The following is a 72089-nucleotide window of genomic DNA, read 5'->3' on the forward strand; positions in this document are numbered from 1 at the left end:
AGACAATGTGATTGTTTGGATTTGTTTCCACATTTTGTCTCTCATAGTTGAGGTATACCTATGATGACAATTACAGGCCTCTCTCATCTTTTTAAGTGGGAGAACTTGCACAACTGGTGGCTGACTAAATACTTTTTTGCCCCACTGTATAGTTATAAATCTCCATCTCTGTGATATAGTGCAATATATTTGTCATACACATACCTGCAACAAACAAGCCAACATTAATTATGTTTATAATTTCCCTTATTATAACTTGATGTTTGAATTCAAGTGCACGAATAATAATGTCCAGGCAAAAAAGTGCCCCAGCCAATATAATCAATTTTGGGATATTCGGCTCCATGGGGCACCGGTCAAAATTTAAAGCCCCTGTTGGCAAGAAAGAATACATTAATCACACACACTGTATTAGAAAACTAGCAATATAATTACTTATTTGTAATTGGAAACAAATGAAATATTGCAATTACCTATTATTATCATGGCTGTGCCGAGTGATGAAAATATAGCGACATAGAATCTATCTAAACCTGAAATTGTATGAAATGGCTTGTTAATTGTGAACAGTTATACCACAAAGATAAAAAATGATAAGCAAAATAATAACAGCATCATAATAATCATCAGCAAAACCAGCAATAATTTGGATAACTAATAAAAGTAATTAGCTTATTTAAACCATCATTGTTATTTGTATAGTGTTTCCCAACTAGAAATGATGCACAGTCATAGTCCTTCCCGCTTTCCTGAGGGTCACTTCCATGCTTTTCTTGTTTCTCACCCCAGCGATCTGATCACTTAGGGTGAGGATCTGGAGCCCATTCAGTTGTATTCTGTTAGAATACTGATTAAATTGTCCTGTTTCTGCTTGGTCGTGGCTGCTCATCTGGTAGCCAGTGGGCTGCATGTGGCCCCCAGGACCTTGTTTTGCGGTCCATGAAGAGGACTAGGTAGTCATGCCCTTGTACTGTGCAGAATGAGCGGTCAGACTTCTAGTTCTGTCCTGCTTGTGGGGGGTGCAGTGTAGTGCGGTGGCAGTAAACGTCCGATTGCAGAGAACAGAACTTGTATTAATGCAGTCCAGTAATTCACAACAAAGCCGGCAGGAAGGCACCCCCACCAGGAACACTCATGGCAATATCAGCAATGTGTAGCAGAGCAGATCTAGATGTGCCATAAGCATCTGTCTTGAGTCGTGGAATGCGGCCTCACCGGTCCAAGCCCAAGTGGGGAGGTCTCCAGAAGGATGGTGTATCCCTATCCTCTCCCTACTCAACTGGAACCTCTCCCTGTCACTAATCACTTTCCCTGTCAGATGGGTGACCTGTCCCTACACTACCCACATGTGAAATGCATGCCAAGCCTGGGAGCCAGGGCCTTAAATAGGCTCTGCCTGACCCAAGATGGCTGCTAGAATTACATGGGCCGGCAGCATCCAATCGAATAGCTTACCCAGTGAACCAGGAAACCATAGAGGAACCATGTTCTTCTTGACTTTCTCCCCTCCTGCAATGCTGGTGTGGTTGATCACGACCTGCGGTGGAGAAAGTAGACAGCACTTGCCTACATTATTGTTGGGTAAACTGTTCGGGCCGAGCAAAAGTTTGACCCGAGCACACAGTCAATATGTTGTTAAGGAGCAGGGCCAGGAAGCCAGCCCCTGAGTCCTTAACAACGAATAAGTCATCAGCTGTCAGTGGGTTTTTCCGCTAACAGCTGAAAAAAAAAAAAAAAATTATCGGCAATACAAAATCATAAAAAAAAGGAGTGGGAACCTTGACGCCAATTTTTATTTTTTTTTAAAAAGGCGTGGGGTCCCCCCCAAAATCCATACCATACCGTTATCCTAGCATGCAGCCTGGCAGGTCAGAAAATGGGGGAGAAGCGAGCGCCCCACCTCCTGAACCATACCAGGCCCCATGCCCTCAACATGGGGGGTGGGTGCTCTGCTTCCCCCCACCCCAAAGCACCTTGTCCCCATGTTGATGAGAACAAGGGCCCCTTTCCCACAACCCTGGCCGGTGGTTGTGGGGGTCCGAAAGGGCAGGGGGCTTATCAGAATTTGGAAACCCCCTTAAACAAGGCAGATCCCAGCCCCCCTTATGTGAATGAGTACCCCTAGAAAACTGTCAAAAATAAATCTCTTGCTTGGTATATAGTGCTTGAAGGGATTCATCCACACACACATTTTTTGGTCTTGGATGAAAACTTCTCTAAATCGCTGGGAAAAGGAATTGATTAGGGGCGTATTTTGTACAATTTGTTGTGGTTGGGATGATCTCGGGGAGGGCACTGTGAATTGTCATTGAAGTGGAAAAAACACATAATCATGACATGACAGCGGAATATATGGGCATGTGTTGGATGGGGTTGGTGGACCAATATGCATGGACTTCTTTCTTTTTTGTAAGCCCCATATTGAACGTAAGGCCCAAAAACAATTTAAATTTGTCCAGTGTTAGATGTCGCCACTGGAACATGCGGGCGTAGGAAGAATTGGGGTTGACAGAAATAAATTGGGATGCATACAGATTAGTTTGATCCACCATAGTCTGCAGCAAATCTTGTTGGAGAAATAAACAAATAATAAAATTTAAGATAAGTTTGTAGTGTTGGGCTGCACACCTGGCTGTGCGGTGAAAGGGGGGATGATAGCGGATCCTGAGTTGGCAGGCAACCATAAGGGGTTTGCCAGGGCATCGGGAAGGTAGGACTGGGGCTGGATTCTTTGGGTTGGGCGTGTATTTCCAGTACTTGTACTGGGCTCCTCTTCCTGGGTTCTGGCGCTGCTGGTGGTGGGCAGATCTCTGGCCTGTGTGGCAGTATAGATGGTGGGCCTGATGGCGGTACTGGTACCGATGGTGGTACTGGTAGCCTGTGTGGCGGTACCGATGGCGGTGGGCCTGTGACAGATGGGCTGATTGACGGATGGGCTGATTGGTTCTCTGCCTATCTATCCTGGTTACACAGCGTTCCTTCAGTGTCACCTCTAACTCTGTCTCCTCCTCTCCTTTCCCCCTTTCTGTGGGGGTCCCCCAAGGCTCTGTTCTTGGACCCCTTCTCTTCTCTATCTACACCTCCTCCCTTGGTCACTTGATAACCGCCTACGGCTTCCAATACCACTTATATGCTGATGACACCCAAATCCATCTGTCTACTCCTCACCTCACTCCTTCAGTCTCCTCTCACATTACTAACTTACTAACTGACATATCAGCATGGATGTCGCACCACTTCCTTCAACTAAATCTCTCTAAAACTGAGCTATTAATATTCCCCCCTGCCCGTGCCCCCCTCCATGACTTTCCCATCAAAATCAACAATGCAACCATCAGTCCCTCCCCTCATGCCAGGGTACTCGTTGTAATCCTAGACTCTGACTTGTCATTTCAGCCTCAAATCCAATCGTTGTCAAAAGTTTGTAGAATTCACCTCCGTAACATCTCTAAAATTCGCCCCTTTTTAACAAATGAAACCACCAAGCTCCTCATTCACTTCCTTGTTAGCTCTCACCTTGACTATTGCAACTCCCTTCTCATTGGCCTGCCTCTCCATAGGCCCCTCCCCTCTTCAGTCTATCATGAATGCTGCTGCCAGACTTATCCACCTTACCAACCGCTCAGTGTCTGCCAACCCTCTCCTCCAATCCCTACACTGACCACCACCCCTCTCCTCCAATCCCTACACTGACCACCACCCCTCTCCTCCAATCCCTACATTGACCACCACCCCTCTCCTCCAATCCCTACATTGACCACCACCCCTCTCCTCCAATCCCTACACTGACCACCACCCCTCTCCTCCAATCCCTACATTGGCTCCCAATCACCCAGCAAATTAAATTCAAAATACTAACCACAACATACAAAGCCATTCACAACTCTGCCCCGAGCTACATCACCAATCTTATCTCCAAATATCACAGAAATTGTCCTCTCCGCTCTTCTCAAGACCTCCTACTCTCAAGCTCTCTCGTCTCCTCCTCTCATGCTCGTCTCCAGGATTTCTCCAGAGCCTCCCCCATCCTCTGGAACTCGCTATGTCCACCTGTCCGGCTGTCCCCTACTCTTGCTACCTTCAGGCGATCCCTGAAAACTCATCTCTTCAGGGAAGCCTATTGTATTTTATTGTATTATAACTGTATTGTCTCCCTTCTAGGGGTGCAACGGATCGTTGCCGATCCGTGATCCGTACGGATCACCCTCCGCGGATCGACACACCCGTGATCCGCGGAGCACTCTGCGGCCTCAGCTATAGGAAAGGCCGCGGCTTCGGCCTAGCTCCGGAGCGGTGGCCATCTTGGTACACCCGGAAGCGGCCGCTGTCTCGACAGGAAGTGACGTTCTGTCGCCGCCATCTTGCTACACCCCACACTTCTGCACAGTACAATAATGATAGAGTGAGAAGGGGGCAAGCGGACATCTTGTTACACCCACCGGAGTTTTAGATTTAAAAGCTATTTTCAACACAAAACCGAGCTTATATGCATAAATACTGTATTTATGCATATAAGCTCGGTTTTGTGTTGAAAATAGCTTTTAAATCTAAAACTCCGGTGGGTGTAACAAGATTTGTGTGTTTTTTTTTGTTTTTTTTTTGCTGATCCGAAAATGATCCGATCCATGACTCTGATCCGAGGATCGATCCGATCCGTGAGATTTTTGATCCGTTGCACCCCTACTCCCTTCTATATTGTAAAGCGCTGCGTAAACTGTTGGCGCTATATAAATCCTGTATAATAATAATAATAATTGACGGGTGGGCTGATTGGCTGGGCTGTGTGACAGGTCCTCTTTATTGGGGGGGGGCTGTGTTGTGCGCAGTAAAACCGTAAAAGACAAGACACTGATCTTACTGATCCCTGCTCTCTCCTCACACGATCGGGTCATATGTTGTCTCGAATGAATAGCCTGGTTCTGAGTGCCCAAAATATGACAACTCCCTATTTCATTCAATAATGGGAAAGAAACCTGGGCTATAATTTTACATCAGAGCAAATAAAAAGGGAGATGGGAGCGACACACCATACTTCAATAAGTTCTCATATACAGGAGATGTCTTAAAAGTTCCTGACAAGATGGTATCGTACACCGACTCGATTGGCTCAGATATATCCATCGGCGGAAAATGACACTAAGAGCCCTTTCACACTGCCAGCGCCTGAAAAATGATGGTAAAGCAGCGCTTTACCAGCGTTTTTTGAGCACTAGCGGGGTGCTTTTAACCCCTGCTAGTGGCCGAATAAAGGGTTAAAAGCGCCCACAAATCGCCGCTGCAAAGGCGCTTTGCAGGCGCTTCCTATTGATTTCAATGGGAAGGGGCACTTTAGGAGCGGTGTATTCACCGCTCCTAAAGCGCTGAAAAGAAGCTGCTTGCAGGACTTTTTTTGCCAGCTCAGTGTAAGGAGGAGGTGGGGGGGGGTTTTATTTATTTTTTGTTTCTTTTTTCCTTCTCTGGGAGGCACAGTGGAGAGATGATTGATGTCATTAATGGAAGAGGATAAGTTATAATAGTAAATTAGGCACGGGATGGGCAACACGTAATGGAATCACATAAAGAAGGGTCGATTCAAATGAAAGGTGGAGAGGTATAAAAATGAAATAGTAGGGTGAGATTATATTGAATTAAAACACTAAACATAATAGGACACAAAAATAGTAATTCAAAATTATACACTTTTTTTATTTTTATTTATTTACTTTTTTTGTATTGTTGGGTGTTTGACACACGTAATAGGGCGCTGCAAAGCCCCCTTCTTAATTATACTTTGAATAAAGTTTTGCACAAATTGAGTTTTGGTTATGGGTAGATAAGTGGGCGGGCTTTTTCCTTTTTTTCCTTTCTCTCTTCTGAAGAGGACATGATCAAGGACCCGGTGTGTTTTCTCGGGGTGGAGGGGTTAGTGGGGTGTATGTTAATGAAAAGATTTATATAGATATTTTTGTGCAATGCGTATTTCTATGTTGTATGTTGGAATTTGTCTTAATAAAGGTTAAAAAAAAAAAAAAAATTTTGCCACGGGGGCGTTTGCAGGCGCGGAGTTTGCCACCTCCCTGAAATGAGTTTTTGCAGGTTGGGTTGTCTGTGAATGATATGGGTAAAGATGGCCTCAGCTCCTGTTCTCCACCTGTAGAGAATTCCTCAGATTTTACCCTTTTCAGGGCTTAATCGTAGAGACCTCTACAAGTAGGCCCCGAAAAGGGTGAAAATCATCTGAAGTGTTTTCTACAGGCGGAGAACAGGAACTGAGGCCATCTTTACCCATCTGATTCACATTTATGCAACAGGGAGTCGATGGGGGTTATCTATGAAAGGCAAATCCACTTTGCACTACAAGTGCAAAGTGCACTTGAAATAGCACTGAAAGTGCACTTGGAAGTGCATTCGCTGTAAATCTAAGGGGTAGATCTGAAATGAGGAGAAGCTCTGCTGATTTTATTATCCAATCATGTGCAAGCTAAAATGCTGTTTTTTATTTTCCTTGCATGTCCCCCTCGGATCTACAGCGACTGCACTTCCAAGTGCACTTTCAGTGCAATTTCAAGTGCACTTTGCACTTGTAGTGGAAAGTGGATTTGCCTTTTGTAAAAAAACTCCCAGTGTCTGTGCACAGATGGCCACCATTTTGTTGAAGTCTACATAATTTAAGTATTCACAGTTCAAACTAGGGATGTGTGTGAACCTTTTTTATAAAAAAAAGTAAAATCCTTTTACTATACAGCACAGCATATCCTATAAATGAAATAAAACAGCTGCACTAAAGCTACTTTCACATTGAGCCGCCCGGCCGTTAGTGCTAAAGTGTGCTCTTCTTTGTGGCATTTTTAGCGCATTTTTAGCTTTTCGGCTGCTAGTGGGGGCAGTTTTTACTCAAAAAAAAAAAGGGTAAAAACTCCAGTTCAAAGCGCTTTTCATTGCAATGGGCAGGGCATTTTGGGAGCGCTAAATACATCGCTCCCAACTGCTGCTTGCAGGACTTTTCGCACCACCTCAGTGTGAAAAGACACTGGAATGAATGGGAGGCGGTTTTCAGGCGCTTGGCAGAGGCTATTTCTGCCGCTGTCCTGGAATCCACCGTTGACGACCTCTGCGGAGTGACCCCCACTTCCGCACTGGACAGCTCCCCCTCGGAGCATGAGGAATCTTGGTGATCGTCTGGAGTCCGGAGTGTCGAGGATACGCTGCCCGTAGAAGGCCCCGGCTGTTCACTGCCTCTCCTGCACCTCTGCCCCTCAGGACTGGCATGCCCGGCCATTGCTGTATGACTCCTCTTCACCCGCCCGCTGGTGGGAGGGGCTCTGCTGCTCTTACCTGTAGTGGAATTCTTTTGATTTTACCCGGATTTGGGGATGATGGGGCCTCCAGCCGCTCTGCCAAACTGGCCATCACCTGTATAGCAACTCCTCCCACGCTGAGCTGCCACTCCCGTTGCGACCCCCGCCTGGGAGGTGACCACACTCTCGTGATTCTTCTCGACGGGACGGTGTAGGGCTGTGTCCCTGTCCCGCAGAGCTCCACCACCTCCGACATGGATTTCTCCCAGTGCCCGCACCGGAGCTAGCCTGAGGAGGCTTAGCCGGCTGGGCTGGAGGGTCCGAGTCTGGGCTCCCTGAGTGGCGCTGAGCTCTGAGGGGCTAAAGCGCTCCGGGGGCTTGCCCACCGAGCATGTCTCACCTGCGTACCGGCTGAAGCTGTGGAAGATGTCCCCAGCATGGCTGCGATCTGACTCTGCAGCCAATAGGTCCCCACTGACTCGGCCATAGAGCGGAGCTGCTTTGCCAGATGCCGGGATTCAGACACGACAGAACCGCAGAGGAATGCTTCGCCTTCTTGTGCCCTACCCCGGATGTCCGGTTCCCCTTGTCTCCCTCACTCCTAGCTTTTGAAGTCCCTCCTCCACGCTGGCTGCCCAATCCCCTGCAGCCCCAAGTTGCCTGACAACATATTTTAACCCTGACTTGCCCAGCTTCACTGCGCTCCTCTTCAGGCTAGCCCTACACTAATTTTTAACTTTATTTTTTGCTTCGGGCTATACTGTAGTGTTGATTCTTCACAAAAAACATCATAGGCAGGATCTATCAGGACTAAGGATGAACTTTGGGTTTGAGTTGAACATGAGTTTGACCTGAACCCAGCACGTTCACAATTAGATGAACTAGCTTTCGCCATGCATATGCTCATCAATGTCTTGGACCAGGCGGGGACTGCAGTCATGTGAAAATCCAATATTAAGGCAGTTCCCCGACTAAGATGGTCCATCACACTGTGTGCAGTAAAAGTGCAGCATTCGTCTGAGAAATGGATGTCCCATGTCACCACACACTGCGCCTTCATGTAAGTTGTATTAGGAGGGATACTGCTGAGCCTTTGCCCTCTCCACCAGTCCTGTTATCTCACTCCTAGTAACAGAATCGGGCCCCACCATGCACAAAGTACAAACCTCATACCTGCACTTGTTAACTCCTATAAACTGAAAACCTTCTGTAAAAAAAAATAGTTACTGTATTTATCGGCGTATAACATGCGCCGGCGTATAACACGCACCCCAAGTTTAGGAGGGAATTTTAAGGAAAAAACTTTTAGGAGGGAAGTTTAAGGAAAAAAAAACTTACATTTAAATGCCCATCAATGCAGCCTTATCGTGTCCATCTGCAGCCTTGTCAGTGTCATTGCAGCCTTTTCAGTGTCAGTGCAGCCTTGCCCCAGTGTCCATTGCAGCCTTGTCAGTGCAGCTTTGCCCCAGTGCAGCCTTGTCAGTGCAGCTTTGCCCCAGTGCAGGCTTGTCAGTGCAGCTTTGCCCCAGTGCAGCCTTGTCAGTGCAGCCTTGTCAGTGCAGCCTTGCCCCAGTGGTCAGTGCAGCCTTGCCCCAGTGTCCATTACATGCTTGAACAGATCACCGCCGACATACACAAAGCGTGTCGTTTTAAATATAGCACCGCGGAGTTCGGAGGGACTTGGCAGGGCTGTACGAGCGCCGCCGAGATCACAGTGACTGGGCGGAGCCGAGATACACATAGCCGAGTGTACTCGGCTCTTCTCGTTGCCGCTCCCAGTCACACCCAGTCCCGCCCTATGATGGACATAACACAGGTCCAATGGCGGGACTGGGCGTGACTGTGAGCGGCGCCGAGAAGAGCCGAGTACACTCGGCTATGTGTATCTCGGCTCCGCCCAGTCACTGTGAACTCGGCGGCACTCGTTCAGCTCCGCCGAGTCCCTCCAAACTCCGCGGCCACATATTTAAAACTACACGCTATGTGAATGTCGGCGGCGATCTTTCCGATAGATCCCAATTAGCAGGGATCGGCGTATAACACGCACCCACGATTTTCCCCTGATTTTAAGGGGAAAAAAGTGCGTGTTATACGCCGATAAATACGGTAGTTTTCTTTTGGCATTATCCAAAAACTTGTGGCAAAAACATGTAGTCTTCAAAAGACTCACCATGCCTCCTAAAAAATACCTCGGGGTGTGTAACACAAATGTGAATGTAGATGTAACATAAATGTAAGAGTTAAAAAAAAAAAAGAAAAAAAAAAAGTAGTAGTTATTTTGCAATGCACTCACATAAGACACAGAACAGACAATCACACATGTTGGTGTCCTGTGTAGGCACCCCCTTTGCTTTGTCCTAGGGTTGCTATACAGTTGCTTCAAAAATGCATTCAAGAAAATCAGTTATTGTTTTATAAACATTCTGCTGAATATAGTTACATAGTTAGAATGACACAAGTCCATCTAGTTTATCCATTTGAAAAAAAAATAAAAAATAGAAGACCTCTTTATACCCAATCCTCTACCCACAGTTATTTCAGAGCAGGGCTGGATTTAGCCTTCCTAATGTGGGGTGCAGTAAAGAATGTTTGGGAGGGGGGGGGGGCAGAGGATAGGAGGTCAGCAGGGCAGTGTACAGAGGCTCGGCAGGGTAGAGGATAGGGTCAGCAGTTTGTAGGGCAGTGTACCGGGGGGTCAGCAGGGCAGTGTACAGAGGATCAGCAGGGTAGAGGATAGGGTCAGCAGTTTGTAGGGCAGTGTACAGGAGGTCAGCAGGGCAGTGTACAGAGGGTCGGCAGGGTAGAGGATAGGGTCAGCAGTTTGTAGGGCAGTGTACAGGGGGTCAGCAGGGCAGTGTACAGAGGGTCGGCAGGGTAGAGGATAGTGTCAGCAGTTTGTAGGGCAGTGTACCGGGGGGTCAGCAGGGCAGTGTACAGAGGGTCGGCAGGGTAGAGGATAGGGTCAGCAGTTTGTAGGGCAGTGTACAGGAGGTCAGCAGGGCAGTGTACAGAGGATCAGCAGGGTAGAGGATAGGGTCAGCAGTTTGTAGGGCAGTGTACAGGGGGTCAGCAGGGCAGTGTACAGAGGGTCGGCAGGGTAGAGGATAGGGTCAGCAGTTTGTAGGGCAGAGGATAGGAGGTCAGCAGGGCAGTGTACAGAGGGTCGGCAGGGTAGAGGATAGGGTCAGCAGTTTGTAGGGCAGTGTACAGGGGGTCAGCAGGGCAGTGTACAGAGGGTCGGCAGGGTAGAGGATAGTGTCAGCAGTTTGTAGGGCAGTGTACCGGGGGGTCAGCAGGGCAGTGTACAGAGGATCAGCAGGGTAGAGGATAGTGTCAGCAGTTTGTAGGGCAGTGTACCGGGGGGTTCAGCAGGGCAGTGTATAGGGGGTCGGCAGGGCAGTGTACAGGGGGTCAGCAGGGTAGAAGATCTTGTCAGCAGTTTGTAGGGCAGTGTACAGGGGGTCAGTAGGGCAAAGGATGGAAAGTCAGCAGGGTCTTGTACAGGAATTGGTAGGGCAGTGTACAGGGGATCAGTAGGGCAGATAACTAGGGTTAGCAGAGCCAAGGACAGGGGTCACTACTGGCAGGGCAGACAATGGGGTCATCATTGGCAGGGAGGAGGACTTAGATTTGTTATATTACTAATTTTGTTTCATTGATTTGTTTTGTTTATTTTCTAACAAATTCCAATTTATCAGGACAATTTGAATTCAGATCAGTCGAAAAAAGATCAACTGATTCAAATTCCGTGTGAAGATTAGCCGGTTGTTAAGGAGCAGGTCGGGAAGCCGCCTAAATCTGTCACTGCCCTAGGATGTGATGTCATGTTTTCTGTTTGTCAGATTATATCAACAAATCAATTAATATATCAGAATGACTTACAGGTCTTGACTGCATCGGCAGGCATCGTTTTCTGAAAAAAAAATAGTATTTATGATAAAATAAAATAGTCATACTGTATATGTTATACTTTAAAGTAGAACACTTTTTTATTCCATTTTTTCCCATCTGTGTCTGGTTGGTGGGATTTCCCTTCATTTCCTGTCCTATAGTCAAAACAGGAAGGAAATCCCTACAATTCAAAGGAGATGTCTTGGGGCCACCAGGTCACCAGAACTAGTATTCTCCTCACTGGAGGTACCTTGGATTACGAGCAGAATTCGTTCCAGAACAATGCTTGCAATCCAAAGCACTTGTATATTAAAGCGAGTTTCCCCATAGGAAATAATGGAAACTCGGATAATCCGTTCCAGTGGCACTGCTAGTGTATGCAGTACCGCATCTAACCAGAGGTGGGGGGTGCGCCAGAGACATTCGGAAACACTCGGAGCCGCTCGGATGCATTTGGAGAGGCTCGGAGACACTCGGGAACGGAATGTTTTTAAACTGCTCTGAGTGTCACCGGCGCCCCCGCACCTCTGGCCAAAGGCAGTACTGCACACCCCAGAGGCTTGAATCCTGATAATTTTGCAAGACAACACTCGCAAACCGAGTCAGGATTTTAAAAAAAATAGCTCGTATTGCGAAACTCTCGTAAACCGCGTTACTCGCAATCCGAGGTATTACTGCATTACTTTTCTGGGGATAACTCAAAATGTGGGATTTTCTTTTAGTTTCACTTCCAATGATAATGGTAAACAGGACAAATAGAAGGGTTGAATCTCCCTAACAGAGGCAGAGGTAGCAAAAGTGTAGAAAAAGATTTGCCTTTAGCTCTACTTTAAGTCTGGGTTCACGTTGATGTGAATTCGATGCGGGTTTCTCCACATCCAATTTGCATGACAGGAGACTCTCTATGGAGCCGGTTCACACACCCCCCCGGGGGGGGGCTGTGCTCCGAATTGCAGAAGGGTCCTGTGCATCTTCTGGCTTGTTTCAGGTGATAATTCAGCCAAAGATTTGGATCCGATTCACTCCTGAAATGGCGAACAGAGACGCACCGGACCCCCTGCTGTGAGCCGCGGCGGCAGCTTGTGTGAACCCAACCTAACAGTTTCCAGAGATACTCTCTCTTCTCAGTGGAAAAAAGTATTCATACACTTAGATTTAACAAAATACAAAAAACATTTTTGAATGGAAGAAGAAATGATAGATTATCTGGAGAGAAAAGAGACTGTCGTCACCGGGGGAAACGGCATGTATCTCCCCCGTTGTCTGCTACTTGTCATCCTACCACCATGTGGTACCACGTTCCTACCTTCCTACAGCCGGCTTTGTTCCAGGTTTAGGAGGTAGAAGGCTCGGGTCACACCTATGTGTGGGAATTGCAGTGAAAACACGCTGCTGGGTGAAAATGTGTGGGGGGGCTGCCATTGATTTAGAATGCAGACAACCCAACCTGCAAAAACGCATTTCAGGGAGGTGACGCGCCTGCGCCACACCCCCCCCCCCCCATTAAAGTTTGCAGTTTTTGACATACCTAGGCATTCTCTTATTTTTCTTTTCTTTACTAGTAAATGTTTTGTGAATGAGTTCTGTCTGCTTCAGAGAGAAGGGAGAGTGCAAAACTGGAAGTGCTGGAACATGGAAACTTCAAGTTAAATTTACAATAAAATGTATCATGTCATATTATCTTCTCCTGCCATATCCCCAGCACTCAGCTCTTCACAGAGGAATCTGCTAGGACTGCCATTGTAACATCAAATATTAGAAATCTACTGAAAACTTCTATTTGAAATATACATTAGCAAACAGTGGCATAGCTTGGGGTGTAGAACATGAAGAACAGTCAGCCTCGGGTACAGCAAACTGGGGGTGCTCTAAAATCACATTCCAATTCACCTGCATATATACAAGCAGCCCCCAGTGGCAGGAAGGGAGAAGTGCATGTCTAGAGGGAAGCCAGGGACGCTGTCCATTTTATAACACTGGGAAGGGAAGCGGCAGCGTGTTACCATCTCAGGAACATTCCGCCGCTCGGGCATGCTCTGTCTTTCTGGGTGATTGGCTCAGCCGGGAGATCGTCCGGTGCTCGCGGGCAGGGCCACTGATAAGGTAGTACAGCCAGTCCTCCTGTACTGGGCCCAGACCCCATCAGTTCAAAAGGGGGGCCCGGGCACCCGCTGGGCAGGAGGTCTGACTGTATTGTCTTCTTGCAGGCACTGATCCTTTTCTGCTCTCCCTGCAGCGCTGACAGCCTTTTCTCTTCTTTCCCCCTCCGGCTGCACTGCAGGGGGATTGGTTCTAGCACATGTGCCACTTTCATCTGGTCTGCCCCCCCCGTGTGCCCCTTTCCCCCCCACAGAGCTGCTGGCTTCCCTCCTCTCCTCTCCCGCCGGAAGCTGCTGCAGGCACCCAGGAGTGTTTCAGGATGGAGAGCGGAGTAAGGGGTTGGTAAATATGTCATTTACTTAAATAGAAAAAGAAAAAACTGCGCTAAGAATAGATACACACACAAAACACAATAAAATGATTGGATGGACCAGTCCCAAAAGCAGCAATTAGATGTGAGATGTACACAAATGTAATGGGAAAGAGAATAATTGCGCTAATTGCAGTCCATATAGCCAGTAGCAGGGCGTAGCAGTTCAAGTATTTGTATATACAGTGGAACCTTGGATTGCGAGCATAATCCGTTCAAGGGGGAAGCTCGTAATCCAAAGTACTCGCATAACAAAGCGAGTTTCCCCATTGAAGTCAATGGAAAATAATGAAAATAATTTGTTCTGCATTGACTTCAATGGGATGCAATACTGCATGTGGCCAGAGGCGGGGGGGGGGGGGCGCCGGAGAGCCTCGGAAAAGGCCGAAAAGGCCCGAGGACAGTTCGGCTGACCTCGGCAAACCTCGGAAATACTCTGTTCACTAGCCTTTCCGAGGTTTGCCGAGGTCAGCCGAACTGTCCTCGGGCCTTTCCGTGCATTTCCGATTGCCGCTGTTCGGCTTTGGCGCCCCCTACCTCAGGCCAAAAGCGGTACTGCACACCACTTTTGGCCTGAATCCTGCTCATTTTGCGAGACAACACTTGAGTTAGGATTTTTAGAAATACAGTGCTCGTATTGTGAAACGCTCGTTAACCGCGTTACTAGCAATCCGAGGTTCCACTGTAGATAAAAACTTCAACAAAAGGCACCACACTGGTATGATGACAGATGAGTGTCCCACCACCCTTTCATGACTAAGCCTATTTTTGAAATTTGGTGTTTACAAGTTAAAATCCGTATTTTTTGCTAGAAAATTACTTAGAACCCCCAAACATTATATATATTTTTTTAGAAGAGAGTCTAAAGAATAAAATGGCGATTGTTGCAATATTTTTTATCACACGGTATTTGTGCAGCGGTGTTTTAAACGCAAATTTTTGGAAAAGTGACACTTTCATGAATTTTAAAAAATCCAAACAGTAAAGTTACCCCAATTTTTTTGTATAATGTGAAAGATGATGTTACGCCGAGTAAATAGATACCAAACATGTCACCCTTTATAATTGCACGCACTCGTGGAATGGCGACGAACTACGGTACCTATGAATTTCCATAGGCGACGCTTTAAAAATTTTTTACGGTTACCAGGTTTGAGCTACAGAGGAGGTCTAGGGCTAGAATTATTGCTCTCGCTCTGACGATCGCGGCGATACCTCACCTGTGTGGTTTGAACACCGTTTACATATGCGGGCGCGACTTCCGTATGCGTTTTCTTCGCTGCGCGAGCTCGCGGGGACGGGGGCGCTTTAAAAATTTTTTTTTTTTATTTATTTATTTATTTTATTTATTTTTGTACTTTTATAAATTGTGTTTAAAAATTTTTTTTTTTTTTTTACTTTTATTGCTGTCACAAGCAATGTAAACATCCCTTGTGACAGTAATATGTGGTGACAGGTACTCTTTATGGAGGGATGGGGGGTCTAAAAGACCCCCCATCCCTCCTTTACACTTCAAAGTATTCAGATCGCCGAAAACGGCGATTCTGAATACTGTGTACTTTTTTAAATTCGGCGCCATTGGCAGCCGAGTAAACGGGAAGTGACGTCATGACGTCGCTTCCGCGTTTACAATTAGAAGGCTGGAACGAAGCCGCTCACAGCTTCGTTCCAGCCCGCCCCCAGCCGCCGGAGATTCCCGAATGGACACCGGGCCTCCCGATCGCACGGGAGGCCCGGTAACAGCGGCGGGAGGCGGCGGGAGGGGGGGATGTCCCCTCCCGCTCCTCCGGTATAACAGCCGAGCGGCTTTTAGCCGCATCGGTTGTTATATTCGGGTAGCCGATCGCCCGCTGAAAACAACGGTACCGGGATGATGCCTGCAGCTGCGGGCATCATCCCGGTATAACCCCGGAAAGCCGAGGACGCATATGTGCGTTCGGTCGGCGGGAAGGGGTTAAATAAAAAACATGCTTACCAGATAGCAAGCAAATTTAGGCAGATGACTTTAGCCCAGGCCAGCCCTTTGCTTTCCACGGTCAGAGCTCTGCATACAGGTTGATACGAACCTTCAATTGGATATTATAGATCCGTGGCTCAGTAGATGATATGACAATCAGCCCAAAAAAGAAGGACATGCTATAGACCATAGCGTGATATTGTATGATACACAGAACACCCCAGTGATGATTAGACACAGACAAGTGAACCGCCACCTTACAGAGATCACGCTTACCAGACAGCCCACAGAGATAAACATATGGCTTTAACCCAGCCCAGGCCTTTAATTCCACAGCAGATCCCAAATTGCTAGGAGATGATAGATTCTCGGGCAGTGATATATGATCCGTAACTCCGTAGGTGATAAATCAATAATTAGCCCCCAAAAAAAGGATAAAGCAGACCATAGTGTAATACTGTCTAAACCCGGTTTAACCACTTGCCGACTGGGCCATTGCCGAAAGACGGCAACAGCATGGTCGGCTAGTTCTGGGTGGACGGCCATGGACGTCATTCCAGAATGATGCTCCCGCGCGCCCCCTGGGGCGCGCACTCGGGAACATCCATGACCGCCGGGTCCGGAGGACCCGGCGCATCACGGATTACGGTAAATAGCCGCTGATCGCGGCCGTTTACCACGTGATCGTTACGTCAAATGACGGAGCGATCACATGTAAACAAACCAGCGTCACGTCATGACGCTGGTTCCTCCCTCCCCTCTCTGTACCGATCGGTACAGTGCGGAGGGAGAGGGGAAGAGATGGCAGCGCTGTGGGCTGGATGTTTAGTGCCCACAGCGCTGTTCAATATACATAATGGCATCACTGTGCAATACTCTGCATCACTGTGCAATACTCTGCATCACTGTACAATACTCTGCATCACTGTACAATACTCTGCATCACTGTGCAATACTCTGCATCACTGTACAATACTCTGCATCACTGTACAATACTCTGCATCACTGTGCAATACTCTGCATCACTGTACAATACTCTGCATCACTGTACAATACTCTGCATCACTGTGCAATACTCTGCATCACTGTGCAATACTCTGCATCACTGTACAATACTCTGCATCACTGTGCAATACTCTGCATCACTGTACAATACTCTGCATCACTGTGCAATACTCTGCATCACTGTACAATACTCTGCATCACTGTACAATACTCTGCATCACTGTGCAATACTCTGCATCACTGTACAATACTCTGCATCACTGTGCAATACTCTGCATCACTGTGCAATACTCTGCATCACTGTACAATACTCTGCATCACTGTGCAATACTCTGCATCACTGTACAATACTCTGCATCACTGTGCAATACTCTGCATCACTGTGCAATACTCTGCATCACTGTACAATACTCTGCATCACTGTACAATACTCTGCATCACTGTGCAATACTCTGCATCACTGTACAATACTCTGCATCACTGTGCAATACTCTGCATCACTGTACAATACTCTGCATCACTGTACAATACTCTGCATCACTGTGCAATACTCTGCAACACTGTGCTATACTCTGCAACACTGCAAAACTCTGCCAATACTCACCAATACTCTGCCAATACTCACCAATACTCTGCCAATACTCGCCAATACTCTGCCAATACTCTGCCAATACTCGCCAATACTCTGCCAATACTCGCCAATACTCGCCAATACTCTGCCAATACTCGCCAATACTCTGCCAATACTCGCCAATACTCGCCAATACTCTGCCAATACTCTGCCAATACTCGCCAATACTCTGCCAATACTCTGCCAATACTTCGCCAATACTAGCCAATACTCTGCCAATACTCTGCCAATACTCGCCAATACTCGCCAATACTCTGCCAATACTCGCCAATACTCGCCAATACTCTGCCAATACTCTGCCAATACTCGCCAATACTCTGCCAATACTCTGCCAATACTCGCCAATACTAGCCAATACTCTGCATCACTGCGCTATACTCTGCAAAACTCTGCCAATACTCGGCCAATACTCTGCCAATACTAGCCAATACTCACCAATACTCGCCAATACTCTGCCAATACTCTGCCAATACTCGCCAATACTCGCCAATACTCTGCCAATACTCTGCCAATACTCTGCCAATACTCGCCAATACTCTGCCAATACTCTGCAATAAATTTTAACAGAAACAAGGAATTTTTTTTTTTTTTTTATCGAATTTTCAGTCTTTTTTGATTTATAGCGCAAAAAATAAAAAACCCAGCAGTGATTAAATACCACCAAAAGAAAGCTCTATTTGTGGGAAAAAAAGGACATAAATTTCATAGGGGTGCAGTGTTGTATGACTGAGTAATTGTCATTCAAAGTGTGAGAGCACCGAAAGCTGAAAATTGGTCTGGTTAGGAAGGGGGTTTAAGTGCCCAGTTGTCAAGTGGTTAATTAATCAATTTAAAAGTTTACACTTACATTTAAATGTGTATAAAATTGCATTAACCACTTCAGCCCCGGAAGGTGTTACCCCCTTCCTGACCAGAGCACTTTTTACAATTTGGCACTGCGTCGCTTTAACTGCTAATTGCGCGGTCATGCAATGCTGTACCCAAACAAAATTTGCGTCCTTTTCTTCCAACAAATAGAGCTTTCTTTTGATGGTATTTGATCACCTCTGCGGTTTTTATTTTTTGCGCTATAAATGGAAAAAGACCGAATATTTTGAAAAAAAATGATATTTTCTACTTTTTGTTATAAAAAAAATCCAAGTGGGGGCGTGGCCGAGCGCATGAGGAAGTAGGACGTTCCCCTCTGGCGCTCCCGCACATGCCGGACAATCCGAAGCTCTCAGCACTTCCCAGCACCAGCAATAAGGTCTGTTATGGGGAGGAGAGGTGGGGGAGACAGGCATCATACCCCCGATCCACATCTTGAAGGGGATATTGATCGTTTCTTCACCCGTTTGGGGCAAAATCACTCCGGCCCCCCCCAAGATGGCGCCGGCCCGGAACTCAGGCACACATGCGGCCTCACAGGGAGCTGTGTCTCAGCGCTCCACTCCCCACATGAAGACCAGGCAGCGTCCTCTGTCCCCCCCTGACTCAGAGACCGGCTCGGTCCGCTCTGCATGTCATTCCCCAGACTCTCGCAGATCCTATGGTGGATGGCACATGGAGGCATACATTAAAGCACTCCCAACTAGACATGATTTTGAGGCCCGTGTACAGCGACTGGAGCGCTCATACAAGCAAGAGATTTCAGAACTGCGCAGGGATGTCACTAATAGGATTGCGGAAGTGGACCATAATATGGAGGAGACTACGTCCACACTGCAAACACACAAAACCATTCTACATGAGCACACTCTGCAGATCCAGCAATTGATGTACCATCAAGATGACCAAGAAAACAGGGCCAGACGTAACAACATACGCATACGCGGTCTCCCAGAATCTGTTGAAACCAAAGACCTAGCCCCTGCAGTCATTGCCACGTTTAACGAACTGTTCCAGAAAGACAAAGATGCCCCTTTGGTACTTGATCGTGTCCACAGAGCCCTCGGCCCTAAGAATCCTAACTTGGAACACCCCAGAGATGTTATTTGCAGGGTGCACTTCTATGCGATTAAAGATGCCATTATGGAAGCCGCACGTTCACAAAATGCTATACTCTTCAATGGCACCCCGATCTCTTTGCTTCCGGACATCTCTAAAATGACCCTGGACATGAGACGTGCTCTAAAACCCCTTACAGGTGCCCTCCAAGTGACACAAATTAAATACCGCTGGGGCTTTCCCTTTAACTTGTTCGCATCCCCATGAGGGGAAATCCGTGACATTCCGCACGCTAGGGGATCTCCCCAAGTTCCTCGGGACTTTTGAGCTGCCACAGATCTCCATCCCCGACTGGCCACTTCATGCAGCCACTCCTGGTTTCAAAGCTGCACCAGGATGGCAGAAGCAAACGAAGAAGAACAAACGATCCAAACCGGACTTCTCCACAGCGACGGAGGGATGACCCTTTATTTTTGATACTTGATCATAATTTTCTTTACAGGCCCTAGGCTGGTGAAGACATCCCTGTCTAGACCTTCATCTGGACACTATACTACTGATCCATTTTCTTTCTTATTTTTTTTTCATTACAGGTTTCATGTTATAGTTTTAAAATATCTCATTTAGATGTATGACTTTCTGTGGTATAGGAAACATTCCTAAGATTGACCATTGTTCCCTCCACTTGTCTCATCCCAACCCTCCCCTCCCCCCTACCCCCTTTTAGACCAGAACTGTTTATGTTTCGATACTGGGTAAGAAGCTCTGTACGCTGTTCGAGTTCTAGTGTATCTTGGGAGGATTTATTCCCCCCGAGTATTACATATAGTTATTTATCACTCGTCCAGCAATTCGGAGCCCTAAGCTATTATGTTCATAGTTATATAAAACCTTTTTTCTCTATTGTCGCCCCGCGTGTGCGGGCTCCTCTGTGCATTGACCGTGAACCCCCCACTTAGGATCTTCAGCGCCCATAGCGGTCTTAGCTGATATGTTGTTCACAACACAATTAGTGAGGCTGTTTAGGCCTCGATTACCTATCTCTACTTTTGTGTTGCTTCTCTCATCACTTTTCTTACTATCCTTCTCTCATTCCACCACTAGATGTCCTTCTTCTCCCCTCTTCTTCTCCTCCATGCGTTCCTTTGAGACAGGGAGCCTCCCTTCTGATTATTTTTATCCACCATTTAAATCCGCTTTTGTATGGCTGCACAAACCTCCTTAAAAGTCTCCTCATTAAATTGTAGGGGCCTTAACATTCCAGAGAAGAGACGGCAAATATTATATCACTTTCACAAATTACGGACCCAAATTCTTCTCTTGCAAGAAACCCATTTTAGAACAGACAAAATCCCACAATTTCTCCATAAAAATGACCCCGTTTGGTTTCACAGTACTAACCCCTCAGCAAAATCTAAAGGGGTTTCTATAGCATTCCACGCATCATTTACCCCGACCCTTCTTGATACTTATATTGACCCTCTAGGTAGATATATTTTCGTTAAACTATCATACATGAATGTCATTTATACTATTATTAACGTATACTCTCCAAATCAGGATCAACAACAATTCCTCTCCTCGGTGGTTTCCCGTCTGAAAAGATTCTGCACAACTAACATGATCCTGGGAGGAGATCTCAATGCTGCCTTGATACCTCGTCTTGATTCCTTGACTGGTAAGTCCTCAATCTCTCCATCTTCCCTGACCAAAATGAGAACACTCCTAGCTGACTTATCCCTTGTGGATGTGTGGAGGATGCTTCATCCTAGCACTAAGGACTACACCTATTTTTCCCCCGCACATACCTCTTACAGCAGACTGGACTACCTTTTCATCTCCCAATCCCTACTAGATTTCTCACCCTCCGCTTCTATTGGCCTTACCCTTTGGTCAGATCATGCCCCCATACACATGAACTTGGGGAATATCCCCGCACATAAACGATTCTCTTCTTGGAGACTAAACGATAATCTCTTACTAGACTCAGTATGCTCACAAGATATTGTGCAGACCATTAAACACTTTGTGTCGGATCACGCCCAAGACACCACTAACCCGCTTACGAAATGGGAAGCCCTTAAATGCGTGCTTAGGGGCAAACTTATTCAACATGGGTCCCGATTTAAACGTGCCCGCACTGCGGACACAACACGCCTTCTCACCACCATAGCCATAGCCGCATAAAAAAAAAACCCAGACAGTGCGATTCTCCTAGAACTTGCTAGGAGAGACCTCTTGCTAATTTTTGCGGAGAGGTCTCTAATAGCTCTCGACAAAGGGCGATTTGTCCACTATTCACAAGCCAAAAAATGTGGCAGACATCTAGCGAACACACTTCAACCCCGACAAGCCAGGCGTTCGATCCCGTTTATAAACTCTCCCATTACAGGTAAAATAATGCATAACCCAGGGATAGCTGAAGAATTCCGCCAATATTACTCTACCCTATACAACCTCGCCCCCCGGGTTCCCGTCCCCTATACCTACCTCACAAGACTTGTCCTCATACATCCAGGAGACGGCACTTCCATCCTTCTCCACTTCAGATGTCGAGGACCTTGAGTCCTCCCTATCTGAAACGGAATTCCTAACCGTCATAAAGACTCTTAAAAATGGCAAGAGCCCTGGCCCGGATGGCTTTTCTTCACGCTTTTACAAAATGTTCGCACCTCAACTTTCACCTTTGCTAGCGAGGGCTTTTAATGCCATTAACGAGAACATTGCCCTCTCTTCCTCTATACTCCAAGCCCAAATAGTCGTCATCCCTAAATCTGGTAAAGACCCCTCTCTCTGCCCCAATTATAGACCGATATCCCTCCTGAATATTGATCTAAAGCTATACGCAAAGATCCTTGCAAACCGTTTATCTCCTTTGCTACCGAAAACCATACACAGGGACCAAGTGGGCTTTGTCCCTGGCCGAGAGGCCAGGGACAACACCACCAAGACCATACATAAAATTACATACGCTCAACGCCATAAGATTCCGACTTGCCTTCTCTCCTGTGATGCAGAGAAGGCCTTTGATAGGGTCAGCTGGTCTTTTCTCCAAGCCACTCTTTCCCAATTAGGTTTAGGCCCGAAAATGCTGGCACGCATTATGTCCCTCTACTCTACACCCTCTGCCACAGTTCTAGTGAATGGCGCTCAATCCGAAAAACTCACGATCACTAATGGCACCAGACAGGGCTGCCCCCTTTCCCCCCTCCTGTTCGCCCTGGTAATAGAACACCTGGCCCAAGCCATCAGATCGAATCCTAACATACAGGGCATACAGACTCCCTCCTCCCAATGTAAGCTCTCCTTATACGCAGATGATCTGCTTCTTTATGTAACCCAACCTCATATTAGCATACCCTCCATACTTGCAGAGATAGATAGATTTGGTCGTTTTAGTAATTATAAACTAAACATCTCTAAAACGGAAGCCCTGAACCTTTCTTTGTCGCATTCTACACTCTCCTCCCTCCAATCCAACTTCTCGTTTCAATGGCGTGCAAACTCTATATCATACTTAGGCACGGCCATACCAAAACTCTCTTCAGATATCTATCCCCTGAACTTTGGCCCTCTACTCAAAAAACTTCGACACCGCACGGAGGTTCAGAATGATCTACCATTGTCCTGGGTAGGTCGCATGAACACATTAAAAATGGACATACTCCCCAAGTTGCTTTACCTATTTCAGGCCCTCCCCATGGCGTTTTTTTCGCTCCTTACGATCAATGGCTATTCGATTTGTGTGGAGAGGTAGCCACCTGAGGCTGAAACCTAAACTTCTATGCTCTCCTATCACAAAAGGCGGGTTAGGCATGCCCGATTTTGAGCTGCATCATACATCGGCAGTGATCTCCCGCATCCTCGAGTGGTTTCCCCATCCAATGATCAAAGCCTCCACATCTGTGGAACAAGATCTATCTCCACATGATCTCCGAGCGCTTCTTTCGGGCTATGAGCGGACTTACAAATCACTTTTAACGCTGTCCCCTCTTACCAGAGATGCACTCGCAATCTGGTATCGCAGGAGAGACAGCTACTCATTGTCATCTGAACCAAGCCCCCTCACCCCTCTGTTCGATAACCCAAATTTTCCAGAAAGCAGTTCAACACACACTATAGATAATTACAACAGGGACTCCTGGCCCACAGCACGGCAGTTTGTCGACAACACCTTAGACACCTTTATATCCACCCCATTGGAAGATACTGCCAAAATGACACGGCTCACCCGTGGACATGTGACCTCTTACTGTAAAAAGCTCCACAAATCTAAACAGATTCACAGACTCCTGACCGGGTTCGAACAACTGTGCACATTCTCTGACACCGCTCGACATACCTTATCATTGACGTATCAATTGATCCTAGAACACACCCATGGCACCTTACCTACATACACCACAAAATGGTCAGTGGAGATTGGGAAAGGGATAACTGAGGCAGAATGGAATAAAGCTTTTCTGTTCACACATAAGACATCCATTTCGAGCTACACGCAAGAAAAATACTACAACTTGTTATCAAGGTGGTATCGGGTGTCAACTACCCTCAGGATCATGTTTCCATCTAACTCAGACACATGCTGGAGATGCAAATCAATGAAAGGTACCTACATCCATATCTGGTGGGAAGGTGACGTACTTCTCCCATTTTGGACACAAATCTTCCAGATCTACTCAGAAATTTATGATAAACCACTAATGCCCTCACCCTCCATCGCCCTTCTTTCTATACTTTCCGGCACTGTCAAGTCACAAAAAAATAACCTCCTAAAATTCTTTATCAGTGCTGGACGACATCTAATACCCAGGCACTGGAAAACCACTACGCCTCCCTCTCTAATGGAATGGGTAGGTGAGTTAAATGACATCATGCTCATGGAGGAAATGCAAGCCAAGGCTTTGGACAAACAAGCAAAGTTTTCCTTTGTCTGGAGTATTTGGAGGAATTACTCTACTTCAGATAAACTTAAACAAAGGCTCTCAAGGATGAATTCCACCTAAGAGCTTAAACCTTCTTATCGGTAGGTCTATATGCTCGGGCTATGGGCCTTGTCACGGATGGAGGCTCGCTGTCTCAATACCCCCTTCCCCCTCTTTCTACCCCCCTACTACCTTTCCTATACTCATTTTCTTTCTTTTCTATTCTGTTATTTCCTACTCCTCTTCCCCAGTCTCCTCGGACCAACCTTGGGTGCAATATATTTTAATTCCTTTTTTTTCTCTCTCCCCTCACTGTGTATTTTTCCACTCTCCACTTTTTAGGAGACCTGGAATTTTGTCATTAAAATAATTCTGAAAATTTTGGTTCTTGTTTATCTGCTCAGTTTCCCTGACTTCTGGGTGCAGCGGGTTCCCAACGGGGCGCCCAGAGTTATGGGAGAACAACATTTACATATCAATCAGGCATAGATCTACGAGCCTAACGTTAAGTTTGATTTCTAATGACTTTGGCACATGTTTTCGATTGCACTGTATTTGTTATCTATATGAATCATATTTGTAGACCAGGAGACCTGATGTCAGGCAACTGGCAATGTTTTTCCCTTTTCTTTTATGTTTGACTATCTGTTTAAAAAAATAAAAACTTATTGAACCATAAAAAAAATCAAATAAACTCAATTTTAGTCATACATTTAGGCCAATATGTATTCAGCCACATGTCTTTGGTAAAAAAAATGTCAATAAGCGTATATTTATTGGTTTGCGCAAAAGTTATAGCGTCTACAAACTAGGGTACATTTTCTGGAATTTACACAGCTTTTAGTTTATGACTGCCTATGTCATTTCTTGAGGTGCTAAAATGACAGGGCAGTACAAAACCCCCCCCCAAATGACCCCATTTTGGAAAGTAGACACCCCAAGGAAATTGCTGAGAGGCATGTTGCAGCTCTCATTTGTTTTTGAAAATGAAGAAAGACAATAAAAATGTATTTTTTTTTCTTTTTTCAATTTTCAAAACTTTGTGGCAAAAAGTGAGGTCTGCAAAATACTCACTATACCTCTCAGCAAATAGCTTGGGGTGTCTACTTTCCAAAATGGGGTCATTTGGGGGGGTTTTGTGCCACCTGGGCATTCCATGGCCTCCGAAACTGTGATAGGTAGTGAAGAGTGAAATCAAAAATTTACAGCTTTAGAAAGCCTGAAGGCGGTGATTGGTTTTCGGGGCCCCGTACACGGCTAGGCTCCCAAAAAGTCTCACACATGTGGTATCCCCGTACTCAGGAGAAGCAACAGAATGTATTTTGGGGTGTATTTTCACATATTCCCATGGCATGTTTGAGCAATATATCATTTAGTGACAACTTTGTGCAAAAAAAAAAAAATTTCTTTTTCCCGCAACTTGTGTAACAATATAAAATATTCCATGGACTCGACATGACTCTCAGCAAATAGCTTGGGGTGTCTACTTTCCAAAATGGGGTCATTTGGGGGGGTTTTGAACTGTCCTGGCATTTTATGCACAACATTAAGAAGCTTATGTCACACATCACCCACTCTTCTAACCACTTGAAGACAGACAAAGGCCTTTCTGACACTTTTTGATTACATGAAAAAATTATTTTTTTTTGCAAGAAAATTACTTTGAACCCCCAAACATTATATATTTTTTTAAAGCAAATGCCCTACAGATTAAAATGGTGGGTGTTTAATTTTTTTTTTTCACACAGTATTTGCGCAGCGATTTTTCAAACGCATTTTTTGGGGAAAAAACACACTCTTTTACATTTTAATGCACTAAAACACACTATATTGCCCAAATGTTTGATGAAATAAAAAAGATGATCTTAGGACGAGTACATGGATACCAAACATGACATGCTTTAAAATTGCGCACAAACGTGCAGTGGTGACAAACTAAATACATTTTTAAAAGCCTTTAAAAGCCTTTACAGGTTACCACTTTAGATTTACAGAGGAGGTCTACTGATAAAATTACTGCCCTCGATCTGACCTTCGCGGTGATACCTCACATGCATGGTGCAATTGCTGTTTACATTTGACGCCAAACAGACGATTGCGTCCGCGAGAGCAGGGGGGACAGGGGTGCTTTTTTTTTTTTTTTTTTTTCTTTAATATTTTTTTGCTTTTTTATGTTTTATCTACCTCACCAGCTTGAACTGCACTTATGGGACTCGCCACGTCACCAAGTGTTACTGCAGTGCTGGTTTGACTACGACCAGGGTGTACTAGGGCGCTGGTGCTTGCTAGTTCACCAAAACGCTACCAAAAAAACTGTTAGCGATCGCAGGGATCAGGTCTGACTCTGCGAACGCTGCAGTTATGCGTTAAATGTTTTGTAAGTGACAGTGATCGATCGATACTGCACTTGGGTGGGCTGGGCCGGGCGGAGGGGCAAAACGCAGGTGCTAGCAGGTATCTGGGCTGATCCCGCGAACACTGCGTTTTTGGGAACCCTAAACTGCTGGGGACGCTAGTATAGATCTGATCGGATCAGATATTGATCCGTTCAGATACTATACCACTAAGGGAGGTGTACGGTGTGTGCGTGGGTGTTAGCGGTACTGGCGCTAACCTGACGCTGCCTGGGGCGACACAGACCTTGACTGACCCTAAAACCTAATTTATATCACCGCCGGGGATCAGGGGGCTAAACCTTTATTCGGTAATAAATGGCGGGTGCCCTGACACTATAAAAAATAAACGAACTAACCAGCGTCACCCGCAACAGTTATACGGTGATCAGTGGTGAAAGGGTTAACTAGGGGGCAATCAAGGGGTTAAAACCTTTATAGTATATGGTATATACTATATATAGTATATGGTAGTAGATAGTATATGGGGGTCCCTGACGTTATAAAACGCTGACGGCGAACCTAAATATTTACCTCCCTAACTATCATCACCAGTGACACTAATTAGAAAAATGATCGCTTAGTGACACTGGCGACGGGGGGGGGGTGATCAAGGGGTTAAAACTTTATTGGGGGGGTTAGGGGGGTACCCTAGACCTAAAGGGGGCTAACACTAACTGCCCTACCACACTAACTGTCACAAACTGACACCATGCAGTAATCAGAAAAAAACAAAAAAGTGCTTGATGTCAGTGTGACGGGGGTGGGGGTGATCGGGGGGTGTAAAGTGTGCCTGTTGTGTTTTACTGTGTGTGTTGTGCACTCACATCGATGTCTTCTCTCCTCGGTGCCGGAACGGAAAATACCGATCCGAGGAGAGATGACATAATTTCCTCTGCTGCTGTTTACTATACAGCAGCAGAGGAAGAATCTCATTGGCTAGGAGCGATGGGGGGGCCACGAATGGATGGCCTCCCCTCACCTCTGATCGCCTCGGGCAACGGGGGGTCCGATCGGACCCCCCCGCCCGCGGGAGGCAGATCACGTACCAGGTACGTGATTTTGCCTGCCCGTGTCATTCTGCCGCAGTATATCTGCGTGAGGCAGTCGGCAAGTGGTTAAAGAAACGAAGCCGCCCCCCATTGAGAATGTCATATGTGACGCAACGCGTATGAGGAGGTAACGTGCTGACGTCACCACGCCATCTCGTTGAGCAGGACGGAAGTTTGTATTGTAACCGGCCGGCTTCGTTTTTTTATGTGATTTTATACACGTTTAAATGTAAGTGTAAACATTTAAATTGATTCATTAAACCGGGTTTAGACAGTATTACACTATGGTCTGCTTTATCCTTTTTTTGGGGGCTGATTATTTATTTATCACCTACGGAGTTACGGATCATATATCACTGTCCGAGAATCTATCATCTCCTAGCAATTTGGGATCTGCTGTGGAATTAAAGGCCTGGGCTGAGCTAAAGCCATATGTTTATCTCTGTGGGCTGTCTGGTAAGCGTGATCTCTGTAAGGTGGCGGTTCACTTGTCTGTGTCTAATCATCACTGGGGTGTTCCGTGTATCATACAATATCACGCTATGGTCTATAGCAGTGGTCTCAAAGTACCGCGGGCCGCAAATGGCCCGCGGGTTGGTACTTTGAGACCACTGCTATAGACCATAGAGTAATATTGTATGATACACGGACTGGTTATAAATGGCCCGCAGGCAGGGCCGATCCTGGACAGTTTTGCACCACAGAGGGGAAAGCGCCGAAGAGCTTTGTCTCCATCTTTGTGTCCTCTGTGCTGCACACTGCTTCAGCCCAGAGAGAGAACAGAGCGGAGGAAGGATCCGCCCATCGCCCCGCCCACCTAGGCACTGGTGATCGATCAGAGCCCCAGATCCAGGGTCCTGCTGCCACCTCAGGGCAGGAGATTGTGTCCTTCTCTGGGTACCCTGTGTTGAAGCCAGGAGCTGACTTGAGGAGAGGTGAGTGAGCCATCACACTGAGGCAAGTCCTTAGTGGGGTGACTGTGGTAAAAATCTGTGTGTGGGGGGTATTTGTGCAGTGTGGGGGGCAATGCTGGGTTTAATAATGTGTTTTGCTGACATCAGTGCTGGTTTAATAATTTGTTTTGCTGACATCAGTGCTGGTTTAATAATTTGTTTTGCTGACATGAGTGCTGGTTTAATAATGCGTTTTGTTGACATCAGTGCTGGTTTAATAATGCGTTTTGTTGACATCAGTGCTGGTTTAATAATGTGTTTTGTTGACATCAGTGCTGGTTTAATAATGTGTTTTGTTGACATCAGTGCTGGTTTAATAATGTGTTTTGTTGACATCAGTGCTGGTTCAATAATGTGTTTTGTTGACATCAGTGCTGGTTTAATAATGCGTTTTGTTGACATCAGTGCTGGTTTAATAATGTGTTTTGCTGACATCAGTGCTGGTTTAATAATGTGTTTTGCTGACATCAGTGCTGGTTTAATAATGCGTTTTGCTGACATCAGTGCTGGTTTAATAATGTGTTTTGTTGACATCAGTGTTGGTTTAATAATGTGTTTTGTTGACATCAGTGCTGGTTTAATAATGCGTTTTGTTGACATCAGTGCTGGTTTAATAATTTGTTTTGCTGACATCAGTGCTGGTTTAATAGTGTGTTTTGCTGACATCAGTGCTGGTTTAATAATGCGTTTTGCTGACATCAGTGCTGGTTTAATAATGTGTTTTGTTGACATCAGTGCTGGTTTAATAATGTGTTTTGTTGACATCAGTGCTGGTTTAATAATGTGTTTTGTTGACATCAGTGCTGGTTTAATAATGTGCTTTGTTGACATCAGTGCTGGTTTAATAATGTGTTTTGCTGACATCAGTGCTGGTTTAATAATGCGTTTTGTTGACATCAGTGCTGGTTTAATAATTTGTTTTGCTGACATCAGTGCTGGTTTAATAGTGTGTTTTGCTGACATCAGTGCTGGTTTAATAATGTGTTTTGTTGACATCAGTGCTGGTTTAATAATGTGTTTTGTTGACATCAGTGCTGGTTTAATAATGTGTTTTGTTGACATCAGTGCTGGTTTAATAATTTGTTTTGCTGACATCAGTGCTGGTTTAATAGTGTGTTTTGCTGACATCAGTGCTGGTTTAATAATGTGTTTTGTTGACATCAGTGCTGGTTTAATAATGCGTTTTGCTGACATCAGTGCTGGTTTAATAATGAGTTTTGTTGACATCAGTGCTGGTTTAATAATGCGTTTTGTTGACATCAGTGCTGGTTTAATAATGTGTTTTGTTGACATCAGTGCTGGTTTAATAATGTGTTTTGCTGACATCAGTGCTGGTTTAATAATGTGTTTTGCTGACATCAGTGCTGGTTTAATAATGCGTTTTGTTGACATCAGTGCTGGTTTAATAATGTGTTTTGTTGACATCAGTGCTGGTTTAATAATGTGTTTTGCTGACATCAGTGCTGGTTTAATAATGCGTTTTGTTGACATCAGTGCTGGTTTAATAATGTGTTTTGTTGACATCAGTGCTGGTTTAATAATGTGTTTTGTTGACATCAGTGCTGGTTTAATAATGCGTCTGCTGTTTGGGTCTTAACTGCTAACTCACTTAAAGCAAACTTGGCTCATCTAACACACAGCAAACACTGCCGAGCATCTGGCAGTCAGCAGTGACTAAAACTGTTTATAGTTTATTGTTTTTGAAGTTTGAAAGTTTGCATGCGCCCCCCCCCCCCCCCCCCCATGGGATATGAAAACTTGTCATGTGGCCCTCAGGCAATTTGAGACCCCTGGTCCATATCATTTCTTTTTTTTTTTGGGCTGATTGTCATATCATCTACTGAGCCACGGATCTATAATATCCAATTGAGGGTTCGTATCAACCTGTATGCAGAGCTCTGACCGTAGAAAGCAAAGGCCTGGGCTGGGCTAATGTCATCTGCCCAAATATGCTTGCTATCTGGTAAGCATGTTTTTTATTTAATGGTGGGACACTCATCTGTCATCATACCAGTGTGGTGCCTTTTGTTCTTTTCATCTATATACAAATACTTGAACTGCTACGCCCTGCTACTGGCTATATGGACTGTAATTAGCACAATTATTCTCTTTCCCGTGTAATTTACTGACCCCTTCCATTCCTGAATGAACACAGTGAGCGATTGGTACCAATCACACCTGTGTCCATTCATCGCCGAATAATAGTAAACTGCGTTTACTTCAGTTTGTGAATGAGCAGGAAGACTCAGAGCGCTTCCTATTCATTCATCTGTGCAGTTGAGGCTATAGAGAGAGGAACTGATAAATCTAAAGGGGGCCCTGTCAGATAGCTATGAGTAAGCACTCGTCATGAGTGCGAAACGCGTCAGCGGATCTCTGTACACTTCTGCTGTAGTGTTCTGTATACTTTTGTGATCCAGCTTTTATAATAAAAGCACTTATCATCAGACCGGTGTGCGGATTCCAGATTTCCTCATTTTCCCCGGCCCTGTCAGATAGGCTGTATGGGGCCAGGAGGAGGAGGAGGAGGCCTTTATTAGTGTACCCTCAGTTCTCAGTGCGTCTCAAGTGGAGGACAGTAATAAATGAGGGCAGTGGCGGCTGGTGCTTAAAATTTTTAGGGGGGCGCAAACAAACAGAAAAATTCTGAAAAAAAAAAAACCATCAAATGCAGCCACTGTGCCCCAAATTGTAAAAAGAAGAATTGCGCTAGGTGCAAAAAAATGGTGAAAAATGACAAAAAATGACTATTAGAAAAAATATCCTGCAGCTGGACACTATAACCCCAACATGAGGGCACAAAGAATAAACAATAAAAAATAAGTGCAGCGCTAGATAGGTGCCACAAATAATGAAATAATGAAATGGTGTATAATAAAGTGCAGTAGTGCTGGTCAAATACAATGATAGCAATACAATGATAGCAATATATGCAATAATACCAATATATGCAATCATACTAATAAGGTGCAAGTGATAATGGAATGTCCATTAAAAGCAAAAAAGATGAAAGTTGGTGAATGAAGATATCCATATGGAAATGAAGTGATTGTGAATGAAACTTTTCCACCAGTGCTGCCCGTCACCTGAGGGAAAAAAGATGGAGGCTTACCAGAAAGCCCGCGACCGCCCTTATTCAGGGGGTTCAAAACAGACCAATCAGGAAACACAGGAACACTTTGGGATCTTCTAAACTTCCCTCCAAGGCAGCCGGTCAGTATGAGTAGAAGGCACCTAAACGGCGCGGCGTTCCCAGGAGATCATCCCTATGTTACAAGCTTTCCGATAGGTCCGGCATACAACGGGGGGAGAAAAAAAAAGAGGGGGAGACTCCAATAGTGTAGAACTTCTTTCGGGAGTTTATTTAAAATACTCAAGTGACAAAAACAATCCTCGCAAGGAATAAAAAAAACGGCTCTGCTAGTATCAAAAACAAGACGCGCGTGCGCAATGCGTGCGAGCTTGCCAATTTTTGCACCTGAGGCGGAACTGTTGCGATGTGGATGGATTACATAGAGAGGCCCTAGTCTTAAAATCTAGATTTTTGGAGTAAGGGCTATGATAGTGCAACCTTTGATTCTTTGATTACTGAGGTGGGGAGTAGGGATCGTAAAGATCTTTTGGGTGATAAACCCCCTCAGGTCGAGAATAGAGAGGATTTGGGCCTAGCCTTTCTCACTACCTATTCTAGCCGGCATTGGGCTATAAAGAGAATAACCAAGAGGCATTGGCCAGTAATTAAAAATGATCGTATCCTCGGACCTCTGTTGTCTGACAATCCTCGGGTATTATTTAGGGGGGGCTACTAATTTTAGACATTTTTAAGCACCTAATGTAACCCACTTTTACAACTCTTCAGCATCCCTCACTAAACTGTGCGCTGTAAACGAATTGGATATTTTTTTATTTTTTTTCTCAGCACCTACTGTATATCTGCTGTATTCATTTTTTCACTTCCTCCTCCCTGGCCGCAGCCCATCGCATCATTTCCTGTTTGCAATGCCTTCTGGGAAGGGGCGGCAACTTCCTCTGACACTGCCGTTGCTATGGAAACCTGACCTGAAACCTATTACACTGCTTGTGCTGCACTGAGCATGTGCGAGATCTGCAAGGATGAGATCCAGGAAGAAATACAGTCTGGCTTCAGATGCCCACACTTAAGATGGCCACGGCCTGCTGTAAGTTTATAAAATAACAAACTACTGCTATAAACTAACAAAACAGACCTTAGTTTACAGACTAACTTTACTAGAATACATTAAGCTTGTGTATTATAGGGGGATTTTTATTTAAAAAGTATAATTTTGGCCGGAACACCACCTTAACCGCCTGCCGACTGCCTCACGCACATATACTGCAGCAGAAGGGCTTGTACAGGTAAAATCACGTACCTGTACGTTCCCCTTTAAAAGGCGGTCAGTGGGCGCGTGCGTGGCAAGCTCCGTGAGTCGGGTCGCGAGTCCTGCGGACTCGATCGCCGCGATCGGCTCACGGGGAGGAAGAACGGGGAGATGCTGATGTAAACAGCATCTCCCTGTTCTGCCTAGTGACAGTGTCACTGATCTCTGCTCCCTGTCATCGGAGCAGAGATCAGTGACGTCACACACACAGCCCCTCCCCCTGACAGTTAGTAATCACTCCCTAGTACTGATTTAACCCCTCCCCGCCCCCTAGTGGTTAACTCCTTCACTGCCAGTGTCATTTACACAGGAATTAATGCATTTTTATAGCACTGATTGCTGTATAAATGACAATGGTCCCAAAAATGTGTCAAAAATGTCCGATGTGTCCGCCATAATGTCGCAGTCACGATAAAAATCGCTGATCGCCGCCATTTAAAAAAAGAAAAAAAATTTTTAATAAAAATGCCAAAAAACTATCCCCTATTTTGTAAACGCTATAACTTTTGCACAAACCGATCAATAATCGCTTATTGCGATTTTTTTTTTACCAGAAATATGTAGAAGAATACGTATCGGTCTAAACTGAGGAAAAAAATCGTTTTTTTATATATTTTTGGGGGATATTTATTATAGCAAAAAGTAAAAAATAATGCGTTTTTTCCAAAATTGACGCTATAGGGGAACTCTTGGATATATATAACCCTTTCATGACTAAGCCTATTTTTGAAATTTGGTGTTTACAAGTTAAAATCTGTATTGTTTGCTAGAAAATTACTTAGAGCCCCCAAACATTATATATATATATTTTTTTAGCAGAGAATCTAGAGAATAAAATGGAGATTGTTGCAATATTTTATATCACACGGTATTTGTGTAGCGGTGTTCTAAACGCAAATTCTTGGAAAAGGGACAATTTCATGAATTTTAAAAAATCCAAACAGTAAAGTTACCCCAATTTTTTTGTATAATGTGAATGATGATGTTACGCCGAGTAAATAGATACCAAACATGTCACGCTTTATAACTGCACGCACTTGTGGAATGGCGACAAACTACGGTACCTAAGAATTTCCATAGGCGACGCTTTTTTTTTTGTTAGAGTTACAGAGGAGGTCTAGTGCTAGAATTATTGCTCTCGCTCTGACGATCGCGGCGATACCTCACATGTGTGATTTGAACACCGTTTACATATGCGGGCGCGACTTCCGTATGCGTTTTCTTTGCTGTGCGAGCTCACGAGGATGGGGGCACTTTAAAAATTTTTATTTTTTTTATTATTTATTTGATTTCTTTTTAAATGTATAAATTGTGTTTAAAAAAAAAAAAAAAATTTTGATCACTTTTATTGCTGTCACAAGGAATGTAAACATCCCTTGTGACAGTAATAGGTGGTGACAGGTCCTCTTTATGGAGGGATTGGGGGTCTAAAAGACCCCCCGATCCCTCCTTTCCACTTCAAAGTATTCAGATCGCCGAAAACGGCGATTCTGAATACTGTGTATTTTTTTAATACTGGCACCATTGGCAGCCGAGTAAACGGGAAGTGACGTTGTGACGTCGCTTCCGTGTTTACTATTAGGAGGCTGGAACCAAGCCGCTCACGGCTTGGTTCCAGTCCGCCCCCAGCCACCGGAGGCAGCCGATGGAACAGAGGCCCCGTAAGAGCGCCCCCTCCCGCTCCTCCGGTATAACAGCCGAGCAGCTTTTAGCCGCATCGATTGTTATATCTGGATAGCCGATCGCCCGCTCTAAACAACGGTACCGGGATGAAGCCTGCAGCTGCGGGCATCATCCCGGTATAACCCCCGAAAGCCGAGGCCGCACATCTGCGCACGCCCGGTGGGAAGGGGTTAAGATTGTCTTTTTTTGTTAAATTTAAGCTTATTGCGTATAAAGAGCTTCGCTTTTAGCAATTACGTTTTTTTTTTTTTTAGAAACCTTCCCATATTTCATGGGTCGCATTTTTATTTTATATTTTTATTTTTTGGTCTAAATAGTTGACATTTATTTTTAATGTATGCGTTTCACATATATGTTTAATACGTGATTGTTTAACATATATCATTTTGTGTTTAATTAGTTTAGTAGACATCCACAAGATGGCAGTGTTCATTACCACTTTCCACTATTACCTCTTTAGGTGTATTCTGAGCAGTGTTATATCTGGGGGGGGAGTTAAAGTGGTGTTCCGGCTGAAATGATACTTTTTAAATAAAAATCCCCCTATAATACACAAGCTTAATGTATTCTAGTAAAGTTAGTCTGTAAACTAAGGTCTGTTTTGTTAGTTTATAGCAGTAGTTTGTTATTTTATAAACTTACAGCAGGCCGTGGCCATTTTAAGTGTGGGCATCTGAAGCCAGACTGTATTTCTTCCTGGATCTCACCCTTGCAGATCTCGCACATGCTCAGTGCAGCACAAGCAGTGTAATAGGTTTCAGGTCAGGTTTCCGTAGCAACGGCAGTGTCAGAGGAAGTTGCTGCCCCTTCCCAGAAGGCATTGCAAACAGGAAATGATGCGATGGGCCACGGCCAGGGAGGAGGAAGTGAAAAATGAATACAGCAGATATATAGTAGGTGCTGAGAAAAAAATTTAAAAATATCCAATTTGTTTACAGCGCACAGTTTAGTGAGGGATGCTGAAGAGTTGTAAAAGTGGGTGGAAATCCACTTTAAAAATTCCTTTAACTGAATCAGTTTACCTTTAGCTCTGACCATTAAGGCCATCTGTGATTTGACCAATAGGCTCTGAGTGTCATTTTAGTTACCAATGGCTGCGCTTTTTGCTTCTGCCGTTTGCTTATATAAATCGCATTGCGCGTGCGTGCTTGCGTACCCCTGATGACGTCAGTTGTGACGAAACGGTCGTAACAAGGGTCGCCACGCATTGTGCACGCACGTCTTGTTTTTGATACTAGCAGAGCCGTTTTTTTTATTCCTTGCGAGGATTGTTTTTGTCACTTGAGTATTTTAAATAAACTCCCGAAAGAAGTTCTACACTATTGGAGTCTCCCCCTCTTTTTTTTTCTCCCCCCGTTGTATGCCGGACCTATCGGAAAGCTTGTAACATAGGGATGATCTCCTGGGAACGCCGCGCTGTTTAGGTGCCTTCTACTCATACTGACCGGCTGCCTTGGAGGGAAGTTTAGAAGATCCCAAAGTGTTCCTGTGTTTCCTGATTGGTCTGTTTTGAACCCCCTGAATAAGGGCGGTCGCGGGCTTTCTGGTAAGCCTCCATCTTTTTTCCCTCAGGTGACGGGCAGCACTGGTGGAAAAGTTTCATTCACAATCACTTCATTTCCATATGGATATCTTCATTCACCAACTTTCATCTTTTTTAATGGACATTCTATTATCATTGTGCCCCAAATGTTGCCACTGTGCCGCCCGTCCGCCATTTTACCTTTTCTCCGGTGGGCAGCGGGTGACCGGCGGCAAGCGGTGTCCTCCATGCCTTCCCCCGCCCCCCCCACCTGATGTCTTCTCCCGCCAGCTCCTCCTCCCGATTGGATGCCTGATAGGTGGTGCAATCACAGCGCCTGTCGCTTCAGCCAATCAGATGACAGGTAACACAGACCTGGCGCACCTGATTGGCTGAGAGGTGGTTCAATGTTAGGAAAAGCGAATTCCTTCGCTTTCCTAACCTACAGCTGAGTGAGAAGTGAACGCACAGCGTTGCGTTCGCTTCTCACATTTTTTTTTTGGACACCTATTAGAGCCAATGGCTCTAATCAGGCGCTTCCAAAAAAAACCAAACCCCCCCCCCCTGGCTGTAATTCAGGTGCCCGAAAAGGGGGCCGGACACCTGAATAGGGGGTGTCAGCAGCGACCATACCCCGAAAATAAGACCTAGCGTGATTGTCGGTGATGGCTGCAATATAAGCCCCACCCCCCAAATAAGCCCTACCCTGAAAATAAGACCTACAAGGACTTTAACTAGGGCTTATTTGGGGGGGCGGGGCTTATATTGCAGCCATCACCGACAATCACGCTAGGTCTTATTTTCGGGTAGATAGATTAATGCAATACATAATTAGAGCTGTGCCAGGAGGGGCGGCGCCAGGAGAGAGGGGGGGCGCCAGGAGAGGGGGAGGGGCGGTGCCAGGAGAGAGGGGGGGCGCCAGGAGAGGGGGAGGGGCGGCGCCAGGAGAGAGGGGGGGCCAGGAGAGGGGGAGGGGCGGCGCCAGGAGAGAGGGGGGGCCAGGAGAGGGGGAGGGGCGGCGTCAGGAGAGAGGGGGGGCGCCAGGAGAGGGGGAGGGGCGGCGCCAGGAGAGAGGGGGGGCCAGGAGAGGGGAGGCGGCGCCAGGAGAGGGGAGGCGGCGCCAGGAGAGAGGGGGCGCCAGGAGAGGGGGAGGGGCGGCGCCAGGAGAGAGGGGGGGCCAGGAGAGAGGGGGGGCGCCAGGAGAGGGGAGGCGGCGCCAGGAGAGAGGGGGGGCGCCAGGAGAGGGGGAGGGGCGGCGCCAGGAGAGAGGGGGGCGCCAGGAGAGGGGGAGGGGCGGCGCCAGGAGAGGGGAGGCGGCGCCAGGAGAGGGGAGGCGGCGCCAGGAGAGGGGGAGGGGCGGCGCCAGGAGAGAGGGGGGCGCCAGGAGAGGGGGAGGGGCAGCACTCCGGCGCCCTTTAGGGACACACCGCCACCAATCGAGGGTGAGAAGTGGGGGATGGGGAGACTTCATGGGGAGACTACCCTTTAGGGTTGGGCCCCGACTTGCTCCAATCAGGATTAATTTTCCTCACCTTCTGATGTTGGTTCTGTCGGACAATGTCCTCAGAACGTCTGACTCTGTCAGAGTCTCTCTCTCCTCTCTCTCTTCTATCCGTCTTCTCTCTCTCCTCTCTCTCTTCTCTCTCCTCTCTCCGTCTTCTCTCCTCTCTCGCTCTTCTCTCCGTCTTCTCTCCTCACTCTCTCTCTCGGTGGGCGGAACCGGAGCAAAGCGCGGGGGAAAAGCTTCGTTCTGAGAGAATGTGACGTCGCCCTAGCAACCAGTTTGCCAAACTTTATTAGGGTGTGTGTTATCATTATCATTATCATACAGGGACACTGAAAGGTGGGGGGGGCGTTTCCTGGTGGACGGGGGCGTTTCCTGGTGGACGGGGGCGTTGTCAGCGAGAGAAGCCAGCACTATAGTGAACCTGCAGAGCTGGGAGAGGAGGAGCTGGGAGAGGAGGAGCTTGGTGACTGACTGCTCTACTGTAGAAGTCGCCACTCCCCCCTCAGCTGTAGACACACACACGCGATCCCGGGGACACAAGACCGCCCCCTCTTCCAGCGTCCCGCCCCTCTCCTCCCTCCTCCAATCAATCTCCTAGCAGCATAGGGGAGAGAACGTATCACAGCATTCCTTCTCTTCCCTCTGGTACTGCAAGGCACTATGGGAGTTGTAGTCCAGAGGGGCGAGATTGGAGCTACAGAGTGAATGACCACCAGCACAAGAAGTGATGTGAGTTTGTATGCTGGAGGCGAACATAGAAAGTCATTTATCTCCTTCACTGGGGAGCACTGAGAGTAAAGGGGAACTCCGATGTGAAGGGTAATGTATGCAGACCCCAATGTAAAGGGGAACTCCGATGTGAAGGGTAATGTATGCAGACCCCAATGTAAAGGGGAACTCCGATGTGAAGGGTAATTCTGCAGACCCCAATGTAAAGGGGAACTCCGATGTGAAGGGTAATTCTGGAGACCCCAATGTAAAGGGGAACTCCGATGTGAAGGGTAATTCTGGAGACCCCAATGTAAAGGGGAACTCCGATGTGAAGGGTAATTCTGCAGATCCCAATGTAAAGGGGAACTCCGATGTGAAGGGTAATTCTGCAGACCCCAATATAAAGGGGAACTCCGATGTGAAGGGTAATGTATGCAGACCCCAATGTAAAGGGGAACTCCAATGTGAAGGGTAATTCTGCAGACCCCAATGTAAAGGGGAACTCCGATGTGAAGGGTAATGTATGCAGACCCCAATGTAAAGGGGAACTCCGATGTGAAGGGTAATTCTGGAGACCCCAATGTAAAGGGGAACTCTGATGTAAAGGGTAATTCTGCAGATCCCAATGTAAAGGGGAACTCCGATGTGAAGGGTAATTCTGCAGACTCCAATATAAAGGGGAACTCCGATGTGAAGGGTAATTCTGCAGACCCCAATGTAAAGGGGAACTCCGATGTGAAGGGTAATGTATGCAGACCCCAATGTAAAGGGGAACTCCGATGTGAAGGGTAATTCTGCAGACCCCAATGTAAAGGGGAACTCTGATGTAAAGGGTAATTCTGCAGACCCCAATGTAAAGGGGAACTCCGATGTGAAGGGTAATTCTGCAGACCCCAATGTAAAGGGGAACTCTGATGTAAAGGGTAATTCTGCAGACCCCAATGTAAAGGGGAACTCCGATGTGAAGGGTAATTCTGCAGACCCCAATGTAAAGGGGAACTCTGATGTAAAGGGTAATTCTGCAGACCCCAATGTAAAGGGGAACTCTGATGTAAAGGGTAATTCTGCAGATCCCAATGTAAAGGGGAACTCCGATGTGAAGGGTAATTCTGCAGACCCCAATGTAAAGGGGAACTCCGATGTGAAGGGTAATTCTGCAGATCCCAATGTAAAGGGGAACTCCAATGTGAAGGGTAATTCTGGAGACCCCAATGTAAAGGGGAACTCCGATGTGAAGGGTAATTCTGGAGACCCCAATGTAAAGGGGAACTCCGATGTGCAGGGTAATTCTGCAGACCCCAATGTAAAGGGGAACTCCGATGTGAAGGGTAATGCTGCAGACCCCAATGTAAAGGGAAACTCCAATGTAAAGGGTAATGCTGCAGACCCCAATGTAAAGGGAAACTCCGATGTAAAGGGTAATGTATGCAGAGAAAGAGAGAACAAAGAAGAAGTAAAAAGAATGAGGGGGGAGGGTAGAGGAAGGTAGGAGGGATAAGAGAGTCAATCCAGTGCTATGCACGTCTGCAGCGGCTCTTCTTCCCTCTCCCCGATCTCACAGGTTTGGTTTAGAGCATTGGAAGCCATTGGCTCCAGCTGCTGAAAAGCTGTGAGCATAGCCTGGGGGGCAGGGCCTAGTCTCACTGTCATTGTGTCATTGTCAATTAAGCTTTTCATATTAATGTAACAATTTAAAAGAGACAGCGCACCAAACCAGCTATGGTGACATTTCTTTGGGTGTTGATGTATTTAAACACATTTTAGAGTGTTGCTTTCTCTGGGAGTCACAATTCTTTTCACTGTGTCATTTAATAGTCACCAAGTGCAGAAGTTTTTTAATCGACAAAGACAGTGAGGCTCTACAGCTTTAATGAAAAATGTGTAATAGCTGCGCTTAGGACAAAGGGTAAGGTATGCAGCCCCCCTAAAGGAGCTTCCCTAAGGATTCTCCACTAAACACTTAAAATTTATTCATAATGGGGTATGGTGCTTCCTGTAGGATTCTATGGGATGGTGAAGGGGGAGCGGTGGTGCTGAGAGAGAAGGAACATGCCTGCAGGACTGAAGCTGACTCAGGAGCGATTATGAATATACTCTAACCATCAATACGGAGAGCGGAGACTACCCTGGACACCTTATACGATCGCGGCAGTGAGGGGATCGTGGTGGAGATAATCCTATGCTGTTTGCCCCTTTTGGGGTTGCTGGATCTGGTGAGTGGGGACCCTTGAGGGGGAGCACAATAATCACTAAGATCATCTGAAAGCACCCCAGTCACGGTTTTTCTTGAAGAGTTTTTGAACACTATTTTTTCTTGAAGAAATTTTGAACACTGTTTTTTGCAGAGATTCACCAACTTATGGACTATGTTCACTAATTACAATTTATTTGTATATTTGTAAATAGGCAGAGATGCACTTTTATGTTTTTGTTTAATGCCAAGCCACTATACTATATATGGTGTTTTTTCTCTGAAATTTCATCACAACTTTAGGTGTTTAATTTTCACCTTTTATATTTATTGTGTTCACATTTTATGAATTTTATGATTTTGCATAATTCTATTGCCAATATTTTTGGTGGTACCGTGGACCACCACTAGGGGTTATGGTGGGTTTATAAATTCCACTTAGACATTTGGTTTAGTTCACACTAGGACACAAAGGGATAACAAACCCCCCCCACCTCCCCCTTCACCATCCCATAGAATCCTACAGGAAGCGCCATACCCCATTATGAATAAATTTTAACTGTACAGCTTTAAAGTCACTTTAAGAAGCAAGAGATTTTAAAATTGAGAATTTTACAATTATATTGGAGAGTAGAGAAAGGCTTAAAGTGACACTATAGGTTCGATTTTTTTTTTTTTAAATAACAAACATGTCATACTTACCTCCACTGTGCACAGTGTGGCCCCCGAATGTCGTTTTTTGGGGTCCCTCGGCTCCTCCCCGCATCAGATAACCCCCTCTGGGAAGCGCGCTCACAAGTCCAGCATTCGGAATCCATAGATGCAAAATGTAGGACTCAGCCCCGCCCCCCCGTCATTGGGATTCGATTGACAGCAGTGGGAGCCAATGGCTGCGCTGCTATCGATCTGTCCAATGAAGAGCCAAGAACCCCCGGGCAAAGATCCAGCACGTTCTCGATGCGGGACTTTCGAGGGCTCAGTTAAGTAAAACGGGGGAGCTGGGGGGGGGGGGGAGCGGTAATTGTCAGATGTTTTTTCACCTTAATGCAAGAAAAAACAGAAGGGTTTACATCCCCTTTAATACTGAAGTATAGATTGTAAAGGGGCAGAAAAACACTTCTTCTGAATAGAGCAGATCCTCCAGCCCTGGATAACAGGAAAGAATTCCCTATATATTTTGTGAGGGGAATGTGTGGGAATAAAAAAAATAATATAAAATTCAGTGAAAACTTGATATCTTTTCCTAGTTAAGGGGAATGTTTCATTACAGGATTTAATAGTATCTCCTGTTCTTGGGGTGAAGCTAGAAGACCCCTGATGTCTCCATTGAGAGGACCTTGTCACTACTGTCACCTAAGGGGCTTGTCATTACATACATAATATACATGCTTAGGAGACATGTTAATACATAAACCTATGTCTATTTCCCAAAGACAACCTCTGGATATGACGCTGAGCACGTGACCTCAACTTCTTTGGTGGACCATGGCGAGGCCTGTTCTGAGTGGAACCTGTCCTGTTATACCGCTGTATGGTCTTGGCCACCGTGCTGCAGCTCAGTTTCAGGGTCTTGGCAATATTCTTATAGCCTAGGCCATCTTTATGTAGATCAACAATTCTTTTTTTCAGATCCTCAGAGAGTTCTTTGCCATGAGGTGCCATGTTGAACTTCCAGTGACCAGTATGAGAGAGTGAGAGCGATAACACCAAATTTAACACACCGGCTCCCCATTCACACCTGAGACCTTGTAACACTAACGAGTCACATGACACCGGGGAGGGAAAATGGCTAATTGGGCCCAATTTGGAGATTTTCACTGAGGGGTGTACTGACTTTTGTTGCCAGCGGTTTAGACATTAATGGCTGTGTGTTGAGTTATTTTGAGGGGACAGCAAATTTACACTGTTATACAAGCTGTACACTCACTACTTTACATTGTAGACAAGTGTCATTTCTTCAGTGTTGTCACATGAAAAGATAGAAGAAAAGATTTACACAAATGTGAGGGGTGTATTTACTTTTGTGAGATACTGTATACTTCCTTACTGGACTGGAGAAACAGAGCCCATATATATACTTCCTATAGAGACCTCCATATTGGACTGGAAAACAGAGCAGGGGTCAGCAATCTAAGGCACACGGGCCATGGCGGCATGAGAAGCCATTTTGAGTGGAACTTGGAAGATTGATAGTCACCTGTCTACAAATTTTTTATTAGGATTTAATAAAAAAATGTTGTCTAGTTCACAGTATAGTGAGTTTACCAGATTACAAATGTAAGAATTAAAAACAACCATACGGCACGCTACGGTTCACTTGGCATGCCGGCTGTCTAATGTCAGTACAGTAAACTGACACTTCTCATCTTTTTATGAAAAAATTTGCTGGAGGAATGTCACAAACATTTGGCCAGTCGCAAAGGCGTAACCAGAACCGTCAGGGCCCCCGATGCAAGAAAACATGAAGGGTCTGAGCCAGGGGCCCTTCCCACTGACCCTGGGGCCCTTTACTGAGTTCCCCCTTACATCAGAGTCCACAGAGTTCTCCCTTACATCAGAGTTCCCCCTTACATCAGAGTCCACAGAGTTCTCCCTTACATCAGAGTTCCCTGAGTTCCCCCTTACATCAGAGTCCACAGAGTTCTCCCTTACATCAGAGTTCCCTGAGTTCCCCCTTACATCAGAGTCCACAGAGTTCTCCCTTACAACAGAGTTCCCCCTTACATCAGAGTCCACAGAGTTCCCCCTTACATCAGAGTTCCCTGAGTTCCCCCTTACATCAGAGTCCACAGAGTTCTCCCTTACAACAGAGTTCCCCCTTACATCAGAGTCCACAGAGTTCCCCCTTACATCAGAGTTCCCTGAGTTCCCCCTTACATCAGAGTTCACAGAGTTCCCCCTTACATCAGAGTCCACAGAGTTCTCTCTTACATCAGAGTTCACAGAGTTCCCCCTTACATCAGAGTTCCCCCTTACATCAGAGTTCCCAGCACTCTCAGAGCCTCCTGAATGAGGGCTTCCCCTTTACAGTGCAAGGGGGAATTCTGCGGACCCTGAAATAAAGGGGAATGCTGTGGACTCTGGTGTAAAGGGAAACTCTGATGTAAAAGTTCTCCAGAACCCCCCCTTACATCAGAGTTTGCAGAGTTCCTCTTTACCAAAGATTACTCCTGCACTGTAAGGGTGACTCTGCTGACTCTGATATAAGTGGGATGCTGGGAACTTTGATGTGGGGGGAGCTCAGGTTACCAGAGACCCCATTTATATCATAATTCCCCTTTACAGAGTGAATACACTACAGTAAAGGGGTTCACTGATGTAAGAGGGGACTCTTATTTCGGGGGGCCCCACTTACCTTAGGTTCTTCCCTTACCCCCCCCAGAGTGACTGACTGGCCTCCAGACTCTGTGTGACTCTGTGTATGGCGCTTGGAGACTTTCCCATAACTTTTAAGGCGAATGCAAGGGGAGGGGGGAGAGAGGAGACCTGGGGCCCGCTACAGTGGAAAAACACCAGGGCCCGGTCGCAAGTGAGACTTTTGCAACGCTGGTAGTTCCGCTACTGGCCAGTCATAATGAATTCTGACCGTATTTTGCTTAATACAGTGATTTCCTGTGATCGCCAGCCTCGTCTAACAGGCGGTATTTTTCCTGAAATGCCTCAATCATAAAAACATCTCATTGGGGCCCCTAGATGGAGCTGACGATCAGAGGAAATCACCGTAATAAGCAAAATACGATCAGAATTTGTGACGACTGAGCGAATGCTTACAACATTCATCTAGCATTTTTTACAAGTAGACCCATTCCGCCTCTTTCACATAGTCTTCGAGACCCGTATACTATGGAGGTTTTTTTTTCCAGCATCTCTTGACTCCAGGCAGCCCCATTCAATTCCATTAGGACACAGGGCTCCTTGGACACAGCCTTTCCGCTTAATGTGACACCCCTTATTGCAATAACAATTGGCTACACTTAGGTATGAAAAATACAGAAAGAGGGACTTGAGGCCTCTTGAGGCCAGGGACTTTTAGGGTGCTCAATAGGCAAATGAAAAATTGCAAGATAAAAAATATATATTTTATTAGTAAATCTTTAAAAAAGAGACACGAAGCAACACAATATTAAATATTTACAGAATATTTCTAATAAAGATATGATACAGAGCTTAATACCACTTTCTCGACATGTTTCGCTTTCTAAAGCTTCTTCAGGAGATATAATGTGGCATCTGATCAACTATAAAATGAAAAATAAACAATAAATACTCATGTCTAAGGTATACATAGCAACCATTATTTATTGTTTATTGTTTATTTTTCATTTTATAGTTGATCAGATGCCACATTATATCTCCTGAAGAAGCTTTAGAAAGCGAAACATGTTGAGAAAGTGGTATTAAGCTCTGTATCATATCGTCCCCAATGTGTTTCCCTCCACCCCCTCCAGAGCTTAGTCTTGGGGATCATCTGGGGTGCCAAGGTTTGCCATCACTGGTCTAGGGCCTTCATGGTACACGGGCCTCAGCGCCCAAGTGAATGAGGTCTTCATGTGAAAAGGGTTGCTGATTCTTGGTCTGAAGACTTCCATGCTGGACCCAGGGATGACAGTGGATTTATGCACAGGAGGAAGTGGGGGCTCAATCACATCAGAACACATGGGGAAATACGCTGACCTCTGCTACAGACATTTTTAGAGTCTCCATCCTGATTGGCAAAATGCTGTTTGGCACACCCAGAATGCAGCGTGCAGGAGCAGGAACACACTATATGGAAGAACCATGGATTTTCCCCTGTCCGTGCGTTCTTTCTCAGCTGGAAAATACAGGACAACACATCCAGAGCAATGGGGCCCCAGGCACCCTCTCATTCAGGGGCTCCGCAGGCTATGAGAAGTATGGCAGCTCCTTCCAGTAACCAGAGGGGTGCGCCACCTCTTAGGTGCACCTCCATATAGTAGAAGGGGGGAGATGTGACTGGTGGAACCTCCTACCTGCACAGCCAGTACCTTATAGATGAAAACATTCCACCTGTATAATTAGTATTTTCTCATCCGCCTGTAACTGAAAACTGTCAACATGGAATATGAAATAAATCTTTATCTGCTATTCAAGTTACAGTGGAGGACGCCTCTGCTGGGAGGCAGCTGTGGGAAGCACTGATGTCTCCGGCAATGGGATTGGTTAATGCTGCAAAGCACGCACAGAAGGCTTCTCATGCGGTTTCGTATGATTAAGGGTGGAGTGGGATAAGTGCTTGCAATGCCCACACCCCCACTTAGATTGTAGAAGCGCAGGGGGAGGGACTTGGTGGCATTTTGTAGGTTTTCAGCAGCAGTTTTTGATCTAATACGGCACAACAGGCTGGTAGAGCGACTGAGGAAGCTTGTCGCACTTGCGCCTGGTGCGCAGTTGTTCGTTCAGCCTGTTGCGCACCTCGCTGTGATCGCATTTGCGCAGACTGAAGTGGCGTTCCACGATCGTCATCACGCGCTGCTTGACGTTCAGCGGGATCCCCTTCCTGCCTCGCAAGCCGTCTAGGTTGACACGGTTCACCCAGCTCTTATAGATGTCGAAGGGGACGAGGGCGCGGAAGACGAGAGCCGCAAACCTGCCCGGCTTCCCGGCGCTGCGGGCCAACAGCGTCCACTCCTTCTCCGTGCTGAGCGGGTGCATGGCGATGTTGGGTAGACGCTCTCCGGTCTGCAGGGAAGCGTACTGGGGGAATCTGTAAAAGGGAAACTCGGGGGAGGGGCTTGTCTCCGGCTCCTCCTCTCGTTTGATGGTGGTCGTGGGTAACATATCGTCTTCCAGGTCAGGAGAATTCCTGTACAACCAGGAAAGGTTATCGTGTCTCTGATCGGAGACTGTGTCTAGAGGGGATCTGTAGGCACACTGTAAACTGCTTTCCGGGGAGGCCCGGGCCGATTCTGTACACTGCCGCTCCTCGGAGGCCTGGTTCCACAACGAACAGCGATTCTGGGCCACAGTAGCAGTAGGCCGCGGAGCGCCAACACTGGGCGAAGCATTGGCAGCACAGATGGCGCCCATCATTTCCTTCAGCTCCTTCATTTCTTGTATCAGGTGGTCCATCGCGGCTCTCATACAATCCCTCTCGTGCTGAGCACGGGCCGCGCTTTTGCGGCACCGCCTCAACTCCCGCAATACCTGCTGCTGGATCCGACCCGGCCTTGTGTTCTGCCGCCATAAAGAAGAAAAACAGCAAGAATTAGACTTGCAGGGGTAACATTCAAATGACAACAAGAGAAACTGAAATATAAATATGGTTCAAAAGGAACAAAACACTTTGGGATTCATTTTTTCTTTAAATGGCCATATTTGCCAGCCATGTTTCTTCAGAACATATGTAGGATTATCTTCCTTTTAGACTTGCTGATTGGGGGTCTAACAGAAAACATGGGAACCAATAGGTTCCAAACCCGAGCAAATCAATGACCAAAAAACAAATAAACTACAATAAAGAGCTGCGTGTTGTAAAAGTGTAAAAAAAACACCTTTAAGGTGAAAAACAAAGGAACCGCGCTCTATCATAAATTACATATCATAAATCACCATAGTGAATAAATAAATACATCTTCACTTGAATTATGAAAAATACATAAAAATTGTGAAGTCCATGTATAGATCCCACACGTGAATAATGTCCTCAGTGAGTATAGAAAAGGTTCCTCACACCCGCATGCAGACACACTATGCACTCACCAGACTCAGTTGAGCCCTATTACAGGGAGTCAAATTGCGCATATGGGAAAATCCAAGATGTCACACATAAGGTCACAGGAATGAATCCAAACCGCTGCCGTCATCCATTCAATATATATCTATCTATATATATATAGATAGATATATATATCTATAGATATATAGATATATATCTATAGATATAAAGAGAGAGAGAGAGAGAGAGAGAGAATATCCACTTTTGCCATATAGAGAGGGAGAGGAAAGAACACTTTTATGGTGCAGTAATTCAAATCATTTATTTAAACAAGAAGGTTATTCTGCACTTACATCAAAGAAGACCGGGATCAGCATGTATTGTATAGGAAATGGGGGGGGGTGGGGGGTGGTAAACCCTGAAGACGTCAGACATAGGCTGACAAATGGCGTTGGGTGGTGTTTGAGATACGTCATTTCTGGTCAGCTGGAAAGCAGGTAGAACGCAAACCTGGGATTCCTATAACAATACATCTACTGTATGAGTGGCAAGGATGTGGAATTCCCTTCCACAGGCGGTGGTCTCAGCGGCGAGCATCGATAATTTAAAAAAACTATTAGATAAGCGCCTGAACGACCGCAACATACAGGGATATACAATGTAATACTGACACATAATCACACACATAGGTTGGACTTGATGGACTTGTGTCTTTTTTCAACCTCATCTCCTATGTAACTATGTAACTATGTAACATGCTGATCCCGGTCTTCTTTGACGTAAGTGCAATACAACTTTCTTTTTTAAATAAATGATTTAAATTACTGCACCATGAGAGTGTTCTTTCCTCTCCCTCTCTATATGGCAAAACTAGAGCCTTGAATACGCAATCTATATATATATATTGAATGGATGACGGCAGCGGTTTGGATTCATTCCTGTGACCTCATGTATGACATCTTGGATTTTCCCATGTGTGTAATTTGACTCCCTGTAATAGGGGTCGATTAAGTCTGGTGAGTGCATAGTGTGTCTGCATGTGGGTGGAGAGGAACCTTTCCTATACTCACTGAGGACGTTATTCACGTTCCGCTGATTGGGGTCTGCCTGACAATAGGCCCTCTGATGATTGCTAGCAAGAAATCATGTGATCTAGGCTGCCTAGACTGGGTGCTATTTTCCAGCTTCCAATTAGTAAATGGACATCCCTTAGCATGATGCCCTGTAAAATCCCCCTTTGAGAGCTGGCAAGTGATGCTCTGCCATGGTGGCCTTCAATCCCCACAGCTTTGATCCCCTCTGAACCAATTGGTGCGGTTGTTGTTTTTCTAGGTAAATCTATTGGTAAAGGTGATATTGACATGAAATGTTCCCCACACATCGGTAACAACCCATGCAATCCATACATACAAAGACACCAAAACAAATACGTTCAGAAATGAAGTTCTGTGTAATAAAATGGAAAGACACAGGGAACAAGTATTGAACACGTGAAGAAAGGGAAGTGCAAAAAGGCATTAAAAGCCAAGACACCAGTTGAAGTCTATCAGTAATTAGAAAAACAATCCTGGTTCAGTCTCAATTGATTGCCTATAAAAAGTCTCTCGTTACCAAGGTGTCACAGAAGAAACATCTCCTGATGTGTAAAAGCAAAGACCTCTCTCAAGACCTTCACAACCTTATTGTTGCAAAACATACTGATGGCATTGGTTACAGAAGGATTTCTAAACTTCTGAATGTTCCAGTGAGCACTGTTGGGGCCATAACCTGGAACTGGAAAGAACATCATTTCACTAAAAACCGGCCATGACTAGGTTCTCCTCACAAGATTCCTAACAGAGGAGTGAAAATAATTATCAGAAGAGTTGTCCAAGAGCCAAGGACCACTTGTGGAGAACTTCATAAAGACCTGGAATTATTAGCAGGTACACAAAAAGTAATGCACTCACCCGCCATGGCCTGTATTCACGCTCACCACACAAGACTCCATTGCTGAAGACAAAGCATGTTGAAGCTCGCTTAAAAGTTTGTTGCACAACATGCTTTGTTTTCAGCAATGGAGTGTTGCGTGGGAGAATATAGTCTGGTCAGATGAGACCAAAATGGAACTCTTATGGATGCCATAATACACCCCATGTTTGGAGGTCACATCACCCCAAAAGACACCCCCATACCAACAGTGAGGTTTGGAGGTGGGAACATCATGGTGTGGGTGGGGCTGTGTGGGCGGGGCTGTGTGGGCGGAGCTGTTTTTTAGCATACGGTACTGGCAAACATCATATCTTTGAAGGAAGCATGAATGGAAAGACGGACCAAGACATTCTTTATAAAAGTCGGCTGCCCTCTACCAGGATGATGAAGATGAGACGAGGGAGGACATTTCAGAAAGACAATCATCCCAAACACAAAGCCAAGGAAACTCTCCATTGGTTATAAAGAAAGAAAATAGAGCTGCTAGAATGGACCAGCCAATCACCTGACTTGAATCCAATAGAAAATCTATGGAAAGAACTAAAGGTCAGAGTTCATAGAAGAGGACCATGGAACCTTCGAGATTTGAAGACTGTTTGTGTGGAACAATAGTCCAAAATCACACCTGAGGAATGCATGCGACTCATTTCTCCATACAGGAGGAGTCTGGAAGCCGTCATCACCAACAAAGGATTTTGTACCAAATATTAAATACATTTCAGTTTAGTGGGTTCAATACTTTTTCCCCGTGTCCTTCCATTTTATTACACAGAACTTCATTTCTGAATGTATTTGTTTTGGTGTCTTTGTATGTATGGATTGCATGGGTTGTTACCAACATGTGGGGAACATTTCATGTCAGTAGCACCTTTACCAATAGATTTACCTAGAAAAACGTGACGTGTTCAATACTTCTTTTACCCGCTGTATATCCGCTGTGACACATGCAGGCCGGAGGCTTCATTGACAAAACTTTAGCATGAAGATGAACAATGCCCACCACTGACTTCAGGATTCAGTGTTCATCAGAGGTGGCCTCAGATTCATACTCACCTTCTCCAGTAAGAAATTAAAGGCTGGGTTCACCTTTTGTAAAAAAAAAATGATGTAATAAAATAAATAATGAAATGAAATGAGTAATGAAATAAATGCACACGATTTTGTAGGTTAAAAATGTGCATTTATTACAGTGCCTTGAAAAAGTATTCATACCCCTTGACATTTTCCAAATTTTTGTCATGTTAAAACCAAAAACGTAAATGTGTTTTATTGGGATTTTATGTGATAGACCAACACAAAGTGGCACATAATTGTGAAGTGGAAGGAAAATGATAAATGGTTTTCAAATAAATATATGAAAAGCGTGGGGGGGCAATTGTATTTAGCCCCCTTTACTCTGATACCCCTAACTAAAATCTAGTGGAACCAATTGCCTTCAGAAGTCACCTAATTAGTAAATAGAGTCCACCTGTGTGTCATTTAATCTCAGTATAAATACAGCTGTTCTGTGAAGCCCTCAGAGGTTTGTTAGAGATCTTTAGTGAACAAACAGCATCATGAAAGCCAAGGAACACACCAGACAGGTCAGGGATAAAGTTGTGGAGAAGTATAAAGCAGGGTTAGGTTATAAAAAAAAAATCTCCCAAGCTTTGAGCATCTCACGGAGCTCTGTTCAATCCATCATCTGAAAATGGAAAGAGTATGGCACAACTGCAAACCTACCAAGACATGGCCGTCCACCTAAACTGACCGGCCGGGCAAGGAGAGCATTCATCAGAGAAGCAGCCAAGAGGTCCATGGTAACTCTGGAGGAGCTGCAGAGATCCACAGCTCAGGTGGGAGAATCTGTCCACAGGACAACTATTAGTCGTGTTCCCCACAAATCTGACCTTAAGACCCCTTTCACACTAGAGGTGTCTTTCAGGCGCTTTAGCGCTGAAAAATGCCTCATATGCATTCTGTGTGAAAGCCCGAGGGCTCTCACATGGGGGCGCTGCGCTGGCAGGACGTCAAAAAAAGTCCTGCAAGCAGCATCTTTGAGGTACTTTAGGAGCGATGTATACACCGCTCCTAAAGCTTCCCTGTCCATTGAAATCAATGGGCAGCGCCGCTAAAGTGCCTGCAAAGCGCCTCGGCAGCTCCTCCGCCGCTAGCAGGGGTTAAAAGTGCCCTGCTAGTGGCCAAAAAGCGCCTCTAAAACAACAGCAAAGCGCTGCTAAAACTAACTTTAACTAACTAACTTTACCACCAATGCCCTCGTGCTGTCAGTGGGAAAGGGCTCTTATGGAAGAGTGACAAGAAGAAAGACATTGGTGAAAGAAATCCATAAGAAGTCCTGTTTGTAGTTTGTGAGAAGCCATGTGGAGGACACAGCAATCATGTGGAAGAAGGTGATCTGGTCATATGAGACCAAAATTCAACTTTTTGGCCTAAAAGCAAAATGCTATGTGTGGGGGAAAACTAACACTGCACATCACCCTGAACACACCATCCCCACCGTGAAACATGGTGGTGGCAGCATCATGTGGTGGGGATGCTTTTCTTCAGCAGGGACAGGGAAGCTGGTCAGAGTTGATGGGAAGATGGATAGAGACAAATACAGGACAATCTTAGAAGAAAACCTGTTAAGAGTCTGCAAAAGACTTGAGACTGGGGCGGAGGTTCACCTTCCAGCAAGCAGGACAACGACCTGAAACATACAGCCAGAGCTACAATGGAATGGTTTAGATCAAAGCATATTCATGTGTTAGAATGGCCCAGTCACAGTCCAGACTAGGGATGAGCCGAACACCCCCCGGTTCGGTTCGCACCAGAACCCGCGAACGGACCGAAAGTTCGCACGAACGTTAGAACCCCATTGACGTCTATGGGACTCGAACGTTCGAAATCAAAAGTGCTCATTTTAAAGGCTAATTTGCATGGTATTGTCCTAAAAAGGGTTTGGGGACCCGGGTCCTACCCCAGGGGACATGTATCAATGCAAAAAAAACTTTTAAAAACGGCCGTTTTTTCGGGAGCAGTGATTTTAATGATGCTTAAAGTAAAAAAAAAAAGTGAAATATTCCTTTAAATATCGTACCTGGGGGGTGTCTATAGTATGCCTGTAAAGTGACGCGTGTTTCCCATGTTTAGAACAGTCCCTGCACCAAATGTCATTTTAAAGGAAAAAATCTCATTTAAAACTGCTTGCGGGTTTAATGTCATGTCGGGTCATGGCAATATGGATGAAAATCAGTGAGACAAACGGCATGGGTACCCCCCAGTCCATTACCAGGCCCTTTGGGTCTTGTATGGATATTAAGGGGAACCCCGCACCCAAATTAAAATAAGGAAAGGTGTGGGGCCACCAGGCCCTATATACTCTGAACAGCAGTATACAGGCGGTGCAAACAAGACAGGGACTGTAGGTTTGTTGTTAAGTAGAATCTCTTTGTAATTTTGAACGGGTACATTTTTAACGTGTTTAGCTCCAGCCAAAAAATCTTTTTTAAGCTTTTTGGAAAACATAGGGAAGGGTTATCACCCCTGTGACATTTGTTTTGCTGTCTTTCCTCCTCTTCAGAAGATTTCACCTCACTTTTTTGTCCCAATGAAAAATGTTTTTTGAAAATTTGGGTTTTTTTGTGGAACAAGGATTGGAAAGCATCAGTGGAAAGGAGAAATTGTTTTCCCATATTAACTCTTACAGGAGAGAATTTCCCTTCCTAGGGGTAGATTTCATCTCACTTCCTGTTGTCTCCTTCCGTTTGCAAGTAGGAGTCGTTTGTAAGTTAGATGTTTGAAAGTAGGGTCCTGCCCTATATACTCAGCAGAAATTTGGGCCTTAGGTGTTGCTGTGGCCACAACACTGTAAGCCCTCACTGGGCCCTGCTGTGAAATATTAGATCAAGAATTGTAATTACATGCCCCTGTTGAACAGGAGCTGAAAAATTAGGCCTTAGGCACTGGTGCTGGTGCAACAACACTGCAACCCCTCACAGACACTCTAGTTGGAACGCAGGAACGAGCCCTGCTGCAAAGTATTGCTTCAAAAATTGTAATTACACGCCCCTGTTAGACAGGGGCAGAAAAATTGGGCCTTAGGCACTGGTGCCACAACACTGCAACCCCTCACAGGCACTCTAGTTGGAACGCAGGAACGAGCCCTGCTGCAAAGTATTGCATCAAAAATTGTAATTACACGCCCCTGTTAGACAGGGGCAGAAAAATTGGGCCTTAGGCACTGGTGCTGGTGCCACAACACTGCAACCCCTCACAGACACTCTAGTTGGAACGCGCCCTGCTGCAAAGTATTGCATCAAAAATTGTAATTACACGCCCCTGTTAGACAGGGGCAGAAAAATTGGGCCTTAGGCACTGGTGCTGGTGCCACAACACTGCAACCCCTCACAGACACTCTAGTTGGAATGCAGGAACGAGCCCTGCTGCAAAGTATTACATCAAAAATTGTAATTACACGCCCCTGTTAAACAGGGGCTGAAAAATTGGGCCTTAGGCACTGGTGGTGGCGCCCAGAACCAAAAATGTTCTTACAAGCTATCAGCGTGATCATTGAGGAGGAAGAGGATAATCACTCAGGGATAGTCACTCAGCATCAGCATAGGCAGTCTTTGAAGGGATCTGAGATTTCAAAAAAAATTATTCGGTTACATCAGCATCAGGTGCTTGGTAGCTGGTGGTGATCCAAGACTCATTCATTTTTATGAAGGTCAGCCGATCGACCGAGTCGGTGGACAGACGCACCCTGTGATCGGTTACCACGCCTCCAGCAGCACTGAATGTGCGTTCCGAAAGAACGCTGGATGCAGGACAGGCCAGTAGCTCAATTGCATACTGTGCAAGCTCTGGCCAGTGATCCATCCTCAAGACCCAGTAACCCAGAGGATTTTCGGTGGGAAAGGTGTCCAAGTCTGATCTTGCCCCTAGGTATTCCTGCACCATGTAAAACAGACGCTGGCGATGGTTGCTGGAACCGATCATACCTTGGGGCTGCGGACCAAAAAATTGTCTGAACGCATCGGTCAGACGGCCACCTTCTCCACCGCTCCTTCTTTGACTGACCGAAGCCTCAGCAACACGTTGTCCAGAAACAGGAGTTTGTAACCTCCCAGTCTCTGGGAACACGTTGCACAGACCTTTCTGCAAGGCCTCCCGAAGATGTTTCATCCTCTGCTCCCTCTGCGATGGCAAGATAAGGTCCGCAACCTTACCCTTGTAACGTGGATCAAGGAGGGTTGCCAGCCAGTATTGGTCCTTCTCCTTGATACCACGAATACGAGGATCCTTACGCAGGCTTTGCAGGATCAGGGAGGCCATGCAGCGTAGGTTTGCTGAGGCATTCGGTCCGGAGTCCTCTGGGTCACTAAGAACGACATGGTCCGCAGCCACCTCCTCCCAGCCACGTACAAGTCCATGTGTTTCTTGGGACTGATCCCTTAAAGACTGCTGCTGATGCTGAGTGCCAGGCTCCACCTCCATACTGACACAATCTTCCTCCTCCTCCTCCTCCTCTTCCTCCTCGTCCTCTTCCTGTGTGATCGGCGGGCATGCAGGAACACTGTCTGGATAAAGGGGGCCTTGAGAGCTAAGGAAGTCCTCCTCTTCCTGCCTCTGTTCTGCCTCAAGTGCCCTGTCCATTATTCCACGCAGCGTGTGCTCCAACAGGTGGACAAGGGGGACAGTGTCACTGATGCATGCACTGTCACTGCTCACCATCCTCGTGGCCTCCTCGAATGGTGACAGGACAGTGCATGCATCCCTGATCATGGCCCACTGGCGTGGGGAAAAAAAACCAAGCTCCCCTGACCCTGTCCTGGTGCCATAGTCGCACAGGTACTCATTGATGGCCCTCTGCTGCGTGTGCAGCCGCTGCAGCATGGCCAACGTTGAGTTCCACCTGGTGGGCATGTCACAGATTAGGCGGTTCTTGGGCAGGTTAAACTCCTTTTGGAGGTCCGTCAGCCGAGCACTGGCATTATATGACCGGCGGAAATGCACACAGACTTTCCTGGCCTGCCTCAGGACATCCTGTAAGCCCGGGTACCTGTCCAAGAACCGCTGCACCACCAAGTTAAGGACGTGAGCCAAACAGGGCACATGGGTCATTTGTCCCTGTCGGAGGGCAGAGAGGAGGTTGGTGCCATTGTCGCAAACCACCATTCCTGCCTTAAGTTGGCGTGGCGTCAACCACCTCTGAACCTGCCCCTGCAGAGCTGACAGAACCTCTGCCCCAGTGTGGCTCCTGTCCCCCAAGCACACCAGCTCAAGCACCGCATGGCATCTTTTGGCCTGCGTACTTGCGTAGCCCCTTGAACGCCTACGGAGCACCGCTAGTTCCGAGGAAGAGGCCATGGAGGAAGAAGAAGAGGAGGGGGTGGAGGAGAGAGGTGTGTCACAATCAGCATTTTGGAGGCGTGGTGGCGGAACAACCTCCAACACTACTGCACCTTGTCCTGCATCCTTCCCAGCTGCCAGCAGAGTCACCCAATGCGCCGTGAAACTTAGGTAACGTCCCTGTCCATGCCTGCTGGACCATGAGTCAGCGGTAATATGCACCTTACCGCTGACCGCCCTGTCCAGCGAGGCATGGACATTGCCTTCCACATGCCGGTAGAGAGCCGGAATCGCCTTCCGTGAGAAAAAGTGGCATTTGGGTACCTGCCACTGAGGAACCGCACATTCCACAAACTCACGGAAGGGGGCAGAGTCTACCAACTGAAAAGGCAGCAGTTGAAGTGCTAGCAATTTTGCCAAGCTAGCATTCAACCGCTGGGCATGTGGATGGCTGGGAGCAAACTTCTTTCGGCGGTGCAGCAGCTGGGGCAGGGAAATTTGCCTGGTACAATCTGACGTCGGTGTACCAAAAGCAGATTGCCCACAAGTACTTGGCTGTGACACACCTAATTCTACACCTTCATTCCTCTCACTGCAGGTCTCAGAGAGGACTGAAGGTCTAGTGGGGTTGGAAATCTCAGCTGATGAGGAGCAAGGAGAGATCCTCTTTGTTCTTTGGTGTGGGTCTTTTAGATACGCTTGCCAACGAACTGCATGGCAGGTCAACATATGTCTGGTCAAGCATGTGGTACCCAAGCGGGAGATGTTTTGGCCACGCGAGATACGCTTGAGACATATGTTGCAAATAGCAGCGGTGCGATCTGATGCACTCGTCTCAAAAAAGGCCCACACCAAAGAACTTTTTGAATAATGCGCAGAGACTGCAGCGCCCTGCACATGTGGAGCTTTGGGGTGTGATGCAGTCAATGTGCTGCCCTTAGGCTGGCCCCTGGAGGGCATCCTGCCTCGTTGGTGATGTGCCGCCGCCTCCTCCTCCTCCTCCTCCTCCTCCTCCTCCTCTCTCCTATCAGGCACCCACGTTGAGTCAGTGACCTCATCATCCCCTCCCTCCTCATCACTGGAGCAAACCTGGCAGTATGCTGCAGCAGGGGGAGCATGACTGCCAGATTGCTGTCCTTCTTGGGCACCCCCTCTGTCCGTGCTCATGCTACTGCCTTCATCGAGCTCAGTATCGTCATCAGAGCCTTCCAAACGCTGGGCATCCTCCTGGAGCATGTACCCAACACTGTGGTCAAACAGTTCGAGGGAATCCTCATGAGGACATGGTGGAGCTAGGGAAGGAGTCACTGATGACATTGAGCTGAGGGAAGAGGCCGCTGCTTTGCCAGACAAAGCACCCTGGGCATGGGTGAGAGAGGATGAGGAGGATGAGGACGGCTTGGTCATCCACTCGACCAAGTCTTCCGCATGTTGCGGCTCAACACGGCCAGCTGCCGAAAAAAAGGCCAAGCGTGTCCCATGGCCACGTGCTGATGAGGATGCACCGTCTCCACGACCAGCACTAGACACAGAGCCTGCTTGCCCTCTCTTATTGGCTTGTGACTGTCTGCCTCTCCTTCTTGGCCTTCCAGACATACTAATGGCCTGTAGCTGCACTAAGCTGGGATAGAACACCTGTAATTTTCTTCAGGTAGCTTTATATACTGTAACCAGACAAGCCTGCCTGTCAGTAGGAAGATAACAGGAACGGATCTAGCTGAACACTGTGAGCAGGACGCACTGTACTAAATGTAAATAGTCTAGCTGCCTGACCGTGGTACTAATAGGATCAAATAGAACACCTGTAATTTTCTTCAGGTAGCTTTATATACTGTAACCAGACAAGCCTGCCTGTCAGTAGGAAGATAACAGGAACGGATCTAGCTGAACACTGTGAGCAGGACGCACTGTACTAAATGTAAATAGTCTAGCTGCCTGAACGTGGTACTAATAGGATCAAATAGAACACCTGTAATTTTCTTCAGGTAGCTTTATATACTGTAACCAGACAAGCCTGCCTGTCAGTAGGAAGATAACAGGAACGGATCTAGCTGAACACTGTGAGCAGGACGCACTGCACTAAATGTAAATAGTCTAGAAGATAACAGGAACGGATCTAGCTGAACACTGTGAGCAGGACGCACTGCACTAAATGTAAATAGCAGGAACGGCTCTAGCTGAACACTGTGAGCAGGACGCACTGCACTAAATGTAAATAGCAGGAACGGATCTAGCTGAACACAGTGAGCAGGACGCACTGCACTAAATGTAAATAGCAGGAACGGATCTAGCTGAACACTGTGAGCAGGACGCACTGCACTAAATGTAAATAGCAGGAACGGATCTAGCTGAACACTGTGAGCAGGACGCACTGTACTAAATGTAAATAGTCTAGCTGCCTGACTAATAGGATCAAATAGAACACCTGTAATTTTCTTCAGGTAGCTTTATATACTGTAACCAGACAAGCCTGCCTGTCAGTAGGAAGATAACAGGAACGGATCTAGCTGAACACTGTGAGCAGGACGCACTGCACTAAATGTAAATAGCAGGAACGGATCTAGCTGAACACTGTGAGCAGGACGCACTGCACTAAATGTAAATTGCAGGAACGGATCTAGCTGAACACTGTGAGCAGGACGCACTGCACTGCAAAGCCACCCTGGCTTTGGCCAATTACAGCTCTCTCTACTGACGGCGCTGTGATTGGCCAAGCATGCGGGTCATAGTGCATGCTTGGCCAATCATCAGCCAGCAATGCACTGCGATGCCGCAGTGAATTATGGGCCGTGACGCGCCACACGAATTTAGCGCGAACGGCCCATAAAGTTCGGAATTCGGCGAACGGGCGAACAGCCGATGTTCGAGTCGAACATGGGTTCGACTCGAACACGAAGCTCATCCCTAGTCCAGACCTAAATCCAATTGAGAATCTGTGGTAAGACTTGAAAATTGCTGATCACAGACGCTCTCCATCCAATCTGACAGAACTTGAGATATTCTGCAAAGAAGAATGGGCAGAAATGTCACTCTCTAGATGTACAAAGCTGGTAGAGACATCCCCAAAAAGACTTGCAGCTGTAATTGCAGAGAAAGGCGGTTCTACAAAGTATTGACACTTTGTGTTGGTCAATCACATAAAATCCCAATAAAATACATTTACGTTTTTGGTAGTAAGATGACAAATGTAGAAAATTTCAAGGGGTATGAATACTTTTTCAAGGCACTGCATTTTTTTTTACACTGCAGCCTGCAAAACATTGCACCAAAAAAAAACCAAAAAAAAAAAAACAGATTCCATAGATTGTTATAAAATTTAGCAAACAGGTAATTGTTCTGCTTCTTTGATGTGCGCTTATGAATCTCTGGTAGGTGGCACTGATTGGCAGAACTGATGGGCACTATTAGGTGGCATTGGTGGGCACTGGTAGGTGGCACTGGTTAGCGGCAGTGGCGGTCACTGTGTGGGTCCAGTTTACACAAGCCGGTAATCGGCTTATTTTTTTTCTCCTCATACTATTAGCGTGGGGAAGAAAAAAAAGGAAATGATCAATAGCTCCACCCCCTCCATTCATAGACACTGTAGCACGGTTTTTATGAATGGTGGAGCTGGGCAGAAAGGGGCGGGGATAGTCAGGCTTTCCTAAAGAGACACTGTGACAACACTTTATTTTGTATTAACCTTCAACGCAAAGGAAGATTAGGTCAGCGGGGGTGTGGGGAGGGAGAAGGAGAATTACAGTTGTGCTCATAAGTTTACATACCCTTGCAGAATTTATGGGTGGAGAGCACTGGGAGAGAGGCGGAGGGCACAGGGGGAGGTGGAGAGCACTGGGGGGAGGTGGAAAGCCCAGGGGGAGGTGGAGAGCACAGGAGGGAGGTGGAGAGCCCAGGGGGGAGTTGAAGAGCCCAGGGGGGAGTTGAAGAGCCCAAGGGGGAGGTGGAGAGCCCAAGGGGGAGGTGGAGAGCCCAAGGGGAGGTAGTGAGAACAAGGGGAAGGTGGAGAGCCAGAGGGGAGGTGGAGAGCCCAGGGGGAGGTGGAGAGCCCAGGTGGGTGGTGGAGAGCCCAGGGGGAGGTAGTGAGAACAAGGGGGAGGTAGTGAGAACAAGGGGGAGGTGGAAAGCACTGGGGGAGAGGCGGAAGGCACAGGGGGAGGGGGAGGTGGAGAGCACTGTGGGAGAGGCGGAGGGCACAGGGGGAGGTGGAGAGCACAGGGAGAGGTGGAGAGCACAGGGGGGGAAGTGGAGAGCACAGGGGGGAGGTGGAGAGCACAGGGGGGAGGTGGAGAGCACAGGGGGAGGTGGAGAGCGCAAAAGGGAGGTGGTGAGAACAAGGGGGAGGTGGTAAGAAAAAGGGGGAGGTGGTGAGAACAAGGGGGAGGTGGTGAGAACAAGGGGGAGTTAGTGAGAACAAGGGGGAGGTAGTGAGAACAAGGGGGAGGTGGAGAGCACTGGGGGAGAGGCGGAGGGCACAGGGGGAGGTGGAGAGCACTGGGGGAGAGGCGGAGGGCACAGGGGGTGGTGGAGAGCACTGGGGGGACGTGGAGAGCACTGGGGTGAGGTGGAGAGCACTAGGGGGATGTGGAGAGCACTAGGGGGAGGTGGAGAGCCCAGGGGGAGGTGGAAAGCCCAGGGGGAGGTGGAGAGCCCAGGGGGAGGTGAAGAGCACAGTGGGGAGGTGGAGAGCACAGGGGGAGGTGAAGAGCACAAGGGGAGGTAGTGAGAACAAGGGGGAGGTAGTGAGAACAAGGGGGAGGTGGTGAGAACAAGGGGGAGGTGGTGAGAACAACGGGGAGGTGGAAAGCACTGGGGGAGAGGCGGAGGGAAGAGGGGGAGGTGGAGAGCACTGGGGGAGAGGAGGAGGGCACAGGGGGAGGTGGATAGCACTGGGGGAGGTGGAAAGCCCAGGGGGAGGTGGAAAGCCCAAGGGGGAGGTAGAGAGCCCAAGGGGGAGGTGGAGAGCCCAAGGGGAGGTAGTGAGAACAAGGGGAAGGTGGAGAGCCCAGGGGGGAGATGGAGAGCCCAGGGGGGAGATGGAGAGCCCATGGGGGAGATGGAGAGCCCAGGGGGAGGTAGTGAGAACAAGGGGGAGGTGGAGAGCACTGGGGGAGAGGCGGAGGGCACAGGGCGAAGGTGGAGAGCACTGGGGGAGGTGGAAAGCCCAGGGGGAGGTGGAGAGCCCAAAGGGGAGGTGGAGAGCCCAAGGGGGAGGTGGAGAGCCCAGGGGGGAGATGGAGAGCCCAGGGGGGAGATGGAGAGCCCAGGGGGGAGTTTTAGAACCCATGGGGGAGTTTGAGAGCCCAGGGGGGAGTTTGAGAGCCCAGGGGGAGTTTGAGAGCCCAGGGGGAGTTTGAGAGCCCATGGGGAGTTTGAGAGCCCATGGGGGAGTTGGAGAGCCCAGCGGGGAGATAGTGAGAACAAGGGGGAGGTGGAGAGCACTGGGGGAGAGGCGGAGGGCACAGGGGGTGGTGGAGAGCACTGGGGGAGAGGCGGAGGGCACAGGGGGAGGTGGAGAGCACTGGGGGAGGTGGAAAGCCCAGGGGGAGGTGGAAAGCCCAAGGGGGAGGTGGAGAGCCCAAGGGGGAGTTGGAGAGCCCAAGGGGAGGTAGTGAGAACAAGGGGAAGGTGGAGAGCCCATGGGGGAGATGGAGAGCCCATGGGGGAGATGGAGAGCCCATGGGGGAGATGGAGAGCCCATGAGGGAGTTCAAGAGCCCATGGGGGAGTTCAAGAACCCATGGGGGAGTTCAAGAGCGAATGGGGGAGTTCAAGACCTCATGGGGAGTTCGAGAGCCCAGGGGGGGGGGGGGTAGTGAGAACAAGGGGGAGGTAGTGAGAACAAGGGGGAGATGGAGAGCACTGGGGGAGAGGCAGAGGGCACAGGGGGAGGTGGAGAGCACTTGGGGTGAGGCGGAGGGCACAGGGGGAGGTTGAAAGCCCAGGGGGAGGTGGAAAGCCCAGGGGGAGGTGGAAAGCCCAAGGGGGAGATGGAGAGCCCAAGGGGGAGGTGGAGAGCCCAAGGGGGAGGTAGTGAGAACAAGGGGAAGGTGGAGAGCCCAGGGGGGACATGGAGAGCCCATGGGGGAGATGGAGAGCCCATGGGGGAGATGGAGAACCCATGGGGGAGATGGAGAGCCCATGGGGGAGATGGAGAGCCCATGGGGGAGTTTGAGAGCCCATGGGGGAGATGGAGAGCCCATGGGGGAGTTTGAGAGCCCATGGGGGAGTTGGAGAGCCCAGGGGGGAGTTGGAGAGCACTGTGGGGAGGGTGAAAAGCCCAGGGGGAGGTGTAAAGTCCAGGGATAGATGGAGAGCCCAGGGGGGAGGTGGAGAGCCCAGTGGGGAGTTGGAGAGCCCAGGGAGGAGTTGGAGAGCCCAGGGGGAGGTAGTGAGAACAAGGGGGAGGTAGTGAGAACAAGGGGGAGGTGGAGAGCACTGGGGGAGAGGCGGAGGGCACAGGGAGAGATGGAGAGCACTGGGGGGAGGTGGAAAGCCCAGGGGGAGGTGGAGAGCACAGGAGGGAGGTGGAGAGCCAAGGGGGGAGATGGAGAGCCCAAGGGGGAGTTGAAGAGCCCAGGGGGAAGGTGGAGAGCCCAAGGGGGAGGTGGAGAGCCCAGGGGGGAGGTGGAGAGCCCAGGGGGGAGGTAGTGAGAACAAGGGGGAGGTAGTGAGAACAAGGGGGAGGTAGTGAGAACAAGGGGGAGGTGGTGAGAACAAGGGGAAGGTGGAGAGCCCAGGGGGGAGTTGGAGAGCACTGTGGGGAGGGTGAAAAGCCCAGGGGGAGGTGTATAGTCCAGGGATAGATGGAGAGCCCAGGGGGAGGTGGAGAGCCCAGTGGGGAGTTGGAGAGCCCAGGGGGGAGGTGGAGAGCACAGGAGGGAGGTGGAGAGCCCAGGGGGGAGGTGGAGAGCCCAGGGGGGAGGTGGAGAGCCCAGGGGGAGGTAGTGAGAACAAGGGGGAGGTAGTGAGAACAAGGGGGAGGTGGAGAGCACTGGGGGAGAGGCGGAGGGCACAGGGAGAGATGGAGAGCACTGGGGGGAGGTGGAAAGCCCAGGGGGAGGTGGAGAGCACAGGAGGGAGGTGGAGAGCCCAGGGGGGAGGTGGAGAGCCCAGGGGGGAGTTGAAGAGCCCAGGGGGAAGGTGGAGAGCCCAAGGGGGAGGTGGAGAGCCCAAGGGGGAGGTGGAGAGCCCAAGGGCAGGTAGTGAGAACAAGGGGAAGGTGGAGAGCCCAGGGGGGAGGTGGAGAGCCCAGGGGGAGGTGGAGAGCCCCGGGGGAGGTGGAGAGCCCAGGGGGGAGGTGGAGAGCCCATGGGGAGGTAGTGAGAACAAGGGGGAGGTAGTGAGAACAAGGAGGAGGTGGAGAGCACTGGGGGAGAGGCGGAGGGCACAGGGGGAGGTGGAGAGCACTGGGGGAGAGGCGGAGGGAGCAGGGGGGGGTGGAGAGCACAGGGGGGGAGGTGGAGAGCACAGGGGGGAGGTGGAGAGCGCAAGGGGGAAGTAGTGAGAACAAGGGGGAGATGGTGAGAACAAGGGGGAGGTGGTGAGAACAAGGGGGAGGTGGAGAGAACAAGGGGAAGGTGGAGAGCACTGGGGGAGAGGCGAAGGGCACAGGGGGAGGTGGAGAGCACTGGGGGAGAGGCGGAGGGCACAGGGGGAGGTGGAGAGCACTGGGGGAGAGGCGGAGGGCACAGGGGGAGGTGGAGAGCACTGGGGGAGAGGTGGAGGGCACAGGGGGTGGTGGAGAGCACTGGGGGGAGGTGGAGAGCACTGGGGGGAGGTGGAGAGCACTGGGGGGAGGTGGAGAACCCAGGGGGAGGTGGAAAGCCCAGGAGGTGGAAAGCCCAGGGGGAGGTGGAGAGCCCAGGGGGAGGTGGAGAGCACAGGGGGGAGGTGGAGAGCACAGGGGGGAGGTGGAGAGCACAGGGGGGAGGTGGAGAGCGCAGGGGGGAGGTGGAGAGCCCAAGGGGAGGTAGTGAGAACAAGGGGAAGGTGGAGAGCCCAGGGGGGAGGTGGAGAGCCCAGGGGAAGGTGGAGAGCCCAGGGGGGAGGTGGAGAGCCCAGGGGGAGGTAGTGAGAACAAGGGGGAGGTAGTGAGAACAAGGAGGAGGTGGAGAGCACTGGGGGAGAGGCGGAGGGCACAGGGGGAAGGTGGAGAGCACTGGGGGAGTTGGAAAGCCCAAGGTGGAGGTAGAGAGCCCAAGGGGGAGGTGGAGAGCCCAAGGGGAGGTAGTGAGAACAAGGGGAAGGTGGAGAGCCCAGGGGGGAGATGGAGAGCCCAGGGGAGATGATGGAGAGCCCATGGGGGAGATGGAGAGCCCAGGGGGAAGTAGTGAGAACAAGGGGGAGGTGGAGAGCACTGGGGGAGAGGCGGAGGGCACAGGGGGAAGGTGGAGAGCACTGGGGGAGTTGGAAAGCCCAGGGGGAGGTGGAGAGCCCAAAGGGGAGGTGGAGAGCCCAAGGGGGAGGTGGAGAGCCCAGGGGGGAGATGGAGAGCCCAGGGGGGAGTTTGAGAGCCCATGGGGGAGTTTGAGAACCCATGGGGGAGTTTGAGAGCCCATGGGGGAGTTTGAGAGCCCAGGGGGGAGTTTGAGAGCCCATGGGGGAGTTGGAGAGCCCAGCGGGGAGTTGGAGAGCCCAGCGGGGAGGTAGTGAGAACAAGGGGGAGGTGGAGAGCACTGGGGGAGAGGCGGAGGGCACAGGGGGTTGTGGAGAGCAATGGGGGAGAGTCGGAGGGCACAGGGGGAGGTGGAGAGCACTGGGGGAGGTGGAAAGCCCAGGGGGAGGTGGAAAGCCCAAGGGGGAGGTGGAGAGCCCAAGGGGGAGTTGGAGAGCCCAAGGGGAGCTAGTGAGAACAAGGGGAAGGTGGAGAGCCCATGGGGGAGATGGAGAGCCCATGGGGGAGATGGAGAGCCCATGGGGGAGATGGAGAGCTCATGGGGGAGTTTGAGAGCCCATGGGGGAGTTGGAGAGCCCTGGGGGGAGTTGGAGAGCCCAGGGGGGAGTTGGAGAGCACTGTGGGGAGGGTGAAAAGCCCAGGGGGAGGTGTAAAGTCCAGGGATAGATGGAAAGCCCAGGGGGGAGGTGGAGAGCCCAGTGGGGAGTTGGAGAGCCCAGGGGGGAGTTGGAGAGCCCAGGGGGAGGTAGTGAGAACAAGGGGGAGGTAGTGAGAACAAAGGGGAGGTGGAGAGCACTGGGGGAGAGGCTGAGGGCACAGGGAGAGATGGAGAGCACTGGGGGGAGGTGGAAAGCCCAGGGGGAGGTGGAGAGCACAGGAGGGAGGTGGAGAGCCCAGGGGGGAGGTGGAGAGCCCAGGGGGGAGGTGGAGAACCCAAGGGGGAGTTGAAGAGCCCAGGGGGAAGGTGGAGAGCCCAAGGGGGAGGTGGAGAGCCCAGGGGGGAGGTGGAGAGCCCAGGGGGGAGGTAGTGAGAACAAGGGGGAGGTAGTGAGAACAAGGGGGAGGTGGTGAGAACAAGGGGAAGGTGGAGAGCCCAGGGGGGAGTTGAAGAGCCCAGGGGGAAGGTGGAGAGCCCAAGGGGGAGGTGGAGAGCCCAAGGGGGAGGTGGAGAGCCCAAGGGGAGGTAGTGAGAACAAGGGGAAGGTGGAGAGCCCAGGGGGAGAGGCGGAGGGCACAGGGGGAGGTGGATAGCACTGGGGGAGGTGGAAAGCCCAGGGGAAGGTAAAAAGCCCAAGGGGGAGGTAGAGAGCCCAAGGGGGAGGTGGAGAGCCCAAGGGGAGGTAGTGAGAACAAGGGGAAGGTGGAGAGCCCAAGGGGGAGGTGGAGAGCCCAAGGGGGAGGTAGTGAGAACAAGGCGGAGGTGGTGAGAGCAAGGGAGAGGTGGTGAGAACAAGGGGGAGGTGGAAAGCACTGGGGGAGAGGCGGAGGGAAGAGGGGGAGGTAGAGAGCACTGGGGGAAAGGTGGAGGGCACAGGGCAGGTGGAGAGCACAGGAGGGAGGTGGAGAGCCCAGGGGGGAGTTGGAGAGCCCAGGGGGGAGGTGGAGAGCCCAAGGGGGAGTTGAAGAGCCCAGGGGGAAGGTGGAGAGCCCAAGGGGGAGGTGGAGAGCCCAGGGGGGAGGTGGAGAGCCCAGGGGGGAGGTAGTGAGAACAAGGGGGAGGTAGTGAGAACAAGGGGGAGGTGGTGAGAACAAGGGGAAGGTGGAGAGCCCAGGGGGGAGTTGGAGAGCACTGTGGGGAGGGTGAAAAGCCCAGGGGGAGGTGTAAAGTCCAGGGATAGATGGAGAGCCCAGGGGGGAGGTGGAGAGCCCAGTGGGGAGTTGGAGAGCCCAGGGGGGAGGTGGAGAGCACAGGAGGGAGGTGGAGAGCCCAGGGGGAGGTGGAGAGCCCAGGGGGAGGTAGTGAGAACAAGGGGGAGGTAGTGAGAACAAGGGGGAGGTGGAGAGCACTGGGGGAGAGGCGGAGGGCACAGGGAGAGATGGAGAGCACTGGGGGGAGGTGGAAAGCCCAGGGGGAGGTGGAGAGCACAGGAGGGAGGTGGAGAGCCCAGGGGGGAAGTGGAGAGCCCAGGGTGGAGTTGAAGAGCCCAGGGGGAAGGTGGAGAGCCCAAGGGGGAGGTGAAGAGCCCAAGGGCAGGTAGTGAGAACAAGGGGAAGGTGGAGAGCCCAGGGGGAGGTGGAGAGCCCAGGGGGGAGGTGGAGAGCCCAGGGGGGAGGTGGAGAGCACTGGGGGAGAGTCGAAGGGCACAGGGGGAGGTGGAGAGCACTGGGGGAGAGGCGGAGGGCACAGGGGGTGGTGGAGAGCACTGGGGGGAGGTGGAGAGCACTGGGGGGAGGTGGAGAGCCCAGGGGGAGGTTGAAAGCCCAGGGGGAGGTGGAAAGCCCAGGGGGAGGTGGAGAGCCCAGGGGGAGGTGGAGAGCACAGGGGGGAGGTGGAGAGCGCAGGGGGGAGGTGGAGAGCGCAGGGGGGAGGTGGAGAGCGCAAGGGGAGGTGGAGAGCACAAGGGTAGGTAGTGAGAACAAGGGGGAGGTAGTGAGAACAAGGCGGAGGTGGTGAGAGCAAGGGAGAGGTGGTGAGAACAAGGGGGAGGTGGAAAGCACTGGGGGAGAGGCGGAGGGAAGAGGGGGAGGTAGAGAGCACTGGGGGAAAGGTGGAGGGCACAGGGGGAGGTGGATAGCACTGTGGGGAGGGTGAAAAGCCCAGGGGGAGGAGTAAAGTACAGGGATAGATGGAGAGCCCAGGGGGGAGGTGGAGAGCCCAGGGGGGGGAGTTGGAGAGCCCAGGGGGGAGTTGGAGAGCCCAGGGGGGAGTTGGTGAGAACAAGGGGGAGGTGGTGAGAACAAGGGGGAGGCGGAGAGCACTGGGGGAGAGGCGGAGAGCACTGGGGGAGAGGCGGAGGGCACAGGGGGAAGTGGAGAGCACTGGGAGGAGGTGGAAAGCCCAGGGGGAGGATGAAAGCCCAAGGGGGAGGTGGAGAGCCCAAGGGGGAGGTGGAGAGCCCAAGGGGGAGGTAGTGAGAACAAGGGGGAGGTAGTGAGAACAAGGGGGAGGTGGAGAGCACTGGGGGAGAGGCTGAGGGCACAGGGGGAGGTGGAGAGCACTGGGGGAGAGGCGGAGGGCACAGGGGGTGGTGGAGAGCATTGGGGGGAGGTGGAGAGCACTGGGGGGAGGTCGAAAGCCCAGGGAGAGGTGGAGAGCCCAGGGGGAGGTGAAGGGCACCGGGGGGGAGGTGGAGAGCACAGGGGGGAGGTGGAGAGCGCAAGGGGGAGGTGGAGAGCGCAAGGGGGAGGTGGAGAGCACTGGGGGAGAGGCGGAGAGCACTGGGGGAGAGGCGGAGAGCACTTGGGTAGAGGCGGAGGGCACAGGGGGAGGTGGAGAGCACTGGGGGGAGGTGGAAAGCCCAGGGGGAGGTGGAGAGCACAAGGGGGAGGTGGAGAGCCCAAGGGGGAGGTGGAGAGCCCAAGGGGGAGATGGAGAGCCCATGGGGGAGTTTGAGAGCCCAGGGGGGAGTTGGAGAGCCCAGGGGGAGGTGGAGAGCACAGGAGGGAGGTGGAGACCCCAGGGGGAGGTGGAGAGCCCAGGGGGGAGTTAAAGAGCCCAGGGAGAAGGTGGAGAGCCCAAGGGGGAGGTGGAGAGCCCAAGGGGGAGGTGGAGAGCCCAAGGGGAGGTAGTGAGCCCAAGGGGAGGTAGTGAGCCCAAGGGGAGGTAGTGAGAACAAGGGGAAGGTGGAGAGCACAGGGGGGAGGTGGAGAGCCCAGGGGGGAGGTGGAGAGCCCAGGGGGAGGTAGTGAGAACAAGGGGGAGGTAGTGAGAACAAGGGGGAGGTAGTGAGCACTGGGGGAGAGGCAGAGAGCACTGGGGGAGAGGCGGAGAGCACTGGGGGAGAGGGGTAGAGCACTGGGGGAGAGGCAGAGGGCACAGGGGGAGGTGGAGAGCACTGGGCGGAGCTGGAAAGCCCAGGGCGGAGGTGCAGAGCCCAAGGGGGAGTTGGAGAGCCCAAGGGGAGGTAGTGAGAACAAGGGGAAGGTGGAGAACCCATGGGGGAGATGGAGAGCCCATGGGGGAGATGGAGAGCCCATGGGGGAGATGGAGAGCCCATGAGGGAGTTCAAGAGCCCATGGGGGAGTTCAAGAGCCCATGGGGGAGTTCAAGAGCGAATGGGGGAGTTCAAGAGCCCATGGGGAGTTCGAGAGCCCGGGGGGGGGGAGTGAGAACAAGGGGGAGGTAGTGAGAACAAGGGGGAGGTGGAGAGCACTGGGGGAGAGGCGGAGGGCACAGGGGGAGGTGGAGAGCACTTGGGGTGAGGCGGAGGGCACAGGGGGAGGTCGAAAGCCCAGGGGGAGGTGGAAAGCCCAGGGGGAGGTGGAAAGCCCAAGAGGGAGATGGAGAGCCCAAGGGGGAGGTGGAGAGCCCAAGGGGGAGGTAGTGAGAACAAGGGGAAGGTGGAGAGCCCAGGGGGGAGATGGAGAGCCCATGGGGGAGATGGAGAGCCCATGGAGGAGATGGAGAACCCATGGGGGAGATGGAGAGCCCATGGGGGAGATGGAGAGCCCATGGTGGAGTTTGAGAGCCCATGGGGGAGATGGAGAGCCCATGGGGGAGTTTGAGAGCCCATGGGGGAGTTGGAGAGCCCAGGGGGGAGTTGGAGAGCACTGTGGGGAGGGTGAAAAGCCCAGGGGGAGGTGTAAAGTCCAGGGATAGATGGAGAGCCCAGGGGGGAGGTGGAGAGCCCAGTGGGGAGTTGGAGAGCCCAGGGAGGAGTTGGAGAGCCCAGGGGGAGGTAGTGAGAACAAGGGGGAGGTAGTGAGAACAAGGGGGAGGTGGAGAGCACTGGGGGAGAGGCGGAGGGCACAGGGAGAGATGGAGAGCACTGGGGGGAGGTGGAAAGCCCAGGGGGAGGTGGAGAGCACAGGAGGGAGGTGGAGAGCCAAGGGGGGAGGTGGAGAGCCCAAGGGGGAGTTGAAGAGCCCAGGGGGAAGGTGGAGAGCCCAAGGGGGAGGTGGAGAGCCCAGGGGGGAGGTGGAGAGCCCAGGGGGGAGGTAGTGAGAACAAGGGGGAGGTAGTGAGAACAAGGGGGAGGTAGTGAGAACAAGGGGGAGGTGGTGAGAACAAGGGGAAGGTGGAGAGCCCAGGGGGGAGTTGGAGAGCACTGTGGGGAGGGTGAAAAGCCCAGGGGGAGGTGTAAAGTCCAGGGATAGATGGAGAGCCCAGGGGGGAGGTGGAGAGCCCAGTGGGGAGTTGGAGAGCCCAGGGGGGAGGTGGAGAGCACAGGAGGGAGGTGGAGAGCCCAGGGGGGAGGTGGAGAGCCCAGGGGGGAGGTGGAGAGCCCAGGGGGAGGTAGTGAGAACAAGGGGGAGGTGGAGAGCACTGGGGGAGAGGCGGAGGGCACAGGGAGAGATGGAGAGCACTGGGGGGAGGTGGAAAGCCCAGGGGGAGGTGGAGAGCACAGGAGGGAGGTGGAGAGCCCAGGGGGGAGTTGAAGAGCCCAGGGGGAAGGTGGAGAGCCCAAGGGGGAGGTGGAGAGCCCAAGGGGGAGGTGGAGAGCCCAAGGGCAGGTAGTGAGAACAAGGGGAAGGTGGAGAGCCCAGGGGGGAGGTGGAGAGCCCAGGGGGAGGTGGAGAGCCCAGGGGGGAGTTGGAGAGCCCAGGGGGGAGGTGGAGAGCCCAGGGGGAGGTAGTGAGAACAAGGGGGAGGTAGTGAGAACAAGGAGGAGGTGGAGAGCACTGGGGGAGAGGCGGAGGGCACAGGGGGAGGTGGAGAGCACTGGGGGAGAGGCGGAGGGAGCAGGGGGAGGTGGAGAGCACAGGGGGGGAGGTGGAGAGCACAGGGTGGAGGTAGAGAGCGCAAGGGGGAAGTAGTGAGAACAAGGGGGAGATGGTGAGAACAAGGGGGAGGTGGTGAGAACAAGGGGGAGGTGGAGAGAACAAGGGGAAGGTGGAGAGCACTGGGGGAGAGGCGAAGGGCACAGGGGGAGGTGGAGAGCACTGGGGGAGAGGCGGAGGGCACAGGGGGAGGTGGAGAGCACTGGGGGAGAGGCGGAGGGCACAGGGGGAGGTGGAGAGCACTGGGGGAGAGGTGGAGGGCACAGGGGGTGGTGGAGAGCACTGGGGGGAGGTGGAGAGCACTGGGGGGAGGTGGAGAGCCCAGGGGGAGGTGGAAAGGCCATGAGGTGGAAAGCCCAGGGGGAGGTGGAGAGCCCAGGGGGAGGTGGAGAGCACAGGGGGGAGGTGGAGAGCACAGGGGGGAGGTGGAGAGCGCAGGGGGAGGTGGAGAGCACAGGGGGGAGGTGGAGAGCACAGGGGGGAGGTGGAGAGCGCAGGGGGGAGGTGGAGAGCCCAAGGGGAGGTAGTGAGAACAAGGGGAAGGTGGAGAGCCCAGGGGGGAGGTGGAGAGCCCAGGGGGAGGTGGAGAGCCCAGGGGGAGGTGGAGAGCCCAGGGGGAGGTGGAGAGCCCAGGGGGAGGTAGTGAGAACAAGGGGAAGGTAGTGAGAACAAGGAGGAGGTGGAGAGCACTGGGGGAGAGGCGGAGGGCACAGGGGGAGGTGGATAGCACTGGGGGAGGTGGAAAGCCCAGGGGGAGGTGGAAAGCCCAAGGGGGAGGTAGAGAGCCCAAGGGGGAGGTGGAGAGCCCAAGGGGAGGTAGTGAGAACAAGGGGAAGGTGGAGAGCCCAGGGGGGAGATGGAGAGCCCAGGGGGGAAATGGAGAGCCCATGGGGGAGATGGAGAGCCCAGGGGGAAGTAGTGAGAACAAGGGGGAGGTGGAGAGCACTGGGGGAGAGGCGGAGGGCACAGGGGGAAGGTGGAGAGCACTGGGGGGGTTGGAAAGCCCAGGGGGAGGTGGAGAGCCCAAAGGGGAGGTGGAGAGCCCAAGGGGGAGGTGGAGAGCCCAGGGGGGAGATGGAGAGCCCAGGGGGGAGATGGAGAGCCCAGGGGGGAGTTTGAGAGCCCATGGGGGAGTTTGAGAACCCATGGGGGAGTTTGAGAACCCATGGGGGAGTTTGAGAGCCCATGGGGGAGTTTGAGAGCCCAGGGGGGAGTTTGAGAGCCCATGAGGGAGTTGGAGAGCCCAACGGGGAGTTGGAGAGCCCAGCGGGGAGGTAGTGAGAACAAGGGGGAGGTGGAGAGCACTGGGGGAGAGGCGGAGGGCACAGGGGGTGGTGGAGAGCAATGGGGGAGAGTCGGAGGGCACAGGGGGAGGTGGAGAGCACTGGGGGAGGTGGAAAGCCCAGGGGGAGGTGGAAAGCCCAAGGGGGAGGTGGAGAGCCCAAGGGGGAGGTGGAGAGCCCAAGGGGGAGTTGGAGAGCCCAAGGGGAGCTAGTGAGAACAAGGGGAAGGTGGAGAGCCCATGGGGGGGATGGAGAGCCCATGGGGGAGATGGAGAGCCCATGGGGGAGATGGAGAGCTCATGGGGGAGTTTGAGAGCCCATGGGGGAGTTGGAGAACCCAGGGGGGAGTTGGAGAGCACTGTGGGGAGGGTGAAAAGCCCAGGGGGAGATGTAAAGTCCAGGGATAGATGGAAAGCCCAGGGGGGAGGTGGAGAGCCCAGTGGGGAGTTGGGGAGCCCAGGGGGGAGTTGGAGAGCCCAGGGGGAGGTAGTGAGAACAAGGGGGAGGTAGTGAGAACAAGGGGGAGGTGGAGAGCACTGGGGGAGAGGCTGAGGGCACAGGGAGAGATGGAGAGCACTGGGGGGAGGTGGAAAGCCCAGGGGGAGGTGGAGAGCACAGGAGGGAGGTGGAGAGCCCAGGGGGGAGGTGGAGAGCCCAGGGGGGAGGTGGAGAACCCAAGGGGGAGTTGAAGAGCCCAGGGGGAAGGTGGAGAGCCCAAGGGGGAGGTGGAGAGACCAGGGGGGAGGTGGAGAGCCCAGGGGGGAGGTAGTGAGAACAAGGGGGAGGTAGTGAGAACAAGGGGGAGGTGGTGAGAGCAAGGGGAAGGTGGAGAGCCCAGGGGGGAGTTGAAGAGCCCAGGGGGAAGGTGGAGAGCCCAAGGGGGAGGTGGAGAGCCCAAGGGGGAGGTGGAGAGCCCAAGGGGAGGTAGTGAGAACAAGGGGAAGGTGGAGAGCCCAGGGGGAGAGGCGGAGGGCACAGGGGGAGGTGGATAGCACTGGGGGAGGTTGAAAGCCCAGGGGAAGGTAAAAAGCCCAAGGGGGAGGTAGAGAGCCCAAGGG

Source organism: Aquarana catesbeiana, linkage group LG02 (assembly GCF_042186555.1).
Source record: "Aquarana catesbeiana isolate 2022-GZ linkage group LG02, ASM4218655v1, whole genome shotgun sequence".
NCBI classification, from domain to species: domain Eukaryota; kingdom Metazoa; phylum Chordata; class Amphibia; order Anura; family Ranidae; genus Aquarana; species Aquarana catesbeiana.